This window comes from Cucumis melo, chromosome 2 (genome assembly GCF_025177605.1).
Source record: "Cucumis melo cultivar AY chromosome 2, USDA_Cmelo_AY_1.0, whole genome shotgun sequence".
NCBI lineage: Eukaryota > Viridiplantae > Streptophyta > Magnoliopsida > Cucurbitales > Cucurbitaceae > Cucumis > Cucumis melo.
In genome coordinates, this window is record NC_066858.1 from 9853975 (window position 1) to 9926063 (window position 72089).

General features: G+C 34.7%; 1 protein-coding gene and 2 long non-coding RNA genes across 3 annotated transcripts; 1 reads left to right on the forward strand and 2 right to left on the reverse strand.

Annotated features, from left to right (window-relative positions):
• Positions 1-9306: 9306 nt before the first annotated feature.
• On the reverse strand, positions 9307-53671 carry LOC103487207 (acetolactate synthase small subunit 1, chloroplastic-like). The gene is made up of 13 exons (XM_008445435.3): positions 53311-53671; positions 51471-51684; positions 49824-49907; positions 49566-49634; positions 45364-45447; positions 44600-44749; positions 29008-29094; positions 21286-21390; positions 21079-21201; positions 13768-13920; positions 12995-13060; positions 11151-11251; positions 9307-9714 (listed from the first exon to the last, which is right to left on the reverse strand). Exons 1-12 carry the CDS (start codon positions 53532-53534, stop codon positions 11168-11170), a joined length of 1443 nt encoding a protein of 480 aa, XP_008443657.1. The 5' UTR covers positions 53535-53671; the 3' UTR covers positions 9307-9714; positions 11151-11167.
• LOC127148251 (uncharacterized) lies at positions 29942-45346 on the forward strand. The gene is made up of 3 exons (XR_007819113.1): positions 29942-33083; positions 42834-42886; positions 45084-45346. It is a non-coding gene; the product is annotated as an uncharacterized LOC127148251 (long non-coding RNA).
• On the reverse strand, positions 50149-51464 carry LOC127148250 (uncharacterized). The gene is made up of 2 exons (XR_007819112.1): positions 51198-51464; positions 50149-51123 (listed from the first exon to the last, which is right to left on the reverse strand). It is a non-coding gene; the product is annotated as an uncharacterized LOC127148250 (long non-coding RNA).
• Positions 53672-72089: the final 18418 nt, after the last annotated feature.

A 72089-nucleotide genomic window follows, 5' to 3' on the forward strand; every position in this document is an offset into this window, starting at 1 on the left:
ACCGTTTCTTTCCACCTTCTTCTTTTAGTACAAATTTTCGTTTCCCTTAATTTCGGTTGATTGACTTCCGATGAATCTTCTATTTTTGTTTCCCTTAATTCCGATTGGTTGGCAAAATTAAAGATAGATCATATTTTATTTGGCATGATTTTAGGAAGGGTTGGGATTTGATTCTAAACTTAAGTATTTCCATTATATTTTCCATAAGTTTAGGGAATGGTTGGAATTTGAATTTAAATTTTACTTGAGATTTGAAATTTGAATCTTAAATGATTTTTCGTTACTTTTTTAATATTTTTGTTAATAGTTAATTATTGCATCATATTTATCATTATTATAAGAAGTATTCATTGCGTTAAAATTATAGGATCGTTGAAAGAATATAATAATTTTTTGATTTAGTTAATAATTATCATAAGTGGGTGTGTTCACAAATACACTGTAATCGAATATGTGATATTTTATTTGATTTTTCTATCTCCTTAAATATATTGTATTTGAATCTGGACAGTTCTCATCCGTTGAGTTTTATTTGATCATTGTCGGGGAATTTCGATATAAGTAACATAATCCAAGACACATCATTATCATCAACAATCCGAATGAGTTTCAAATTGTTGCAATCTTTCCAGTAAACGGTCAACCTAGAGACAGAAACTTCTGAATTTGGAAAAAGTCTACGTTGGATACAATTTGCAAATTCTTGAAACGAGGATGAAACTGGAACATATACATCAAGGAGGCAATAACCAATATACCGGCAGGACTCAATCCATCTACCATCGAATACGATCTTCACTCGTTGTAAAGCCATAGAAAAAGTTCAAAGGAAACACATTTATCGAATAAAGTATTCTCTACTAGATTGTATATAGGAGGGATGAATATTAAATTAAATTATTGTTTCATATATTATACGGGTACCTGTTTCATTTGTAGGGATCACGTTTTAATTTGATGTAATGGTCGGATATTACGAAAATATGGTAGACAAGGGCAAAGAAATAAAATGTATATAGCATAATCTTATGAATATAATGTTGGGAAGGCAATATTAGTTATTTTTCTAAAGTAGTTTAGAATACAAAAATGTTAAAATTTCAAAAATAATATGCTTTGCTCCGTTCTTCATTGAAATTTATGTTTTAATGGCCATGAACGTTCCCGGTGAAATTTTAAAAAGATTGTCTTTCGATGAATCTTGTGTTTTGGTTTTGATTAATTCCGGTTTGTTGGCAACATTAAAGATAGATCACAATTTTAGGGATATTCCCAATTTTAGGGATAATTCCGGTTTGTGTTTTGGCATGATTTTAGAGATAGTTGGGATTTGAATATAAACTTATGTATTCCCATTATATTTGCCATAATTTTAGGGAATGGTTGGAATTTAAATTTGAATTTTGAATGTTTTAAATGCTTTTCCGTTAGATTTTTAATGTTTTTGTATATGGTTAATTATTGCATCATGTTTATCATTATTTTAGGAAGGAAGAATTCATTGCATTAAAATTTTAGAACCTATTCATTGCATTAATAGCTATTGAAGGAAAAAATCGGTAGCTAAAGTTTGAATATATAATTATTGAAGGGAAAAATGTGAATAATTAGGGGATATTGAAATCAATTGAATATGGTTAGGGATCTTTGAAATAATATAATAATTATTTGATTTGGTTAACAATTATCATAAGTGGATGTGTTTATAGATATACTGTAATCGGTTATGTGATGTTTTGTTTGATTTCCTGGGTTCCTTAAATATACTGTATTTGATTATGGACATTTCTCATCCGTTGAGGGGCATTTTCGGTCGAAAAAAGTTGAAAATTATTCCAGACGGTTAGTTTTGTCATAAATAAAAAAAAAATAACAGTTTGCTATTTTGACAATTTCTATTCTTATGTTTGCCATTTCCACGGATTTCCCTATATATATAATACCATAAACGACCACAAAACCCAGCCCAATTACAATAATTATTACAAATAACTAGCTTAATTTAATTAGCTAAAATCATAATATATCTATTGTTGTAAACCAGAAGCCAATATTTTGACTTTTTACCATTTTATCATTTTTGAATAATTTCGACCTCTCGAGAATGAATCCACATACATTTTTTTAAAATTCAAATCACACTTGTATATAAAGTCGGTCAAAGTTCAATTTTTCAAAATAAAATGCCAACATTTTGACTTTTTACAACTTTGAACATTTCCATCAAGTCGGAGCTTTCGAATATGAATCAACATTCATATTCTTGATATTCAAATCACATTTAAACATAAAGCTTTATCTCTTAAATGATAACCGATAGTTATATCAAATATACTTGTTGGGTTTTTTCTCATTTTCAATTATTCGAGATTAACTTACTAAACTCTTTTAGACCGAACTAATCAACATTGGTTAACTAACCAGTCATTCCACTAAAATCCTATAGTTGCACTCCCCACACTATAGTATATTTTTGTCCATTTGATGTAATCATTATTAATTAGTAAGTTAATCATTCGCAGATTGTTCTTAATCTCGACTGGATATAAATATCGTTTTACCCCCGAGATTACATTTTGTTTCTTAAGTCCCATTGATCCTCTAATGAACAATTATTGGTTTAAGGTCCAACGAGAAGGTGGGACACCCTGTTCAAGACCTGAATTTAGTGCATATATAAAGGAACAACCTATCTATTGACTCTAAAACGATAACGAGTGAATCGTGTCTTATACCCTATATCTCCAACTATTCACTCGATCTTACCACAGAAATGAGATAGTTATTGGGCATACACTGAGGTATTGGCTTCACATATGCAAAACTAAAGATAATCTCGTGTAAACAGAAGTTTGTATTTAGCTCAAAATTAAGATTAAGTTATCTAGGTTATCAATAAACAAAATAGTTTGTTTTATACCATAAATGGTATTATAACGTAAAAGTAACTATTTTATGGTTCTAATCTTATGTAAACTCTTTACATAAGATGTCCCTCACTTTCACGTCTCTACGTGAACGATTCAAAATCGCATCGTTTATATTAACTTCAAAGTGGGTCGCATTCGTAGTATCCCAAATCAATAAGGTAAACAACTTTCCAATCTTATACATATACTAAACTTTGTAATTAAATTCATAAAATTTTCTGTTTAATTTTAAGACATTCGAGAAGTGTATTGAAACATCAAAATGGATAAGGTTCATTAAAAAATTAAGCATTAAAAAAAGTTAAATATATGTAGTTTCAAGATTGAATTTTGTGGAGTAACTATTTAATCGAGTTATATTCGATCTCTGCTTCTCCATGATAATGATACTACGGGTCCCACTTTTCGTGCTGCAACTTTGGCATTTTCTATTGCAATGAATCACATAAAAATTGAATTCATTTTAATCTTAAAATCGGTTAGCAACGTATTAAATTATTTCAGTCCAAACTTTATTGTTGTCACTTTTGTGACCACGATACTATGTTACTTTTCCACTCATATTTTGTGTCCTTTCTTATTCATTATCTATCCTATTTTTACGCGTGTTTTATCTTTTTACTTTAAAGCCAACTTTATTTTTTAGCATGTGATACAACCAAGTTTTAAAATATCGATGTCAATGAAAATATCAAGGTCTTGATTTAATGAAAATCTTGTTATCGATGAAAATTTTGAAAATTTTATGGATATGGATGAAAATGGATAAAATTGTTATAATTAGTTAATGAAATTAACTTTAATTATGGCTTACTTAAACTATAATCGAGTATCTTAAATCCTCATTTCTTTAAACTAAGACAATATTTAGATGTATATTATAAATATTTATGTAAATGTTTGATGCGAGAGCAAAAATATTAAAAGAAAAAAGAAATAATTATCGCTTGATATAAAAATTAGAAATATTTTGAGGTGAGATAATATGAAAATTACGAAAGTTTAAGATGGTAAGGTAAAATCAACTCATATCAATTTGATTTGTTTGGGGAAATGATGTGAAAATTTTGTGAAAAAAGTTTGAACGTGGTTTAAAGTAAATGTGGGTTTTTTTTTTTTTTTTTTTTGTTGGTTTTCTCCAATTTAAATTCTTTGCAAAAGAAACTTTTGAGTTAAAAATAATGTTGAAAACTGAGAAAAGTTCCACCCTTTTGTCAAAAATGTGCATATGAAATTATGAAATTGTGCCTAATAAAACCATAAAATTGAAAATCTTGAACTAACCTAACATAACTAATTATAAAAAGAATGAAAAAGAAAATTTTCTGAAAATTTCTTGAAATGCCGAAAAATTTCAAAAAAATTTCGAAATTTCAAAATTCCCTTTGTCAAGGCGTGAGAATAAAATAAATTCCATCGAAATTCGAAGAAAAATGAAATATTTTTTCATATCTTGCAATTTCAATAGAAATTTGGAGATCTGAATGAAAATATTTCTTTTTCCTATATTTGATTGTTTGTCTAGAACATTTCCAACAAACGTTTGAAAAAGGAAAATGAAAAAGTAGTTTATATGAAGAACAAAGGGTGGAAGTGCATGGGTCTACGTTATTTCCCTTTCAACTTTATAGTCATCCATTGCCACAAAGAAAATGAAGCCCAAAGCTTACTAAATTGAGTAAGTTCTTTGTGTGGCCTATGATTTTCGATTCTAGAAAAGAAGAGAGTTGACATTACAGAATTCCAAATATATTCTCTCACCCCATCTTTATTTTTAGCCTTTTTTATTCCCATCTCATCTCTCCTCCCACTTTTATCTCTCTCCAATTTACTTTCCATTCTAAATTATTACATACTATTAATAATATTTCTTTTTTAAATCGGTGGAGATATTAACATATACTTTCTAAAAGAAAACAGAACAAAAGTTTAACCCTTCGCTCTTTTCCCTATTACAAATGTAAGAATACGACTATAGATTAGTTATCCTTGAGTTATCTTTGTTATTACAAAGGTAAGAACTTATGTTTTCATTATCTTCACTTACCATTTCAAAGACTCTTCAAACAATCTAAATTCAAAATGAGGCTCTAAGTAGGCGAGTAAAGTTGGCGACAGATATAAATTAAACATGCACGACGGAAATCAGATCAAAATTCTACCCTAATTGTGCACTTAATGAACAAGAAACCCTAAACCATAAAATAATTTGAAATTATGGTTTTTTAGGATACTTACATTTGAAGCTCCAATTATTGTTCGAACTACTACTAAGATTGACATGTTATCCTCCAAACTCTGAATCGAGTTGTGGGACTTATTGGATGAAAGAATCCAAAAGAGAGAAAGAGATGGATATGGAATAATGGATGGGTTACTTTTTACAAAATTTACAAAAGGAAACCAGCTGCCCAACTTTCTTTTTCTAAAATCCAACCTATTAAAAAAAACCAAAAGCCCAAATTTATAATGAAATACATGCAAGCTCATGGGCCAATAATACATAACCTACTAACAATTAGCGGCACAACTCCTAGCCCACTATAGTTACTGGAAAAATCCAACATTGTTGGATTGAATGTTGGATTTTCCCACTTACTTTAGTTAAAGGGTAAAAATGTCATTTGGTCAAAGTCAAACCTTGACTTTTCAAACCAACCGTCAACATTTTAATTTTTTACAATTTTATCCATCTTAACTAGTTTTGAACCTATAGATGAAAATATTTGTCTAACACTAATCAAATGATTGCAACATACATTTGTGTAAAGGATTATGAACAAAAGAAAAATATGTGAGCAAAGGAAAAAAAATTAAAGCATAGTTATGACCAAACAATTGAAGCATACACAAAATTATGAGCAAAGGAAAAAAATTAACACAGGATTATGGCCAAAGGATTGAAGCATACAACAGAGAACAGAACAACAAAGATCACAAAGACCATATACAAATTTTACAACAACAACAAGCATTTTCCATAACAGAGATTAGAAAGATATGAAGAAACAAAAAGAAATTTGCAGCAACATATCCATAACAAAGAACATAACAATATGAAAAAGAACAAAAAAATTTCTTTAAAAATGTTTTCATAACAGATTACACAAGAAAATAGAAAACTAATTGATCCGCCAAGGATTAAAGAGAGGAATGAAGGATTACGGAAAACCTCCTGGCCCGAAACATAGAGTGGGCTAAAACATGTTGGAATTTGTGTCCTAAAACTCGTATTTTATTATTGATTTAATCAAGACTTTAACTTAATTGGTCAAATGACCAAAATGCCCCTTTGACTAATTACTTTATTAATTAACAGTTAATGGGAAATGTGACAGATTATTGTGAATTTGAAGCCACTAATTCCATTAAGAATTAATGGATTAATTAGGTGTTGAAAATGTATGAAATAATTTGCATGCAATTTGCATGTAAATTTCATATAAAACATTTCTCATTATAGAATGAAAAAGGATGATGTTTTTTTTAAAAAAACTACCTAAATGATACACTACCTCCTTCTTTCTCTTAAAGTTTTACTTCACAAACCGAGTCCCACAACTCCGTTCTTGGTCCTGAGCTTAGTAGGCCAACTTAGTGGTTGTCACTCGTGAATTCAGGCAAAGAAGAAGTTTTAAATCGAATAAGAAGTTTAGAACTATAAAAGGTAAGTTCATCGTTTACCCCTTATGCTTTTCGCTTAGGTCCATCGCATAGCATATGCATGTTAATTTCTAAATCGTTTAGATGCATATAAAGTAAAACATGATTCTAATTCTTCCGCTGCAGCATGTCTCTTATTGTTTTCCATCAAAACACACCCTCAGTTTAGATCCCAAACACATTCTTAAAGTGTTCTATAATACCCTTCCTTAGACATAATTAACTTCACATTACCATTTTTTCTGAAGTTCTACATCAAATATTTGGCAACATTTTCGTAAATGTAAGATGTACATGTCCTTAAAATCTTTATTTGGCATATAAAAAATTCAAGTCATTTCAAATCATTCATTGCATATTGGTTAGGTAATCAAATGTTTGTCATATAGAAATTTTACATCATTCACACTCAAGGAATATGTCGTTAATATAAACATTGAGAAATATCCGCTTGACAAATAATTATCTTCTATTCTATGTAAGATCATTAATATTTATTCAAAGTCATGGGTTATACTACTTTTATCATATTTTATATCAAAGATTCAAATTCATTTCTCAAATGAGAATATCCAAAATGGTAAACTTTTGCATTTGATTTTTAAAATTAAACTTCTCTCTTTGTTTCTATATAGGCATCCATTAAATTCTTTTCATAAAAGAATCTAAATGTTGATTTTAAATATATCAAATGCAACAATGAATCAAGTAAAGCTTAAAGACTCCATTATGGCAATAAGTGAGAAAATTAACTTATGGTCTAATTCCTCATAATATTTTACCCTTTGCCATGTGTTTTACATTGGAGATCTGTATCTTCTTTTCTTCATGCATATGCCTCTTTTGTAGATCTATTCATATCCTATAGGTTTTACGTGAAGAATAACTACAAATCCAAACTGATATGAAGCGCATGGACTTTATATCAAGAGTCATAACTTGGACCATCAATCCTTGTAAACTTCCCTCATTATGACTTTCAGAACAACAATTCTACAATTTCAATTTGTTATATGATATGACAACTTCGACTTAAAATAAATCTCTGTAAAGGTTGAGTTATCCCATAACTCTCCTACTATGATGAAGCCTTAACTAGATAAGGATCCATTTAACATTCAAAACCTTATTAAAGAGTTGTAGTCTTTCATGTGAAGTTCTTTATTCTTTGTCATACAAATACCTAAAATTTCCCTAGGATTTTACAAAAGGTATGTCTTTGGACAAATGTATTCTTTTTGGGTTTGATTCAACAAGTGGATCTTAACGTTTCAAATCTTAAAACGTTGTATACTAACTTTACTACACTTTCATAATCCAAAGTTGCCTATTTATAATCCAAATTTTGTCTCAACGGACAATTTTAGAGAGAATAAAGTTCACAATGCAATCTCCATTGCATGTCCTATCAAAAGTCTACTAATGGTATGTAACTTATTAATGATGTGACTATGTTCTAGCAAAGTACTCTATGTCGCAAAGTATGTTATCATTCTTCATTTGAAGAACAATTCCATCCAACTTGCATTTCATGTTTAAAGTTGGGATATAATCCTATTTTCTATCAATTAAATTTAGCATATGATTAATGTACTTTCCAGTGGGATCTGATCATGATGAATTGTTAGGTGCAAAAAACACCTCTGAAGATGGCATCTATCGATGCTTGTAACATAATTTAAGAATGATAAACACCAGTGAATTCTAGTCCAACATTCATTGATGGCTCAATTGTTTTGTGTCAAGGACACGTACTTGCTAACCGAATAACATGTACAGGCAAAATAAAGAGGGAGAGGACATTGATTGAGGAAGGAATGTAACCAAAGAGAGGGAGAAAATCAGGCACACAAGAGAGAAAACCCATTGTTTGTCGTCTCTCAGTGTTAGCGTCAGAAGTGAGTGCTTTTATTGTTGGTGTTCTTTTCAAACTCGATGCATTTCAGTGGGGGCTAAAACGTGAAGAAGAGGGGATATGAGAGAATTATACAATCAAGGTTGGGGGTTTCTTTTTTCTTACGCTTTAAATTCCTCTTATCCTATGTTCTTGTGACATCATAGAGGGGTTTGCTTTCTGAGTCTTCCTTTCCTAATTCCAAAACTCACCTGAAACACTTATCAAACTCAGAAATGATTGGTTTGAATTGTCCGAAGTTTAATTGAAAATAATCAAGATTACAACCCATTTAATAACCAGTTAACTTAATTCCAATAATAACTTTTTAACTTAAATTCGATTTGGTAACCCTTTACTTTTTTTACTTTTAGTTATTAAATTAAGTTCTCTTCATTTCTTACCACAAAGTTAATTTTTTTTACGTACAATAGTTGAAATTTTTACCAAATTCAAAATAAAAAAGATAATTACAATTCTTAGTTTTCAAAGTTTGATTTTGTATTTTAAAGCAAAGGTAAATTGTTGAAGGAAAGAAAGTAGGAGGCAAAAATGATGTCAAAACTTAATTTTCAATAACAAAAAACAGAAACCAAAATAGTTACTACACAGAGCGTCAGTTTTTATTTTTGAAGATTAAATCTCTAAATTTCTTACTTCTTTGTCTGAAACTAGGCTGTATATGAAAACCCAGAGTCCACAGTATCAAACTTACGAATGTGAGACTTAATTAAAAAAATCTCATAAAAAATTCAAAAAATCAATTATTATCACTTCTCACAGTTAAAATGCAATTTTATGGGTACTGAAGATAGATGGTTGAGATCTATGAGCAACATATTTTACCACTTAGAATATCATTACAGGAAAAAAAAAGTTCAACTACTTGACTACTAATTTAGAATCTCCCTTGAACTAGTACAAAACTGGCCAATATAATACCATTATTGGTACAACAAGAATGTACTTCCACTACTTGTCACTTGTTTTAACAAACTAATTAAGAAATGTTCTTAAGCCAACAGGGACTACAATACAATTAAAATGCCTTAAACTTATGGCTGTGGCCATTCACAATACTGCTACAGAGTAGAAACCATCATCTACGATGTTTGAAATCTGAGTTAGTGCATCCACCAGCTTCATTTACAATCCAACCTCAAATCAAGTCCATTAGGCGGGACCTAAACCTCCATCATTTTGCTTACCGTCCTCCCATTCTACTTCCTATTTTTGACCAAAGAGTGAAATATTGATAGCGGTAAAGATCTTGGTTTTATGGATATATTAACAGCTATTGATAAACATATAAATATTAACAGATAATTTCATATATGAAGAAATACATATGAAATGTATTTTACTTAATAAATATCTTCTTTTTCTTCCTTAATAAGTCATAATCCCATGCAACTAACTATTATTAATTTTCTTTTAGGAAAAACACATTTTTGACACCTAAGGTTTGATAAGTTGGACAATCGAATCTCTTAACATTAAGAAATACTATATTTTAGATTTAGGGTTTAGATTTCAAAATTGAATAATCAAGTCCCAACATTAAGAAAATGCTACATTTTAGTCCTTTACTAACAAAATTCATTAATATCAATGAAGATACTGAGTAGGCAATTTTTAAAATAATGTTTATAATAAAAGTAAAGTTAAATCATAAAAAATATCCTTGAACTTTATAGTTTATGTCAGTGTCTAAATTTTCAACAATTTCAAAAAAAAGAAGAGAGAGAGAGAATAAAAACTCAGCCACCCTCCTTTCTTTTTTCTCCCTTCATTTTCTCTCCGATGACATTCCTCACACTTCTCCAGCAACTACCATCAGCAGCACAAGTTGACTGAATGACAGACCCACAAGACTCAAAAGCACAGATTTGGAAAAAAACAAGAATTGGAAAAGGGCCAAATCTGAAAAGGGATGTGTGTGGTATTATTATTATTAGGTTCAAATATTATGTTAGTCTCCGTACTTCTTCTAAAAACATTCATTTCGATGCTTGTACTTTAAAAAAGTGAATAGTTTGGTCCTTCATTTTCATTTTACTACATTTTTAAATCACAAAAATGGTAACGTTTTTAAACTTCAAGAGCTAAAATGAACCAATGTTGAAAATATAGGAACCAAAATAAACATTTTTTAAAGTAAGGACCAAAATAAACCAAAATTGAAACATAGGACCAAAATAAACATCGGGAAAGTATAACAAATGAACCAAAGCAAAAAGGGACCAAAGTTTATTTAAAACCTTATAATTATTATTGACACATTAGCATGAGGATAACTGGACTTGAAGAAACTATTAATGGGGAAACTAAAATCGAGCATTTTTTTAAATACTAGGGACTTGATTATTTGATTTCGAAACCTAGGGACCAATTTGAGACAAAATTCAAACCTCAGATACAAAAATGTGACTTTCTTTTTTCAGTTAATATATTTCATGGATACTTATGCGATAGGTTGGAAATATAGATAGAGTATTAATATAAATGCCCTAAACTAATGCCCTAAACTAATGCATCAACTATCTTAATAATATTCATTAGTTCTAAGCTAAATATATTCTCTCACAATCAACAGATTAATATCGTTTTATCATTCATGATAGAAGACAGCCTAATACAAAGACTAAGACTGAGAAACTTACATCAATTTAACTGGGACTTAGATTGGAAGGGGATAGCCCCGAAGATATGCCGAGTCCACACCTGATTCTCTTTCCAATGCCACCCTTCCTGTCCTTGCCACCTGCGGATAAATAAAAGGAATTCAGCATTTAGAATTGTAGGTATTATTCCCCTATTCAAGCACTACAAAAAGTTGACAATGCATATAAAATGTTGAATGATACCATAATTCATAAGATTTTGCCTGATACCTTATCTGTCAAATTACATTTTGGTGTGTCAAACTAATATAATCAAGGCCGATAACCATTAAGACCTCGTTTGGCAACCCTTTCATTTTTTGTTTTTTATTTTTGAGAATTAAGTCTACTTCCTTTCATTTTCTTTCATCTTATTACCATAATTTGTATCAATCTTAAGTTGTAGGGTACATTCTAAGCAAAATTTGAAAAACAAAAACAAGTTAATAAAAACTACTTTTTTAGTTTTCAAATTTTTACTTGATGTTTAAAAGCATGGGTAAAAAGTGGAAAACCCAAAGCAAAAGATTTAGAGGTGGAAAAGTTATAAGCTTAATTTTCTAAAACACGACCAAAAACAAAAAATGAATTCCAATAAAACTTGTTTGGGGAATCGAATTTTTATGCTTTCTGACTTTATCTAAATCTTTCTGGGAGTTTTGAGGTTTGAACCCATGCTTCATGGAAGTTTTTTCCTTTTATCCTTCTCTCATAATCGTTCTAACTTTTCATCTATTTTCATGTGAGGGGTTGAAGCCGGTTTCAGGACTGTTTGGACAGTTGACTCCGTTTTCCTTTGCTTCTCTGTCTGTCAAGCAATGGCAAAGCATCAAGATGCACGGCACAAACCCTCAGAGGATTTCAATGTCACTAACATGCATATGGTAACGTCCCTAGGCAGTAACTCTAATATTCAGGTCATTAAACACTTTACACTAATAAGTTGCAACCTATTACAACAACCAAAAAAAAAAGAAAAAAGAAATTAAAAATCATAAACTGTAAGCTTACGCTTTTGAGTTTACCATTATTTACCTAATATATGTTATATTTTGAATATGGTAATAATGACAAATTGACAACGGCTCTAAGATTATATATATTCCATACAATTTAATAGAGAACTATTGCTGCATTAAATAAATAGTGCGCACCATTTTTTTAATCCGTGAGTATTTCAATCAACTTATGTGTACCTCAACTAATCTCATGAGACGACCCATCTGAATCTATAACATTTGTATGTTAAAGAAATTTCTAGGAAATTAATTCCTAGGTAGGTGGCCACCATGAATTGAACCCATAGCCTCTTAGTTATTGAAAATGCGTTTTCTTTTTAACCACTAGATCATCCTATGATAGTTAAATAGTGAGTGCAATTTAGTAACTACTTTTTCTAAACAAGAAAAATGCACTCCTAGAACACTAAATACGTAGTACCCGCAGCCTAATCAACCAACAGAAAGCTTAGCATCAACTAATTTAATTTTATAGCTATGAGTTCTCCAAGCCTTGAGGAGAATGGAATATTTTGCGGAGAACTATTTTTACGAGCCAGCTGTATTAATTTAATTAGGAACAGAATTCTCTTTCGTAGAATATTAAGTCGATGGTGACACATTTTGCAACAACGATAACTTGGTGTCCTAAAAAGCATTTATCATGATCTGGGACCCTTCAGGGGACCATCCACACAATTAATAGAAAATTGCAATGACGGACAAATTTCTAATGAACTCTTATACGAACAGTATCATCGTCAAATATCCAATTTTTATAAGATGTTTAACAGGAATTCTTTCGCCAACTGCTAGTTTACAAGAGACCAAATGAAGAATACAAACCTCACATATCCCGAATGGCTCCAGCAACCGCTGCAATGCAACCATCTTGTTTAAATCGCCAGTGAGCTGGAGGAAATACACAAGGTTGTAGCATAAAAATAGCCAGAAAAAAATAATTAAACAGAAAAAAAAGAATTATTTAAAACTATAAAAATACTGTATAATTCTTACTATTGGTACTACTTGTACTTAAGAGAAGTTTCACTTTGGCATATGATTAACATTTAACATCAACCGCACTAGTGCATATTCAGGGGAAAGAACACTCTAATGTTTCCCCTTTTAAAGACCTGAACTCTAGGGAGCAAGAATCCACTTTAATTGTCATTAATTTTGCCATTATATGCTTCGTTGTTTTGGAAGAATTTGTTGCAAATATTTGTACATGTAGCACAGAAATCATTACAGAGTACTCTTTCCTCCTCTATTTTTTTTCTAAAATAACCAACTTATAAGAAATGAATACAGGACAGAAATAAATAAATAAATAATTCAGCGCATCCTCAAAGACGTATTACATCAGTACTGGTGATTAAACTAAACTCTAACCCCAAATCGAGCTAGAAATTGTTGTATTTCCTGAACAGTGAATTAATTTATAGGAAAAGGCTCGCACTTGCTGCTGTGCTAGCATTAATAAATCTTAAATAACAGGTGCGTAACTGTTCAATAGATACACAAATACACACAATAGTTTTAAGTTTTTAGCCACAAAGATATCATATACATGCACTTGAGCAACATTCTCTAACTGATTGAGGAAGGAAGATAACCTGAAGAGTAATTGTATGACCAGATACATCAACAGCTTTTGCACGGAAGATGTCAGCAATATCAAGGACATCCCTTCGGGCAGCAGCATTTGCTGCAATTTTTATCAACATTAATTCTCTCTCAGCAAATGGCAAGTGAGTGAGATCCCTAACCTGAAGAAGGCATCCCCACCTATTTAATTGACCATGAACTTGTACAAGTTGCAAGTTCATAACTGTAAGCTATGCATTCTTAAGATTCACAAAATCATTCAGAAAATTATTTCAAAAAATATCCATCATTTCTTTTCTCAACATAAAAGCGATGAAAACTTGTCAAGTGGAGAGGTTATTCTATTTCAAAAGGAGGCAGATTGCCTTTGGTCAATTTGATTCTCACCAGTATTCCCTTATACTTCCTTTCCATTTCCAAAAGGAAGACAAACTTTTCATTGATATAATAAGAATAGGTTACTGTTCAAAATACAGAAACGGGTAATTCAAGAAAAGCTGAAGACAACGAATATGAGAAAAACTACATCCAAATAACAAGAATTAAGCGAAAAAGAAAAAACTCCACAAAACTACAACCTGCAAAGAGAAAATACAAAAATCGTAAATATAAAACATCAAGCTTCCCAGATGATTCCAGGTGTCAACAATTTAAAACAGGAAGAACCCTAGCTTAGAATTTGATTAAACGTGAATCAGAAGCTGAACATGCTCAACTTTGCATCTTTAAGGACTTGCTTAAAAGGAATATAAGCCCATTGACTCAGGAACTCCAAAAGAAATGCATCTGAAACAGATCAAAGAGTAACTCAAATAAAAATAATAAAAGAACGCCCACGACTCTGGATAAGGGTTGAAAAACGCAGCCAAATATCCTTCCAAACCGAGAATAAAATTCCTTCCAAAGTTAGCTCTTCCATTGAAAATTTTTCTTAAATCACCAATTGACCAAATGTTTAAGCTAATGGGTGAAGACAAAATTAATTTTACATCACTCTACATTCCCCCTGCCTATGGACTTGAAATATGAAGAATACTTACCAAGTGGAAATGAATATTAATTGTGGAGAGAACCACATTACAGGAGCTTGAACACAGGTCTTCTATGACCTTTTCTGATTCATTTCGGGTATATTCTTCAATTTAATTTTCCTTGTATTCCCAATGTATGTGGGATAGATTTTTCCCACCTGACCTTCCCTTAAATCCCTCTGGTTAGGTGTGCCAAATCTTCCCTTTCACCTCCTCTTTAAGGGCTTTTGTTCTACAGAAACAAGCAAGGAAAAATAAGATTGTTCTTCTTTTCTCTAATCTCGCTTCTCTGTTTTTCTTTGTTGTCTTTTACTATCCAATTTCGTCTTGGTATCAGAACGTCCATGGCTGATGCCACTAAAAAAGATCTACCTCCAGACACCATCACGCTCACACCCTCTTCCTCGGTCCATAATGAATCCAATTCCAAAATCAGCCAAGAGATCCAACTCGATCCAAATAGATATCAGGTGCGATCTGGCAATATGCTGGTTAGAACCCTTGCCTTCACAAATCTCCTAAATTATGTTACTAAACTTGACAAAGGAAACTTCCTTATCTGTCAGAACACTGATGCCTGTCGTAAGAAGATACAAGCTTAAGGGCATTTAACTGGAAAAACTCCCATCTCCTGATCAAACAATCATCATACCGCCGTATGAAGAACCTAAAGTCTCTTTCTCCCTAATCCTAAGTAGGACATATGGCTGGTTGCTGACCAACTCCTTGTGGGGCTGGTTATACAACTCCGTGATCCCTGCAATCGTGCACAAGAAAGGAGAAGAGTTTTGGGTATTTCTCTTTCAGTGGAAGTTCCATAATTTGTTTCTTGAAAAGAACGCAAGGCAGCAGCTTGGAGCTCTCTAAACAACCAGTTTGTGAATTACTCCACTCAAGCTCTTTGTCTCAACTGGACAGTCTATCTTTCAACAAGCCCCATAGGCCCTGTGTTTGGTGACTTTGTTTTGCATTTTGACAGCTTCGTTTTCCCCTCTCTGGCCGGCCTTCTTTGGAGCATAGCTTATATTTTCTTTTGGTCTAGTTTACACAGTAGCAGCTTTTGCTTTTGTCTATAGGCTAGCCTTTGTACTGCTGTGTCTGCCCCATTTCCCTTTCTTTATTTCTTTATTTCTGTCTCAGCTTTAATTGGGTTATGTTGTTTTGGCATATTTTATTACTAGCTTTAATTGGGTTATGTTGTTTTAGTGCTAAAGGGGTGTCAACCTAGTTGAGATGTCCAGGTACACCTTCTAATCCCCTCACTTATTGCTCTGTAGGCTTCTTTATTACGCTCATTGTATAACTCTCTTGTACTTTGAGTTGTTTTTATTAATAAAGTAGTTTGTTCCCGTTTCAAAAAATAAATCTCCTAAAGATAAACTCAGTCACAATTGAGTTTCTTGAGAATTTGTGTTTTGCGGAGGAAAAGAAGTCCATGGAGGTTTGCTTGGTAGGGAGCCTTGCAGATAGATTGTACAAGCTTCTCGATGCAAATGAAGTCTCAGTGACCAAGATACTAAATCAGCATACATGATAGTAACCAACTCCATGAAGTCTGAGAGCAGTAATGGTTCGCAAGATGTGATTAAATTAGCTAACTATGCTTTTTTGACTTGTACAGAGGATGTCTGGCACCATAGATTGGACCACCCATCCTTTAAACTTCCATTTAATTTATCTATTTTGCTTCGAAAACGATTGAACCCATTCTTACCGATCTATGGGAACCTTCTCCGGTTCAATCAACCGATGGTCATTAGTACATAGCTTTCTACTTTGACTCATTTTCTTCTTCACTTCTTTCTTTCTTTGATTTTACTTTAATTCTACCTTTTACAAACTTTAATACTTCCTTTTAGTCCTATTGGAGAAGTATTTTTCTTTAGAAAATAAGTAAACGAATTGAACCAAGCGAGCCGCTAGTCGCCTTGAGTGTGTTCAAGGCAACTATAAGATGCAAAAGGCAAGCACCTTAGCATTATTTTTTTTTTTGAAACGGAGACCGACCTCTTTATTAATAGTAATAAATGAGACTAATGCTCAAAGTACAAGAGTATTATACTAAGAGCAAAATAAGAAAAAGACAAAATCATCCAAACAGACTGCACAAAGATGAACTCGGGCAATACAAAAAGGAAAAACAACGAAAACAAACAATCACAAAGAACATGCTAATAAAGCAAAATCCAACAGAAAAATTGAAATTAAATAGAACCAAAATGAAGAGATCTGAATGCAAAGCATAACGAATCTCTCTCTCAAAAGGAAAACATTCGAATGTAGAGACTTATCAAGAAGATGCAACTGATAATCTCGAAGCTATCATGCCAAAGTAGTCCAAAACCCAAAAGAGGCTCGAAAAAATCTTTCAAAATATCAGCATCAGCAAAGTGGCTTTACTTGCCCCCCACATGAAGAGAAAAACCCGGAGAGACTAAAATGGACCAAAATCTGGAAGAAGACATTTAATCGGCTGAGACAAGTTTGGCTTTCTAAATGTTTGCCTTCCACTGCCCAACCAGTGGATCTACATGTCATACATTTGACTGACACATAGCCTTTTGGCCATACCAGATCTCCAAAAGCTAAAACCCCTAGCTTTTTGGGATACAAATAGGGCAGAAGAAGACTCAGACAATCATAACCAGCCACATTTCAACCCAAATTTCTCATAGCCTACCTCCTAGCTCTTCCTCAGACTCTAATATTCCACAAGGTATTTCAGAAAGCAACAAAAAGAAAGAAGCGCCCCAATCAACAAGTATCTCTTCCCACCTAACAAAAGGAACCCCAGCATTTTAAGAAAATCTACAGAAAAGGTTGTACTTCCTTTTGCAACACCTCTACACCCCACGGTGATTCTTCAAAGACAAGGTTCTTGGAGCATATTGGCAATTAAGCACGTACACCTGGTTTCAAAAAAGTCTAGGTAATTCTCTGCAACACTTAACATACAGTTGGATCTCCTTGTTCTTGAAAAATGCTTGGGATATGGCTTTAGAGTCTCGAAACTTGTGATGCTTGGGAAACGGATTTAGAAGACTAGAAAATTTGTTTTTCTTTGATTTTTTTGAATTACCAGCTTGACTTTTCACGTGGAGAGCATCCTTCGCATAGCGTCTGAGGTTTCACTGCTACTGCTGAATATGGGCAGTGATCCAAGGAAGAGGAGGGAGACGACTCGCCTGAGAAAATGGAACCAATGAGCTGCTGAAAACCTTCCACACCTGCATCTAGGAATTCCCCTGTTAAGTTGGCACCTGTTTGAGGAATCGAATTTTTCGAAGTTGAACCTGGCTTGGAAGAGGAACCGTCAATGTGAGATTTTTTTTCAAGTCCTTTGATGAAGGAAGCGTGGATTCCTCCAAAGTCTTCAATGGAGGAGGGTCTTCCATTGCAAGGCCAACAAATGGGTTCCTTGAAAACTCTGACACACTCTGATGTTAAATGAGGAAAGCCCATTCTAGCTTCAAAACGTTAATTTCAACTTCATCCTGCACAACCTAAGTTAGACGAACTAAGTCAATTGGATTGGTAAGATTCGTGACAAATAGGTTTCTATCGCTATGTTTTCCAACCCTCCAAAATGTGCTCCAATAGCTTCGAATGTACTTCTACTCCAATAGTCTAAAGGAAGGTTCTTTGTCGATCACCAGCCCCCAAGTCCTTTCATAACCGATGGTCTGCTATGTTTGCATTCCACCTTTCAAATAAAATATGAAACAGACAATAGACCTGCCACTTCCCGAGATTTTCAATCAAATCTTCTAGCTTACCTTGGTATAGTTTGATGAATGCCCTTTTGCAAACAGAGGATTAGTATTAACTCTTGATTGGAACAAATCTTCCAATGTTTTGGTTATCTCCTCGAAACCTCAAATGCAAACAGTCTCAGAATGATCCACAAATTACTGAAATCCTCTTTGAAATGTCAACAATCTTTTGTATGCAGAATGACATCTTGCTCTGTTTTTCTATTGCTTGAACAGGGGACCACAATTGAAAGGTATTCACCCTTTTTCCATTGCTCTGTTTCTTCTTGTCCAAAAAAGTGGTCGGAGAGTTGCAACTGCTCTATTTTAGACAGAAAGTCTCGAATCAAATCCCAAAAAACAAACCAACGTTTCTTTTCAGCCCCGACTGGGCCAAGTAGTCTCTTTCTACCACCCATAGGTGGTTCATACATCACATTCAAGATTCCAATTTCCATCCAAGGGGAAATTTAAATTTACCCAAATGGACGGTGCCAGAATCATCTCTGAATTTTCTCCAAAGAAATATGTGGGCTGGAAAATACAAGATTGCGGCTGAAGAGTTTTCAATCCAACTCAAATGAAAGAAAGTGAGAGGATAATCCATTTTGTTTTTCAAGTCTACAAACAACAAAACCCAATTCATCTTCAATGCAAGCCTTGAAGCAAATATTGCTTATACAGCAGCTCAAAGAATCCATGTGACAGTTGATCTGGGGAAGAGAAAGATCTAGGGTGAAGGTGAACAGGGAATGGCCGGAAAGGACGAGCAGCTAGGTGATAGTAGGAATGCTGGAAAGGGAGACAGAGGAGAACAAAGGGGAATGGCCCAACTCATCTTCTACCATCAACATTGTTGTCTTCCTCAATCATTATTTTTGTAGTCATCCATCAGCTCTATTGTCATCGTCTGGCCATCAACTGAAGATTCCTCAATTTTTTTCTTTCTCTCCATTTTTTCAATTTAATTTGTTTTTGCTTCTGTTATGGCTGAAATAGCTGATGTGTTGACAATAAGCATTTTAGCATTTTGTGGGAAGATGGGGTGTTCTTCATTCAAGATGTAAAAAGCTATCTGATTATTCCTCTCTGTATCAAATTTGCGTTGGTTGGAAGTCCACTAGAGGATCTCTTATGCATATGCCAGTAACTACGAACTTCTCAAGAAAACTAGAGACGATAGCAGTACAATTCATTGGTCAAAACGGATGTTCTATTCTAATTGGTTCATCAATTGCATTCTTTGGCCACCTGAAGGAAGAAAGCTAATTCAAGTCCCTGTGGGTTTCTTGATACAAGGTTGGCATATTTTCTGGGAAATGGTAAAAACCTCCTCTCAAGAGTTATTATAGCCGCTCTAGTTTTAAAGGATATAGCTAAATTGTCTCTGGAGAACTCTTCTTCTTTCAAATGTAATGTTGGGGATGTATCCACGAACTAGAAAACAAAGCTTTGGGTGCTGCAAACCATGAAGAATAGAACTGTTTATTTTTATAATGATCCCTTAAGAAACATGTCACTATTATTATTATTTTTTTAAACGGAAACAAGCCTTTTCCTTAGTATATTAATAAAAGAGACTAATGCTTAAAGTACAAGAGAATTATACTAAGAGCAATTACAAACAAAGGTACAGATGAATTGAACAACACAAACAGCACAAACGAATTGAACACAAACAGCACAAACGGAACCCCGAGCAAATCAGTAGAACACTAAGAATAAAGCAAACTTAAAAATCAAACAAGAAGCCCAAAAACAGCTGAATTTTGCAGACTAAAAACTTCAAAATGGATGAAACAGGTTACTATTTATACAAGGGAATGGAAGTAAATCTAACAATAAAACAAATAAGTTTCCTACTAAAAGAATAAAAACTGAAACTAAAGACTAAGCTGTAAAAATTACACTGAAAACAAGGCACGGTTAAAAAAAACACAACACAACATCAACTGTCCTGCCCCTAAAAAAGAAACTCAACCTCAGACTTCATAACTTCTTAATTTAATAAGCCTTTCAATGAACAGCCCACATGGACCTTAAGAATTGTCAAATGACTGCATGCAAAGTGCAAACTGCCACTACATGCCATCAAATCTGGTGGCTAGACGGCAGAATTGTTCATCCAATTTACTGTTTTGACTTTTAGGTTTTTCCTAAGAAAACAAAACTTTTGAACGAAATCAATTTTGATACTTAATTTTGCTGCTAAAGTTTACATATAAAACATTTGAAGTTAATTTTCGTTTAAAATATTCAATAGTTCGTTAATACATTTATCTTTCAAAATTCAGTTTTTTTAAATTTACAAAGGCTATTATTCTGTTTTATTGTGTGTGAGGCTTTTCTCTTGTGCAGGCTCTTCTTTTTTTTTTTCTTTTTTTTTTTTTTGCCTCTCACCTTAAGATGATTTGGAGACTTGTCACCTCATTGTGTCTTGCGAACAAAACACTGATTTCAAGCATTAGTTAAGGCAAGAAACTTGGTCATACTTGCATTTAAACTTCAACATGAAAAAAATTGCAAAACATGCTACCTCATGAAGATCTATTAATTTATGAAGCTGCTGAACCAACTTTCCAATTGATTCATCAGTTCCAGGAATGACAGTTGTAATACGAGATAACCCCTGCCTTTCTGCATGTCCTACAGCAAGACTCTGGTAATTTTCCAAATAGAAAATTATCATGAAGAAGCTAATGAAAATAAGAAAAAGTTATTAGAATAATAAAATTAGAACTACCTGAATATTATAACCTCTTCTAGAAATGATCCCAGTAACAACATTGAGAACACCAGGATAGTCGTTTACTAGCATGGACAATGTATGTGATTGATGACCACTTGACTGAAAGTACGTAGAACATATAAGAAGTCAAAAGATTAATTGCAGAACAGATAATAAGAAAAACTACATATCTAAGAGATTCCCTCAACTAGCTAGCGTAAAAAATCATATAAAAACAAGTGATATAATAATCTTGACAAAAGGAGACGTCATATATATGCACAAGAAATTGGTGTAGAAGTTGTTGGTCATTTGACCAAAAGTTTCGACCAAATAAAAAATATCCCATTCCTTATGCTGGAAGGAAACAAAATTACACTTCCCTTGAACAATGAAAGCGGAAAGAACTAGAAGTATAAGGAAATAAGACCCCCAAGATAATCTAGGTTTCATCATTCGTATTGTAAGACATCTTCATTTAGTACAACTACACGGGTGGGGAACGAACCCCCAACCTTAACGAAGGTAGGTCATGCCAACTACCATTGAGTTAAACTCACTTCTGCCATTCGTATGACATTGAAAAAACGTAGTTAAAAGAAATATTTTAAAACGGGTTCAAAGAAAGCTAAGGTCTTAGCCTCCAAAAACTTTCAAGTCTGAGAAGTCTCTTAAATCACCAATTAACCAAAAGCTCAAGCTAGTAGGAAAAGGCAAATTTAATTATATATTACTAACACTCCCCCTCACTTGTGAGCTTGAAATATGAGAAAGGCCCAACAAGTAGAAATCAATATTAATTAGAGAGGGAACAATATTGCAAGGGCTTGAACATCAGAACTCCCTGAACTACCTGCTCTAATAACATCTTAAATCACCAATTGACCCAAAAACTGAAGTTAGTGGGTAAAGACAAACTTAATTATATATCAATAACAATGTCCAATTTGTAGGTTTGGCATGGTTGATTCATTGAATTATTTGCAACAAAAACAGTTTGTTCTATGAATCTACATCATATTCTTTGGAGATGAGACTTTGCAAGAGCAACATGGAATTGTTTATTTCACATCTTGACTTCTGCATTGTCTGGGCTGAGGGCTGTAGAGAAACTTAGAATGTTAGGGCTCAGGGTTGTAGAGAAACTTAGAAAGGATCACAAAGTTTCGATTCCATCAACCCTTTAATGATAAGAGACTGTAAGGACTCTCTCCAGGGAGGGTCACAAACTTTACTAATAGATATCACGGAACACAGTCACCTCCTTTCGAGACGGAGGAACTAGCAGGTACAAACATTAACATAAGTCCCAAAATACAATACTAGCCTATACATATTATAATCCTTAAAGCTAACCACTAACTTAACCCAGGTTAGGTGAATTCTCTAAACTGCCCCTCCTAGCATACGTGTGAACTATTGGAGGCCTAACAATACCCCAAGGATAGCTTCCTAGTCCTCAAGGGAGAATGAGGGAAATTGCTCTCCGGTAAGATCCAAATTTTCTCAAGTAGATTCATGCTCTCGTAGGCCCTTCCCTTGGATCAGTAATTTCCATTCATGTGTTTGATCAACTTGGTTCAATAAGAGTCGGGCTACTTAGAGCTTGTTTAAGTTGTGAAACATGGAAAACAAGATGAATAAACGAGTCAGATGATAATGCGAGGCAGTATAAAGTTCGAAATATTTGGGCGAGTGTTTCTTGCTATAACACCAAGAGACGGTTTGTTGCCTGTAGGGTCATAATTTCATATAGACCTGAACGCCAACTTTGTACTCAGCCTCCGACGGTTACAATCGAAGTATTGCTTCATCCTTTCCTAAGCCTTCTCCAAGTGAAACTTAAGCTTGTGGATCACTTTATTTTGCACAGAGAGTTGTTCATTTAGAGTAGCATTGAAGGTCTTTTGGTTGCCATAGAATGTGAGAGAACCCGAGTGACATGTGATAAGACGTGTTGTGCCGGTGTTTGGCCCAATAAACCTAATCCATCCACTGTTTTAGTTTTTCGCTACAAAAACAATGTAGGTATGTTTCCACACTTTTATTCACAGTTTCCATCTGGCCATCTGTTTGAGGATAGTAAGTCATACTATGCCTCAACGGAGTTCCCTACAAATGAAAAAGCTCACTCCAGAATTTGCAAATGAAGACTTTGTCACAATCAGACACAATTGATTTCAAAAATCCGAATTCGTGCACAACCTCCTCGATGAACACTCGAGCAACGACCTTGGCTGTATACGGATGGCTCAAAGGTAAGAACCTCGCAAACTTGACCAACTGGTCTACAACCACTAACATGGTATCATGTCCATGTGATCATGGTCGTTGTTCGATAAAATCCATGGAAAACCTGTCCAATATACACTCGAGAATCAGTAGAGGTTGTAGAAGTCTGGTAGGCGCAAGGGTGCTACATTTGCTGCACTAGCAAGTATCACATTCCGACACATACCGTTTAATCAAATTCTTCATACCTCGTCAATACAATTCATTAAAAATCTTCTTATATGTTCTCGGCTATCCAGAGTGTCCACCTAAAACAGAATCATGATAGGTCTGCAGAATGGTTGGAATAAGGGTAGATTGTACCGAAATGACTAATCTATCTTGATATAATAGATTTCCTTGAATAACTGAAAAATGTGGGTGGCTATTAGGATCGAGTTCAATATCTTCATGAATTTTCCAGAGGTATTCACCATAAACAACTTCACCTCGGATTGCATCCACATTTAGAATTGTCATGGCCATTCAGTGTGCCAAAACTTCAACACCCCTAGTCAAAACTTGATGGGTCCCACAACCAAGTCTAGAGATTAGTAGAGGATCTTAGTGGTTGTCCTTGAAGAATTCGTGATTAATATCAACATCAATCGAAGGTGGCTACATAGGGTATGTGTTTCAAATCCTGTTTTTAAGGTTGAGTTATAGCATGTTCGATCTACTCAAGTTGATGTAGTTGGGATGATATTTGATCCAATTCTTCCGCTACATGATCATACTCTCTTTCATAAAGTTCCTTGGTTCGTCTTGCTTAGCTCAGTAACAAATAGGCATTTGAAGGGAACGTCGTTTCGCACAGGGGAATATGTGTTTGGTAGGGTAATCGAGCAAACTGGCACCACCTCAATCGCCTTGATAAGAGTGGCATTTAGGGCTTCTTGGGTCACATTAATGGATTGGAAGGGTTGCTACGGTTTAATAGCCTTGGTATGGTTCAACTGGCTTTTAGTTACATTTCTTTGTATTCACTAGTTGGGTCGCCCGCATGATTTGCCTTAGACCAACCAGTTCATAACCAATAACCTTAGCCCTAATCTTGAGGCTAACCCATTAAGAAAAGTACTCTCGAGCACCTTCAAACAAATGGGGCAAAGGCTCTGGCAGAGCGTTAGAACGCTCACGAAATTCAACGACGGATGACTCTTGCTTTATGACCAAGAAACGAGCACACAATCTTCCCTCTTGCATTGGATGACACCATCTCTTCTTGAGCATTGCTCAAGGTTTGATCAATTTCTTGCAAACGCTCAATCGACTTCTGTTGCAGAATCTTCCCAGACTTACCTAAGAAAACAACTTATTCTAAAAATCTACATCATGTTCTTTGGAGATGAGACTTTGCAAGAGCAATATGGAACTATTTATTTTGACTTAATGCATTGTCTTTTTTTTTCCTTTTTGAAACGGAGACAAAAACTTCTTTGTTAATAAGAACTCAAAGTACAAGAGATTTATACAACGAGAGCAATAAAGAAGTAGTAATCAAGGGAGTCCTATAGGGATCAGGAGTGCACCCAAACATCTCAACTAGGTTGACACCCCCTTAGCGCCAAGCATCATATCCCGAGTACAAACATAAACAAACCAACAAAGAAACAGTAATAAAAGCATCCAACTTGTTACAAAGGTCCAGAAAACAATATGAGACCAGAAAAAACAGCAAGAAACAAATGGAGAGGCCCAAAAAAGCAATCTCAAAATTAAAGACTAAAACAGGGGCAATCCTTCAAGGCTTCAAAAAGCAATAGAGAGAGCTTCAGGCTGTGTAATCTGCAAACATTGAATCTGATTCAGCAACAATTAGGCAGGTTCAGAAAACAAAGCAGCCCAATTAAGGTAAATGTCTTGGATAGAATAATTAACGAACTCCTTTTTAAGGGAACACCAAGCTGCAACATTAAGGTCTGCTACCCGCATAATTTCTGCCCTTGGTCTTGCTTTATCATGAAAGATACGTTGATTTCGTTCAAACCATAATTCTGAAAGTAAGGCTTTTAACAAATTTTCCCATATGATACTTGATTTTTTAGACAAACACGGACCCAACAAAAGTTTAGCCACACTAGCACTTAGTCAATGGTCAAATACCCAAGCAAAATTGAACAAGGAGAACATCTTTACCTAGGAGAATGAGGAGACAGGACAGTTCAAGAAAATATGAGAAAGATTCTCACTAGCCTTCAAACATAGAGGACAAATCGAGGGGGAGAGGCTTTTATTAGGGGCTTTCTTTTGCAATATTTCTGAGCTATTGAGGGACCCGAAGACCGTAATCCAAATCAAAATGTTAATTCTCCATGGGCTGCCTGTTTTCGAAATTGCTGAAAGAAGACGTTTATCCACTGGGGAGGCAGATTTCAAGTGAGCCGAAAGAGACTTAGTGGAAAACCGGCCTTGAGGATCAATGGACCATGATCTATAATCATCAGAGTTACCCACTTTTTCAAAAGAGAGGAGAGAAAGTAGTGATTGAAAATCTACAATTTCATCATCCTTCAAACTTCTTCTAAAGGCCAATGACCAAGAAGAAGTATCATTGTCCCAATGTGCTGCAATTGAACTAGTGGGCAATAAAGCAATTCTAAAGAGCCTAGAATATTGCAACTTGATGGGGGAATTACCAATCCAAGGATCTGACCAAGAGCCAATTCTACAGCTGTTACCAAGATTAAAGGAAGCTAATGAGTCAAACGACCTCCACACTCTAGCAATGCTAACCCAAGGGCTCCTTAGGCTATTATCGGACTTCCCTTTAGTGAACCAATCAAACAGCTCCTTACTATGGATGCTTCTAATTATTTGCCTCCAAAGAGCTGACTCTTCTTTTGAGAATCTCCAACCCCATTTAGCGAGCAAAGCAATGTTATGAATTTTAATTCCTCCTAGGCCAAGACCCCCATTTTTTAGAGGAGTTGAAACCTTGTTGCATTTAACAAGGTGGCTGATTTAGCTACCGCGATGACCTTCCCAAAAGAAGTTTCGCATGATTCTCTCCAAAGAGGCAACCACACTTTCAGGTATTGAAAATAAAGATAAGTAATATGTGGGAAGACTAACCAGTACTGAGTTGCATAAGGTATGTCTTCCGTTTCTAGAGATGTTATATCTTTTCCACCTATCTAGTTTCTTGTGAATTTGATCAATGATTAGTTGCCAAAACATCTTTTGCCGAGGGTAACCTCCCAAAGGGGGAACAAAATAAATAATCGAAAGCTCTTCTGCCTTGCACCCTAGCAAGTTTGCTGTTAATCATCCTCTCCCATATTAACACCGGTAAGGGCTGATTTCTCCCGGTTTACTTTCTACCCTGAGCACCATTCAAATAACCTAATGGCATCCTTAAGCTTAAGAAGCATCTTCACATCATATATATAACAAAGAAGAGTGTCATCAGCAAATTGAAGCAAAGGGCAACAAGGAAACCTTCAAACTGCCCGTTACTATGAAGCTTGTTTATGATTTCTCCTAGAACCTCACTTACTAGGAGAAATAAAAAGGGGGAAGGGGGTCCCCCTGGCGGATACCTCGAGATGCTGTTATTTGGCCTCTTGGCTTACCATTAATGAAGACTGAAAATTTTGGATTTTTTAGGCAACCCATTATCCATGAAATCCACTTGGGACTAAACTTTTTTAGAGATAAGGTATTTTATAAAAAGTTCCAATCCACCTTATCAAACGCTTTTTCTAGATCAAGTTTTAAAATCCAGCCCTTTTTCCGTTTTGCCCTATAATCTTCCACTGCCTTGTTAGCAATTAATATTAGGTCAAGAATCTGCCTACCTTCAATAAAAGAGCTTTGGGTAGGACTTATAATTGCATACATAACTTGTTTTAGACATTCAAATAGAACCTTTGCAACTGCCTTGTATGTTAAGATAGTGAGGCTGATTGGTCGGAAATCCTTGACTAGAGTTGCATTCTCTTTTTTCTGCACTAACAAATGAAGTTTTCTTGAATGCAAGCATTTAATCTTCCATTTATGTGGAAATCAGCCATTAAGGATTTGAAGATATCCTTGAAATTAGACCAGTGTTTGACTAGGAACTCCGTTGTGAATCCATCCGGGCTCAGGGCTTTGTTGCTGCCAAGTGCCTTCAAAGCTTTAAAAATTTCCTCCAATGAAAACTGGGTAACAAGAACCACATTTTGAACTGAGAAAACACAAGACCAATCACTATTAATAGATATAAATCTATCCCTCGGAATTCTTGTATAAAGAGCCTCAAAAAATTGTAGCACAAGCCTTTCAATGTCACGGAATGAGCGACCCCATTATCATCTTTCAATTCTGCTATGAGGTTCCTTCTTTTCTTTGCATTTAAAAGCCGATGGAAGAAACCCGTATTCTCATCACAAGAAAGCCAATTGAGCTTACTTTTCTGAATATAATTATGCTCTTCATTTTGGTAAATGCTAAGTAATTCAGCTTGCAATGCGGTTCTAGAACCCATCTCTTCTTCATTTAACCCAATCAACTCAGCCACAGAATCATATTTTTCTAATTCTAACAGCAAGATTTTCTCTCTTTCTTTTACCTTGGCTTGTGGTGCAAAATTCCAAGCTTTTACTGCCATTTAACTTCTGCATTGTCAGGGCTGAGGACAATAGAGAAATAAGAATGTCAGGGCCCGATGTTGTGGATAAACTTAGAAAGGATCACAAAGTTTCTTTTCCTTCTATCCTTTAATGAGAAAGAGACTGTAAGAACTCTCTTCAGGGAGAGTCAAACTTTACTAATAGTAATCACAAAATACAGTCACCTCCTGACTGTTGGAGGCCTAACAGACTCTTTATAGCACATAAGAGATACTTCTTTTTAGAAAAAAAAAGTAACGAAACTTTTCATCAATATAGTGAAAAGAGGTTAGTGCTCAAAATAAAAGGAGACATAAAGATCATAGATAACATACAGAATGTACCATCGATGGGTGCATTTAGCTATCTCAACTAGGTTGATACAACCTTAGTACTCTCATCATATCCCAATAACAAAATGCAATACATCATAAAATCCAATTTCAATACATAATACAGACTTAACTATAGAATTAAACTGAAGAAATGAAAACATTCCAACACCCACTCTCGTAGGCTTAAAATACGAAGAAGACCTAATAAGTAGAAATCAATATTTATTCGGAAGGAAATAACAATGCAGGGGTTAGATCACAAGATCTCATAGACCACCTACTCACATACCATCTTAAATCACTGATTGACCCATCTACTTTGAGTATTACTCTTTTTTCATTATATCAATGAAAGGTTTTGTTTCATTCTAAAAAAGGCATCACCAAAACAAGAAAAACATACCCTCTTTTCTTAATCTTGATTTCTATTGAAGATTGAAGAAAACTAGACAAATTCTACTGAAGGATATAAAAGATTCACACAAAATTTCTTAATAACAATAATGGAAATATTTGAGAATAATATACGTACGTACATCCTCATCATAGAGAACACCCCAGTGAGCATCAAGAACTTGACCTGAATGAAAACTTTCATATGGCTCCACAGGATATACATCACCCTGCAATATTCACATAATCGTGTTTAGTGACAAGTATGATCAATTCCCAACCAACGAATAAGAAATCACCCAAAAGGGGAACCAAACACCCTAAACAAATTGTGGAACAAATCTCATAAACAAAAGAAAGCAGTTATTTCTTTTCAAAGATAGAATCAATTTATTGAAGATAATGAAATTAGAAAAGGGTTATTAATGGCCTTTTCTTCTTCGGAGAAAAGAAAATGCATGTTAGGTAGTCAATCTGAAAACATAATTTTGAAAACAAGGGATTTAAAGGAAAACCAGCAACTTTTCAAATGTATGTTCAGCAGTGGTTCCAAAAATTAAATTTGAATCTAAACAATTTTTCAAAATGTGTTTGAAAATACATTCATAAACTATGAAACAAATTATAGTTACCCACTCAAGACTAGGTTGTATATAAACTATAGCTAATTATTTATCAACTTGTTTTATGTTCAAATTATCGTATAATTATTATATCGTAGAATCAAATAATATATATAAGGCTATTTTCAAATATAGAAAAATGAGTCAAAATATTAACAAAATATTGCAAAATATTACAGTCTATCATAGATAGATTATCGAAATTTTGCTATATTTGTAAATATTTCCAGGTATGTTATTTAAAATAATTTCCCTATATTATATATTACATATATTAGTTTAACAAAATAATTGAGTTTATAACATGAAATACTATGTTTGTTGTTGATTTTGTCCTTTTTAATATAATTCTGCATTTTAAAACTTTAAATTCAAATTTGGATACTTTGATAAACATAAAAAAGTTGTTTGCAAAAATTTCCTAATTTTGATCGAGGAATCTAGAAACAGTTTTCGAAATCATAATCCAAACTCCCAACCAAACAAAAATTCATTTAACTTGAAGAATCTAAAAACATAAAACAGAATCTAAGTTGTCTACCAAACAAGCCCAAAACTTTTCATTTGATGAAATATAAAAGAGACCAAAGTTCAAGGATAAGAACCCCACATGGAAACAAAGAAATCAACAAAAGAAAAAAAAATTTTAAAAACGCGACAGATCTCAAATTTTATCCATAAAACGAGACTAATGCTCAAAGTAGATGAGAGTTACACAAAGAGCACCCAAATGGAGAGATCGATGATCAACAACTACACCCGACTATCTCAACAAGGTTGACATCATATCCACCAAAAAAACTAACAGCAAAAGATCAATTATAGAAAAGGCTAAATTCACCCCTCCCCCAAATCTTGAGGGAACAATGATAACCCATACAAGAAACGGAGAGGAAGAAAAGAAATACAAAGATACAACCAACGTACAAACTATAGGAAAAATCTAACGATTGGGAGAAATAAAGAACCCCAATTTAAGTTAATCTCCAACATGCTATAAGCTTCAAAATTTTTATTTAGGGAACACCAAAGTGAAGCATTATGTGCATCTTTTTCTTTATACACTCGTGTCTCCAACTCCCACCCACGATCTATCTCCTTCCTTGTCTGTCCTTAATCGTCCACCAATAATTAAAGTCTACTTTCGTCGGCGACAACTTCCAAGTGAATGTTATGTCCCAAAAAACTCTTTGTTATCAAATCCAGAACCAAGTGATGAGCTGCTCATTGCCCTTCGTAAAGGTAAACATTGTTGCACTTATCCTATTGATTCTTGTGTATCTCATGACTAATTATCATCTCCTTCATGTTAGTTTGTTAGATCTCTCGACTCCGTCTTGATACCAAGGACCATTCATGAAGCTTTGTCTCATTCTCAGTGGCGCAAAGCAATGATTGAAGAGGTGAATGCCCTAGATAATAATGGTACTTGGGATTTAGAATCTATTTCGGTAGGAAAGAAGATTGTAGGATGTAAATGGGTGTTCGTAATTAAGGTTAATCCCGATAGATCAATAGCTCGTTTAAAAGCACACCTAGTAGCTAAAGGTTATGCTCAGACGTAGGGAGTTGATTACTTTGACACATTCTCGATTGTTGCTAAACTCTCTTCAGTTAGGTTATTCATTTCTATCTCGGCATCCCAAGATTGGCCCTTAAATTAACTTAAAATAAAAAATGATTTTCTCCATGGTGATCTTCAAAAGGAAGTCTATATGGAGCAACCAGCTGGGTTTGTTGCTTAGGAGAAAGTCATAAACTCTATCACCTTCACAAATCCTTGTATGGGTTGAAACAGAGTTCACGTGCATGGTTTCGGAAATTTAGTCAAGCACTTGAGAAGTTTGAAATAAAGAAAAACCAATCGGATCACTTAGTTTTCTACGGTAGATATATGAGTGGAATTATTATAATTATTGTATATGTTGATGATATTGTTATAACCGAGAGTGATACATCATGCATATTGTCTCTCAAATCTTTCATACTAAAGATTTAGGAATGCTAAAGTATTTTTTGGACATTGAAGCAATGAGAAGCAAGAAAGGTATTTTTATGTCATAGAGAAAATGTGTGCTTGATTTGTTATCTGAGACGGGATAATTGGAAGCCAAGCCATGCAGCACTCCAGTGATGCCTGGACTACAACTCTTAAAAGAAGGATAACCATTTAAAGATCCTTAGAGATATAGAAGACTGGTTGAGAAGTTGAATTACATTACAGTAACACGTCCAGACATAGCTTATTCGGCATTGTGAGTCCGTTTGTCTTCACTCACAGTGAAACATTGGGATGCAATACAACAGATTCTATGTTTTTTCAAAAAGGAGACAAACTTCTTTATTAATGATAAAATTTCAAAGTACAAGAGGTACATACATTAAGAATAATAAAGAAGCATAAAGCAAAAAACCTAGGGGATTAGAAAGTGCACCCAAACATCTCAACTAGAATGACACCCCCTTAGCACCAAAACATCATATCCCATATTTAAGCATGAACAAAGCAAAGAAAATAAAAAATAGATAGTACAAACTATGAAAGTCCAGCAAAATAACATAGGCCGAGACTAGGAAAGAAGTCTAAAAAGATTATGTAAAGACAGAAACAGAAACTACAGCCGTTGAATAATGCAAAAATGAGGTTGGGTCCAATACTGGATGAAAATTAAGAGACTGGTTGGGAGAGGAAAGCTGTCCAGTTGAGATAAATATTTTAAATAGAGTAAGCCCCGAACTCCTTGTTTAAAGAAGCCCAAGCTGCTGCACTTCTTTCTGTAGAGAGGACTTCTAAACACAACTTTTCTTTGTCATGGAATATCTTCTGATTTCTTTCAAACTACAGTTTGAAGAGGATAGCTTTTAGCAAATTTGACTTTTATTCTAGGAGAGCATAGACAAATTCTATGTTACCTTAAGGTTACACCTGGATTTGAAATCTTATATAAAAATCATGGTCATATGAACATCGAACGTTTTTCAAATGCTGATTGGGCGGATCAAAAGAAGACAGAAGATTGGCTTCTAGGTGTCGTGTTTTTGTGGGAGGAAATTTGGTTTCGTTGGATAGTAAGAAGCAAAACGTAGTTTCACAATGTGGCTACATCAACTATTGAGTGAATTCGGTTTTAATACTACAATTCCATCTAACCTAGTATTTCATAAGCGTACTACACACATTGAAGTTGATTGTCATTTGTTCGCGAAAAAATACAAGATTTAGTGTCAACCGGATATGTGAAGACTGGAAAAGAAGTAGGAGATATCTTTGTAAAAGCTTTGAAAGGAGTTCGAATAGTATATATATAATTATGTAACAAGTTGCGCATGTATATATACGCTCCAGCTTAAAGGGGAGTGTTATAGTATATATGTAATTATAGGAGCTTATCAATCTTTTGTCCTTTATTGTAATTTGCTAGTCTTTATCTAGGGTTTCCATGTATGCCTATATATATTGAACTCTATTATATAGAATGCAACAGGGAGTTATTTCATATTTGTTGATATTTCATATTTGTTGACTATGTCTTGTCCCTTGGTTTGTAATCTCATATATGACGAGAAGAAACTGCCAACGTCATTGAGATGTCCAGGTACCTCTCCTGATCCTTTAGCCTCTTTATTTTGCTCTTTGTATAATTCTCTTGTATTCTGGGCTTTAATATTTTATTAATAAAGAGGATGGTTTCCTTTTCAAAAAATTCTTTGTTGGGTTTTTTATAAAGATTTTAAGAACAACGTGCTGAAACTTCTTATTGGTCCGACCTTTAAAATCTAGTGTAGGTAGATAAGGAATAAATATTGTTCCTACTTCAATTTTCTCTTTAATAAAATGCTTATCAACCTCGATATGTTTTGTTCTATCATGTAAAACTGGATTATGGACAATAGAAATGGCCGCTTTGTTGTCTTTTTTTTTTTTTGAAACAGAAACGACTCTTTATTAATGGATAAAAAAGAGACAATAGCTCTAAGTACAAGAGGGTTATACAAGAGCAAACGAGAAAAAGAATCCATAGACGCACACGAACATCTCAACTAGGTTGACACCCTCTTAGCGACCTCAACATATCCAAAAAAAAAAAAAACAAAAAGGAGCAAATAAACTCACTACTAAGCCATGTAATGAATCAGAAAAGGTAACAATAGAACAAAAGCAACAAAATTAAGGCGGTAAGATCCAAGCTCTCCAATTTAAGTCGAGATTTTGGATTGTGTAGCTTAGAAGTTTTGAGAGAGTGCACCAAGAAAAGGGCATTTTTGTGTGCTATAACAAACAAAATCGGCCAATGATTTACAAGAAAGTCTCTTTGATTCCTTTTGAACCAAATTTCTACCAAGATAGTCTTCACAGCATTTTCCCAAAAGTAGGGTAGCTTCTTTATGCAAGTTGGAACCTCTTAATAAAGTCTTCACATTGTCTCTAAAATTGTAAACTTCCCGCTGCCATTTAAAGATCAAAACCAACTCTCTCGATACGCAGAACTTTTATCTGCAATATTTGGCCGCTTTGTTGTCACAAGAAATCCGTATAGGCATAGTTAAGGAAATCTTCAACTCTTCAAGTTTCTTTTTTATCCATATGCCCTCACAAATTCCTAGAGCCAAGGCTCTAAATTCTACTTCAGCACTGCTTCTAGTCACCACATTCTGTCTTTTACTTCTCTAAGTAACCAAATATCCTTCAATAAAGGAACAATAACCAGACGTAGATCTTCTATTCGGATCGAGAGGTGTCTCGGAAGTCAGAATATAGAGGACTAATAAGGGTCTCAGAATTGAGCACTTCTTGCCCGATCTACATCATGAGACTTCTATTTGGAAGTGATTATTCCAATATAGAATGCCTTTCCTAGAAGACCCTTTCAAATGCCTCAACATTTTATAACAACTTCAAAATGAGTTGGTCTAGAAGCGTGCATAAACTAACCATGCTTACAGCATACGCAATATCAAGGAGTTTATGAGACCGATAGATTAATCTACCAATAAGTCTCTGGTATCGTTCCTTGTCCTTTATTTCTTCAGCTTGTGCTGCTAATAGCTTCAGTTAGGTTCAATAGGAGTTTCTACAACCCTACAACCAAGAAGGCATGTTTCTTCAAGTAAGTGAATGACGTACTTTCTTTGATTAACAAAAATCCCCTTGTTTGATCTTACAAATTCCATTCTCAAGAAGTATTTCAACATTAGCAAATCCTTAATTTGAAACTCATGAGCTATTTTTCTTGAGATAAGCTAAACTTGCTTCATCATCATCTGTGAGAAAAATATCATCAACATAAACAATTAAAATTGAGATTATATTATTCATAGGTTGTTTATAAAATAAACTATGATCTGCTTGACTTTGAAGAAATCCATAACTAGACACAACTTTTCCAAAACATTCAAACCAAGCTCTTAAGGATTGCTCAAGGTCATAAAGAGATTTCTTCCATTTGCAAATTTTACTACACCTGATCTCCTTTTAGAAACCTGGTGGCAAGCTTATAAAGATCTCTTCCTCAAGAGTCAAGGTCACCATTCAAAAAGGCATTTTTCAAGTTAAGTTGGTAAAGTGACTAATCTAAATTAACTACAAGAGACAAAAGAACTCTAATAGAGTTAATTTTTGCAACATGAGCAACTGTTTCTTAATAAGCAATTCCATACATCTAAGTGAATCCTTTAGCTACTAGTCTAGCCTTAAATCTCTCAACACTAACATCAGCATTCCATTTTACGGTAAATACCCAGTTACAACCCACAGGTTTCTTATTTCTAGGCAACTCTCTTATTTCCCAAGTTCCATTTTGTTTTAGAGTATTCATCTATTCCATGATCGCTAATTTCCAATTTGGATCATCTAAAGCCTCATGTATATTCTTTGTAACAAACAAGTCACCTATCCCGGATGTCAAAGCTGCTATTTCACAATTTTTTATGACATGAAGTTTGCAATAGGGTATTTGGAACAACTTCGAACACCTTTTCTAAAGGCAATGGGAACATCGAGGTCAGACACAACAGGCAAAGTACTTTGAATAGTTGAAGGAGTAGGAATGGAAGAAGGATTATCAGCTTCATTTATCGATGTCTTAGATTGGCTATGTGAAGGATCAACTATCCTATCTTGGCTCCTTTCATTGAATTTTCTTCTAGTATAGAACTTAAACTCACAAACTTGATCAATATGATCCTTTTGTAGTATTTCTCCCCCTTATTGAGAAGTTTCTCTGTTTGGCATCATAGAACTAGTAACATTTGGGCTGGAAAGAGGAATACAAATATCCCAAAAAGTTTCTTCCAAATTTGGTTTCTCCTCCTGAAGAGAATTATGAAGAAAATAGGGTTCCTTTTCTAGAGAAGACACCTCCATACTCACAAATAATCGAGGATCAAAACATTTATATCCTTTTTTACTTGAAGAGCAACCCAGGAAAATTTATTTAACAACCCTATGGCCAAAGTTTGGACCAAAAATGACTAGGGATATGAACATAAGTAGTGCACCTAAAAATTTTGAGAGGTAATTTACAAGATATGCGAGATACTGAAAAGTAAAAATAACTTAGAGGCAGTCGATGGGAGTTTTAGTAAAGAAAACTAAATATATATCATGCATATAAGCATATTGTGAAATATTCCAATTAAAAACATTAAAATAACAAGTTTAGAGCTATAAGACATATATAAATTTAAAACAAAAACAGAGAAATAACCAAATAAGATTGAATAAGATTATACGATAATCGATTTCATATCTATCATGCTATCCATTGTCCGACCACAAAGCATGAAAAATAGAAGAAAAGAAGAGAGACAAAAATAAACTGGCAACAAGATGGCATCCAAACTTTGGGAAAACTGGACAGAAACCAATAATGACTAATGAGTGGGATAGGCGGCGACCGACGAGCAGGTTAAGGCATAGAGGTTTAGCGGCGAGAATTTGAAGAAATTGATAGAAGGTGGAGAGATATGTGAAAAAAGATTTGAAACGATAATTTTTTAAAAAAAAAACTAATAACGGTGGGCCGGGCAAATGGGCTTTTCTAATGTTTTCTTTGTTTTTTCTTCCGACCGTGTTCGTAATTAAAAATAATAATAAAATAATCGACAAGTTGGGATGTGTCGATGTCAGAAATGTATCTGACACTGACACTTGGCCATCTTAGGAATGTCGGTGCTTCTTAGATTATAGCACGTGCCACTTCAAGTAAATGCCTATTTTTTCTTTCAGCAATCTCATTTTGTTGAGGAGTATCCTGATATATAGACTGATGCATGTCAAAGAATATAACACGACAATTAGAGTCTCTATGGAGTTTAGAAATAGATAAAAGATTACACGCTAATTTTGGAACATGAAGAACAGTCTGTAGATATTGTCAGTCGATTTGTTCATTTTCCTACAATAGAAGAAAAGCTTCCATCTAAACTTGTGATTTTTCTCATTGGAATATAATGGAGAATATGAATCAAAGAAAGAAGAACGGGTCATATGATATGCTCAAGAATCAATAATCCACGAACAAGAATTACCACGAGAAGGTTTCTAGATAATTACCTATGTCAGTCAAAGAAACACAAGAATTATTAGATGACAAATTGGTGGGTAGAATTTAAGAATTTGACGAAATTTTTCTTGTGACAAAACGAGCTGAAGATTAACCAAACCAGACCAAAAGTAGTCAAATTAAACCAGATAAGTGGACCAAACCAAGTTGGATTAACCTAACAGCGTCGAACTAGGAGAGCGGTTGATGGCTTTGATTCATTGCCCTGTTCTTCGGTTTGTAATATGATAGAACACCAAATAGTGTGTAACAGCCAAACTTATACAAAAAAACACTACAAACACAGTCTTGAAAACACAGAACAACACAAGAACTAATACAGAAATTAACCAAGTTCACGATAAAACATCAAACAGAAAAGTACTTCACGATAATGGAAATAGCTTGCTACAGACTTCAGTAACCGAACACTTTCTGCATTCCCTGCTCTCCAGGAAACTACAGCCCTCCACTTTCAGAAACTGATTAACCATCCCTATCTTCCCTTCCTTTTTTCCCTTTTAACTCCCTCCCACGTAACTAACCATGGTCCCGACCAAGGTGGTTTCCACTTCCTCCTCCATTTCCCTTCTCTTTTGCACGTGTAACTTCTCCCTTTTTCCTCCTACTATATTGTAAAATAATTGGTGGTTTATCACAACTCCCCCTCTCCAAAGACACCTTGTCCTCAAGGTGGAGATGAGGAAATTGTTGGGCGAAATCAGCACAATTCTCCCATGTAGCTTTATGAGGTGGAAGTCCTTGCCGACTAATAAGCACCTCCCATTCCGACTAATAAGCACCTCCCATTCCTTTGTAGAAGGATGTTTCCAATAACCAAAAATACCTGCAGGAACGGCTACCTATTCCACATTTTCTATCAAGAAAGGAACTAGTGGATGCACATCCGTATGATTGCCGACCACCTTCTTGAGTTGGAAGACATGAAATACTGGATCAATGGCAGTTATAGGACGTAAATTGAGTTTATAGGCAACTGGTCCTATGCGTGCAATCACCTTGAGTGGCCTAAAAAATTTAGGAGACAACTTTTCATTTCGCTTCTTCCTCACGAAAACCTGTCTATGTGGCCGAAGTTTAAGAAACACCTTATCACCTTCTTCAAACTCAACGTGCCATCGCTTCTGATCAGCATACTTCTTCATTCTATCTTGTGCAACCCAAAGATGCTCCTTCAATACTCCCAAAATAACATCTCTATCTTGCAATTGTTGATCCAACGTAGAATTAGGGGTCTCCATATCTCCATAATAGATTAGCGGTGGAGGAAGCCGACCATACACTACTTGAAAAGGTGTGATACCAATTGACCGTTGGTACATAGTATTATACCAATACTCTGCCCAATGCAACCAACGCAACCATTCCTTCAATCTCTCTCCACAAAAACATCGCAAATAAGCTTCAACTCCTCTATTAACCATCTCTGTCTATCCAGCAGATTGGAGATAACCTATACTTCTGATCAGTTTTGTACCTAACAGCCGAAACATCTCTTGCCAAAAATGACTCAAAAAGACTTTGTCACGATCAAAAACTATAGATTTAGGGTAGTGATGTAACTTAACTACCTCTTTAACAAAAGCATCAGCCACGGTCTTTGCAGTGTAAGGATGTTTCAAAGCAATAAAGTGACTATACTTACTCAACCTATCAACAACAACTATTATTACCTCATGTCCCTCAGATTTCGGTAGAACATCAAAAAGATCAATAGATATCTCACTCCAAATTGTATCTGGAATTTCCAATGGCATGAGTAAACCCACAGGAGATAAGGCTAGTGTTTTGTTGCATTGACATGTCATACACTCGTTACAATACTTTTGCGCATCAGCCTTCATTCCCTCCCAATACAACTCACCTATCGATCTTCTATAAGTTCGCAAGTATCCCGAATGCCCACCAAACACTGAATCATGATAAGTATGGAGAATTGTAGGCAATAAGACTGAATTTTTGGAAATTACCAGTCGCCCCTTATTCTTCAACACACCATGCTGCATAGTGAAACCAACATCGTCTTCTCCTTTCTCAAGCTTAGTCACAATTTCCCAACTTCTCATCCCCATCTATCTCTGATTTAAGGATTGATACATCCAACAATGATGGAGCAGTAAGATGATTAAGATGTGTAGTAGAAGGAACACGTGACAAGGCATCAGCTGCTTTGTTCTCAAGACTCAGTTTATACACTACATCAAAGTTGTAGCCAAGGGGCTTAGCAATCCTCCCCTAATGTTGAGGTTGGATAACCCTTTGTTCCAACAAAAACTTCAACGATCGTTGGTCAGTTTTCACCTGCCCAAAAGATAAGGCCTCCAACGTTGCACAGCCAACACTACAGCCATTAACTCCCATTCATAAATGGGTTCAGCACGATCCCTCATAGCTAATGTCTGACTAAAATAAGCAATTGGCTGATTATTTTGAATTAGGACAACACCTACCCCACACCCTGAACCATCAGTCTCTATTTTAAATGGCAAAGAAAAACCTGGCAATGCTAAGATTGGAAGAGTCATCATAGCCATCTTTAACTTCTCATGAAGCAGTCACTCATAAGCTCCTTTCTTCAACAGTTAAGTCGAAGGAGCAGCCACACTTCCATAATTCCTTACAAATCTTCGGTAATATCCTATCAATCCAAGAAATCCACAAACCTCACGGACATTAGTAGGCACGGGCCATTATTTGATAAGTCTAATCTTCTCGGGATCAACATCTACTCCCTTGCCCGAAATTATATGGCCAAGATACTTTACTTTCGTTTTTGCAAACCCACACTTTTTCATATTAGCATATAATTCATTCTCTTGCAGCACCTCTAACACCAATTCTAAGTGTTGAAGATGTCCTCCAAACTAAAATTGTAAATTAAAATATCATTAAAAAAGACTAAGCCAACCTGTGTAGGTAAGGCTTAAAAATACTATTCATCAAAGATTGAAATGTTGATGCATTAGTGAGCCCAGAAGGCATGACAAGGAACTCATAATGCCCCTCATGAGTCCGAAAATTTGTTTTCTCCACCTCCTCTTTACACATTCTAATTTAATGATATCTCGCCTTGAGATCAATCTTCGAAAACATACTAGCCCTATTAAGTTCATCAAACAATTTCTGTATAATTGGAATAGGAAACTTGTCAGGAATTGTCACACTATTTAATGCACAGTAATCTACACAAAATCGCCAACTACCATCTTTTTTCTTCACCAACAATACCGGACTCGAATATGGACTAGTACTTGGCTTAATTATGCCAGATACCATCATTTCATCAACCAATCTTTCCATCTCCTCCTTTTGCTGGTATGCATATCTATAAGGTCGAACATTAACTGGATTAGTCCCCTTCTTAAGGTGTATATGATGTTCAATGGCTCGGTGTGGCGGCAACTCTCCAGGCCAATCAAAAACATTTTCATATTTAGCTTAACATGGCTGGTATAAATTCATGAATGGTAGGTGCTTCATCAACCCCATACAATTATGCAAATGTCATTTCACCTTCCAAAGCTCTACACTCAATCAGAAATCCCTGATCAAATTCTGTCCATGCCTTCATCATGTGCTTCAAACTCACCCTAACCTTCGTAAGACTCAGATCTCCCCTTAACATAACCTTATTCCCATTTTGTATGAACATAAAAGTAAGTTTTCGCCAATCTACCTCTGTGACTCCCAACGTATGTAGCCTTTACATACCGGATTACATCCACTTGCAAAAAATTATCCACAATCTTCCAGTCACCAACAGCAGTTCCACTTGGTTACAGATTCCCTTGCCTTTTACAGCAGATCCGGAAACCAAAATAACCCCATAATGAGAAGTTTCTTCCAACTACAACAGCAATTGAGTTACTAACTTACCAGAGATAAAATTATGTTTTGCGCTGCAGTCTATCAGCACTACTACGGCCCTTTCTCAAATCATACATTTAATTTTCATAGTTCCAGGGTTTGTTAATCCCACCACCAAAATTAGTGATAATTTGATCACTGGTTCATCCTGCTTCCAAACTTCAATTTCTTGTATCTCAATTTCCATTGTTAAATCCTTTTCTTCCACTACTTCCAGTTCCTCCCCATTTGCTTGAACAACTAAACTCTAAGTTCCTTTTGATCTTTCACTTTACACTTGTGGCCGCAAAAAATCTTTCCTCACACGAAATCAGACTTTTCTCACTCTGGCCTAAAATTCAGCATCAGAAAGTCGTTTTAATGGTCTTTCCCATTGATTAGGTTCCCCAGCCACTTCTTGAAGTGTAATTGTCCGCATTGGAACAATCTCTCCTGACTTATTGTCATTAGAAATCATAGGAATTTTGAGGTTTTAAAGAGGTAGAAACCTAGACTTTCCGTCCCCTGCACGTTTAAAGCTTGATTCTCCCCTTATCACTTCTTAGTTCTCAATCTTTTGGGCCAACTTCATCATTTGAGCAAGCCCAACAGGTTCCCAACATTCCATATATGCCTTAATCCATGGTTTCAAACCATTCATAAATGTTTCTTCTATGACAGCTTTCTACAGAAAAGGCAATGGTGCCACTAATTTATCAAATAAATTTTGGTATTCTTCCACTGTAGTTTCTTGCTTCATCGCTCAAAACCTTCCTAGAATTGATCCCTTACGGCCTGATCGAAATTGAACAATCGGTCTCCTCTTTAAATCTTCCCAGTTAACAAACGGTTCACGATTTTCATGAGATCTATACCAATCTAAGGCTACTCCATCAAAACTAATGATGTACACCGTCATCTTCTCTGACTCAGTAAGCTTGTGTATCTGAAAGTATTTCTCAGCCCTAAATAACCATGATTTAGGATCATTTCCCAAAAACTTAGCATTTCAATTTTCTTAAATCTGCTTTGATCCCTCACAGAATCCTCTCCCTCCAACTTGGTGCGTTTTTTCCTCAGATCTTCCTTCCATCATCATCAATTCATTGACATCAACCATGCTTAGAATTTTACTTGATCCTTCTAGTACTTCTTCCATCGTTGTCTTCCCTTTGATCATTGCCTCAATACATTCATGAAAGTTTGTTGTTGTTGTTCAGCCTGCACACCTAGCCTTTCAATGCTCTTTGCCAACGATGAAATATCTTCCTTAATAGATGGTAACCCATGTAAGTCTGCCCAAAAGCCTGATTTCTCTTGATCAACCATTTCCAACTTTTCCTCAATTCGCTTTTGTGCCATGGCGAAAAGGTTGCATAGATTCGAATGTCTCTGATACCAAAATGATAGAACACCAAGTAGTTTGTTCTATTATTTCATTAAACAGCCAAAATTTTCTAGAAAAACACTACTAACACAGTCTTGAAAACACAGAACAACACAAGAACTAATACAGGAATTAACCAAGTTCACAATAAAACATCAAAACAGAAAAGTACTTCACAATAATGGAAATAACTTGCTATAGACTACAATAACCGAACACTTCCTGCATTCCCTGCTCTCCAGGAAACTACAGCCCTCCACTTCCAAAAACTGATTAACCACCCCATCTTCCTTTCCTTCTTTCCCTTTTAACTCCCTCCCATGTAACTAACACAAGTCCCCACCAAGGTGGTTGGTTTCCACTTCCTCCTTCATTTCCCTTCTCTTTTACACGTGTAACTTCTCCCTTTTTCCTCCTACTATATTGTAAAATAATTGGTGGTCTATCATAATGATTTTGACATTTTGGTGTTTTTGGTGTATTTCATTGGATTACCTATCCTTATATGGCCTTGTATTTTTTCTAGTTATTTCTTTCTTGTTTTTTAGGATGTGACAAGGGTGCTCTGCGGTGTCAATCTAGTTGAGAGGCTCAGATGCACGTATTAATCCTCACATATACTTTTTACTTTTCCTTTATGCTTTGTACTCTATACATTGAGACTTTGTCTCCTAAGACTTTGTCTCTTCCCATTACATCAATGAAAATAGAGTTTCCTTTGCAAAAAAAATAAAAATAAAAATAAAAACAAAACAAAAGGTTTAGAACACCATGAATCAAACTTCAACAAGGAAAACAACCATTACTTTCAAAGGACCCAAAACCACGAACCAAAATAAAACTTTACACTAAACATGTTATGCACTCCTTTAGAAGGAAACAATCACAGTATACCAAAGGTAGGAACCGTAAGGCTCAAGGAAGAATCTTCACGACTCGATAAACGAAAGATGGAAAGTTGTAACCACATTAAACCCCTAATTTTGTGCCTCTAATTTTGGTCGTTTATTGCTTTTTCTTTTTTCATTCATTTTTTCTTGAAAAAGAAATGTCTCTTTATTGATAAATTGAGTGAGACTAATGCTCAAAGTACAAGAGAATTATATAAAAAGCAATATTAAAGACATAAAGATCAGTGGGCACACCCAAACATCTCAACTAGGTTGACACCCCCCTTAGCATCCTCATCATATCCTAAAATCAAACTTCAAAAAGTATACAAACGAGGCAAATGAGACAGCCTTTACAAGGAAGACTAAAAGAAACTAACCTTGCACCCATACAAGGTTACAACATAATACATAAAGAAGCAAAAAGACTAAGGAGAAAAAAAAAGATAAAACAAGCTCATATCAAGAACAATTAAGCTGGAGAGATAAAAACGTTCCAATTTAAGTAAATCTCTTGGATGTTGTAACTTTCAATAGTCCTAGAAAAGGAGCACCACAAGAAGGCGTTTTTGCGGGCGACTTCAAAACAATGCAACCTTTCAAGGGATTTATCATGAAACATCCTTCGGTTCCTTTCAAACCATATATTTGCCAATGACTTTGTCGCATTTAAGAGCTTCTGATCAAGGTTAGTCTACCAGCTTTAGAGAGAAACCTTTTCTTCCACATAGTCGATTTTTTCTGAATATTCTCATAAATAGGATCCCAAAATGTCGTAGCTCTTGGGTTTCCTCCAAGGGGAAGACCAAGGTAAGAAGAAGGAAAAGAACCAACCTCTCAACCAAACACCTCCACCCATCTCCTAATAAATCTTAATCACTCTCAATTCCCAAAATTTATTATTTATTCCTTTAATTTTAAGACCTGACATGGCTTCAAAGAATCCCACAATATGGTTAAGGATCAAGGACGGCTCTTTACCCATACAAAATAACATTGTATCCACAAACTAAAGATGCGATAAGGCCACCTCATTCAAACCAACCCTAAAGGACTATTATGTTCCATCCACCCCGCTTAATATGAGTCAACTTAAGACATCCACGACAAGTAAAAACAACAAGGGGACAAAGGGTCCCGTTGTCTTAGCCCTCAAGAAGCATAAATCGACCCCTTTTGGGTTCCATTGATGAGAATAGAGTATTTCACATTCCTAACACAACCCCACATCCACATCCTCCACTTATATCCAAAAAAAATCCAAATCAACGCGATCATAAGCCTTTAAAATCAAGATTCAGATATTTAATTATAAATTGCATTTGAAATACATACTTCAATTAAATATATACTTCAGTGCTTCAGAAGTCTTGAAAAGCAAAAGTTTCATCAAAGCGCTCATGTTAAAGAACAAAAGTACATACGGTTGATGTAGGGACTTTGCCATTGAATGATTGAATTGCATCCCCAACAAATGAGTCAACTGGCCTAGAATCTTCAAGATCAGGATAAGAGGCTGCTGAGAACCTCCAAAAGGGAGCTGTCTCTCCCATTTTCTCCCTTCTCAAAGCTATCTATACACGGTCAAACAAATTTTATGTACATTAAATATGAATACTTTACAATCAATACACCAAACAGCATTCACATAATAAACTTAACCAATGATATTCATGTGAATAAATATAATATGTACATGATAAACTTATGCAATGACATCTAAAGCTATAATCAACATAACATAGATAGAATTTATGTTTAAGATATTTAAATACGCATAGATAGGTCTGTGTAATGCATGGAAACATATATTCATCACCATATTAGATGATCTCTTACTTAAATTATGTGCCACATAGAAATATTCAAAATACTTACACTTCGTTCATTCTTATTTTGTGGGTTCAGATACGGAAGTCGAAAGAAGCTTTTTATTCTTTTCTTTGAAAAGGAAACCAGACTCTTACATTAAAAGTCGAAAGAAGCTTACTAAAAATCAGCTGGAGAAATGGTCAATCATTGTTGCATTGTCCCTAATGAGCTAACTTTATTGGATTTTACTTCGGCATATGTAAAAGATGTTAGAGACAAAAGAATGATCAGACGACATTGCAGGTGCAAATCCCCACCCCCACAAATAGTTGAGCTAAAATGGGAAAAAAATATCACCACAAAGGTATCATTTTACCTTTCCAGTTCTAGCAAGTTCTCTAATTCCAAATTTGCTGAAATTTCTTTCGACAGCAACCAGCTTACCAGGATCTCCGGTCACCTTAGGACATTAAGAAGGAACAAATAGTCTTTAATATGCCATTAATAAATAGAACACAGGTAACGCAAACGAATATCTTGAATTTATACACAATGACTTCAATTATATAATGTTGAGTGTCTATACTTGAATCATTTTATGGATTATTTGGTAGAAATTGTGAATGAAATATTTAGTAAACCATGAATTTATGACATTTGTATCATGCATAAATACTCAGTCATTTTAATAAACAATTAAAAAAATATTGTCAAACTTCGTTAACATTTTGTTTATAAATAGCCTGCATAAAAGCACCTTTATTCTTTGAAGTTTTATAAGAAGTTTTATAAGTGTCTTTCATTATTTCAATGCAAATTTTGTTCCTTGTTAAAAAAAAAAGTTACTAACATTTCATAAAATAAATTTTGAAATATATATAGCACACTTTTTTTTCCTTTTTAAGGGGATATAAAACTTTTCATTAAGGAAATGGTAAGAGACTAACGATCAATGATAGAAACTCAAAAAGGAAAAAGAGAAAACAAAACCAGCAAAGAAGAAAGCTAAAATGGCAAAGAAGGATAAGGCCACCAAGAAAAGGTAAGTTCTCTCTCTCCCTGTTTTCTCTCTTCTCCCCCCTTCCATTTGGTATGTTCCCTTCAACCATCTTCCCCGACAAATTAACTGTCGACCCTTTGCTCCACTTCGTCCATTTCTAACACGACTCAGCTTCTTGACTGTTAGATACAATGGAACTGGTAAGCTGCACCGTTCTTCATTCATACTATTGTGTTTGGATGGAGAACAAACAAGTCCATTTTGAAGACATTTAAGCTCAAATCATCTAGGTTATTTCAAAGAGTCAACTGAAATGGTATTCCGATGCCTTAGCAGGGCTTGTAAGAGGTCTAGAGGATTGCTTCTTTCAGAGATACGCAGAGTTAGACCGTGGGAGATTGAAGCTATCCAAATTCGGGGCAGCCACTGATTGGATTCTTTGCTGTGATCTCTGATCGGCTTTAAGAGGACGATCAACCATTAGGGTATCCTCAGGGGAAGCCAAAAAGGGGTGGTGGGTGGTGGTCGTCATTCCTTCAGATGCTGGAAAGTTATTAGAGGGCCTTTCTTCCTCCAATTCGAAAACTGGAACAAATTCAAGCATGGTAGACCGAAATTTATTAGAGGTTTTGGTGGGTCGATCTCCATCAAAATCTCCCGCTTGATTAATGAACAAGGGATATCTTCACTACAATTAGAAACTATTGTGAAAGCCTTGAAAATATTTCTTTAGACACAATGAATATGACCAATGTGTTGGAAGCTAAAATAAAAGTAAGAGAGAATCTCAGTGACTTGTTGTCGGCAACTATTGAACTGAAGGATGAAGTCCATGGCAATATTTTTCTTAATTTTGATGATATCAAGGTTATCAAAGAGCCTGCAGCCATTCAGAACACTCTTTTTATCAGGGATTTTACTAATCCAGTTGATTTAGTACGAATAGATCAAGCCTTAAAAGATGAAGGAATAGATTCGCAAGTTCTGAAACCGGAATGGGCATTTCTCAATTCGACCCATTCAAAACCAGCTTTTGCAAGGAATCCTTTCAACCACGGTCAGTGCCTACAGACAGCACAAGCTTGCCCGTCTGGTGAACCATCCTCATCCCGCTGGAACTCTTCTCCTGCCGCATTAAAGTTGAAAAAGAAATTCAAATTAGGAGGGAATAATCTTGCAGAAGTCAAAGAGGCACTGATAAGGAGGAGAGACTTTTTCGGCTAGGTCATCCAACATGTCCAATGCAAAATCAGGACACCAACACTTTTGAAAAGAAATAAATGTGGGGGTTACTCAACCGAAAGAAGGCCAAATGGCACTCAGTCACTCCCCAGACGTTCCGTTTTCTCCAAAGAAACGGTCGTTGCCCACTGCCCAAGTAGAACAGATAATTTCTTCCTCAACTGCTGCTCCAATGCCCATCAGAACTCCTAGTAAAATCCTATCGACCTCTTTATCTTCAACCTCTCTCTCCTCTACATCTTTCTCTTTCTCAGCAAAATCAAAGTCTAAATCTGAAAACAAAAGCAAGTCAAAATCAAAAAGATCTCATCCTTTTAAACCATTCCCGAAACATTTTGGTAGAAGAAAGAGATCAAAGGAGATCACAAGATTAAGATCTTTAAAAGCTAAGTTAATGTCAGAACAAAATCCTGATTTCTCAGAGGAAAAATGTGCTTATTCCCATTCTATATCTCTCTCTAACAGATCAGAGAGTAATCCACAGATGTAAGATTCTCTGCATAACTACACAATCCAAATTCCCTTAAAGCATAATCCATAGAGTAATATTCACTCTTCGTGGCTATTTGATTTCCAAAGACAATTTTCCAGCACCTTTTCAAGTGATGTGGCTGAAGAAAGCACCCAGACCAGATGGTTTCACAGCTAAATTCCTCATTGAATATTGGAATTTAGTTAAACCAAGCTTAACCTCTATTTTTGAAGATTTTCATAAAATGGTAGATTAAACGCTTGTGTGCAGGAGAGCTTCATTTGTTTAATCCAAAAAAAAAAAGTAAAATGTGGTGGCCATAAAAGATTTCAGACCAATTAGCCTCGTAACCTTGAATTACAAGGTTATTGCCAAGGTGCTGGCCGAAAGACTCAAAATGGTAGTGCCTTGCATCATTTCTCTGCAAAGCGCATATATAGAAGATAGGAAAAATTTTAGATCCCATCCTTGTTGCTAATGAAGCTGTTGAGGATTATACAAGAGCTAACAAGAAATATGGATCAATAGTCGCACCCAAACATCCAACTAGGTTGACACTTTCTTAGCAACCTCATCATATCCAAAAGAACAAAAGCAAAAAGGAGAAAATAAACTCAATACTAAGCCACGATAATGAATCTTTACTAGATCATGGCTAGTAAGGAATTCAGTACAAAGAGAAGTAGTCATAATAAAGAAAAGAAAAGGTAACAACAAGATAAAATAAAAGCAACAAAATTAAGGTGGAAAGATGAAAGCTCTCCAATTTAAGTTGAGATCTTGGATTGTGTAGCTTCCGAAAAGTTTTGAGAGGGTGCACTAGAGGAGGCATTTCTGTGTGCTATCTCAAAGCGATCAAAACAACCCATTCATTTATAAGAAAGACTCTTTGGTTTCTTTCAAACCAAATTTCTGCCAAGATAGCTTTCAGCACATTTTCTCAAAGTAGTGTAGCTTCTTTATGCACATTGGAACCTCTAAATAAAGTTTCACATTTTCTCTAAAATCTGCTCCAAAAACCCAATATAGATGAAACTCTTTAAACAGGTTTTCCCAACACATAACCGACTATTTACAGAAAATGAATAAGTTCAGTGGGCCTTCTTTATTCTGTAGACACAACAGACAAAAGGAGGGGGATAGCCAGTTGTTAGGCAGTTTATGTTGCATAACTGAGGATACATTCAAATTTCTCACCATCGTAATCCAAAAGAATATTCACCCTTCTTGGACTGTCAGACCTTCAAATGGCTTTATAAAGTGGTTTGTCCAAAGGGGAGGAAGAGGATAAGTGATGTGTAAGGGACTTGACCATAAACTTCCCGCTGTTATTTAAAGACCAAACCTGACTGCCTTGATTTTCGTAAGGAATTTTATCTGCAATTTTACCGAGAAGTGATTGGAATTCTATGATTTCCTCATCTTCTAGCAAACAATGGAAAATAATTGACCATGATGCCAAAGGGTTGAAGATGAGAGGATTGAGAATCATACAATACAACTCATGTCTCGTTCGATTTTAACAACATTGCTATATACCTCGACCAATCAAATAAAGAATAATGATGGTTCACAAATGGAAAATGAGAAATAACCTTAAATGCCATTCTCAACTTTTTTTTTTCTACTAACTGAAAATCTCACATCTCCCAGACTTCCAAATATAAATTTTCTTAATAAACAAATAACAATTTGACATTAAAAAAGATAGTGGAATTGATTATCGATTAAATTAATAAAAGAAAAAATATACATTTGAGATATTGACATGTGTTTTCTATGATAAGATGCTAATATTCAAATAGAAGACTGGTCGTCCACCATGCAATAAATGTATGTTTTGAAAGAACCTGAAAGTAGTTACCTCAATAGTCACTGAATGTTCTGAAATATCCACAATTTTTCCTCTGAAGATGTCTACTAACCACATTATCTGAATATTAAGAAAAGATAGGTATAAGACCAAAGTTGAAGATGATGATGGAGTGATAAAAATTGAAGCTTTAATAATTCTCGACAAAGGATATTAGGTTTTCTTTAATGAGAAACTGTGCCGACTATTAGAAAAGAAGAATCAGAGGTCCTATCAAAATACAATTAAAAACTTAGTGCAAGTCATCACCTCAGCACGAGTACTTGAATCTGCATTGAGTTTCATAAGCACCAACTCACGCTCCACTTGGGGCTGTCTTGAGATATCTTCTACCTGATTAATTGAAATATCTAAAGAGTTTAAAGGTAAATAAATGGCATAGTGACTGCTTCTTCACTTCTCACTAACATTCGTTAATTCAAGATAATCAGTTTCAATATTAGATCACAATAATGTCAAGTCTTCCATGAATGTCCCTAATCATTTCCCCTAAGAAACAACTTGCTCACTAACTCTGAAAAAGGAAATTGTGGGATTTTTAAGATCTCTTTATTTGATAATTCCAGAGAATAAATTTCTTTTTTTCTTTTTTTGATAGGAAACAGATGTATATATTTCAAGCAAGACAAAAGAGAGAACAACCTAATGGCAAGCGGTTGCAAATTCCCCCCACCTACTCACCCACCCAAAAAGACAACTGAATAAGTGCTTCCGGTTGTTAAAAAACATGGAAAGACCATAAATACAAAAGAATTTGGTGTAATTTGTACACCATCAAGAGACCATGCGTTGCACAACCATCCAAAAAGAATTAAAAGAGGCAAAACTTGCAAGGAGTTTAATATCGGAGACAGAGACCATCCACCTTCATAGGAAGTCAGTAAGCCCGCCCAAACTCTTTTTGTACATAAGCCCAACTGTTTCTCTCAAACCAAATATTTCACAAAATGGCCAAATAGATGGTCTACCACAAAACTTTTCCATATCTATATATGGAGAGTGGAGCACAACCCCTACACCATTAATCAATAGGATCTTTTGTGTACCAAAGAAACACCGAAGAACTCCATAAACACATCACAAGCAAGGATGCAAAGCTATAACTCCATGACAAGTGATTCAAACTCTTTGAGGAACCTTTACGTAAAACACACCACTCCAATCCCGAAAATATAGAGGAAGCCTTCTGCATTGAATCAATAATGTCAATCTTCCCATGCATGACTTCCTAGGTAAACAATCTCACCTTCCAAAGCAAATAAAATAAGAAAAATCTAGGAAAAGGAGAACCACATAAGAGGAAAAAGAACAGCCGGAGAAAAAGCTGTTAGAAGGATTATGCTCCACAAACGAACATCCCTAGAAATTAGAATCTGGACAAAATGTAAACACCATTAACAAAGAAATCAAAGAGGAAACATAATGAGCTCCCTCATGATATAACTAGCGTGTAAAATCAAAGCAAAACAACAACGAACCATGACCTGACAAGATTTTTTCGTCCACCATTGATCAAATATGTTCATTGGATGTCTCCAACTAAAGCCTTCTGAAAAATAAATGTGATTATCTTGTCACGAGTATGAACTTCTACAGTCCTCTGTTATCTTCAAGAATACTAACCTCTTGATCAGATTTCATATCATAAATGAAGGATCTTTTTCTCTTGGTAGCAAGCATCCCTACATGAATTTCTTCTATAAATGCTCTTTAGCCTACTTGAATTTCTTCTATAAATGCTCTTCCAAGACCAAATACTACCCCAACTATCACCCACAAATTCCCTTTGTCAACAGCAACCCCAAAAAGACAAGGAAACTGTAAGCAAAAAAGATTTCTCTACCACCCATACATCTTCCCAAAACAAAGAAAGATAGCATGAAGGATCAACCAAACCTTAATAACATTGACAAGTTTGTTTAGCTGCTCCACAACTTGTCTCAAGACATTCTCCGTTCCAGTAACAACAATGGTAAAGAGAGCCTTATCCTTGTTCAATCCAACAGCAAGGGACTCGATGTTGTAACCTCTTCTAGCAAAGACACCGGCGATTCGGTTTATGATTCCACTTTCATCACCAACAAAGACAGATATAGTATGTCGCATCACCCTAAAAGCAAACAAGAATACAATGTTACCTTGATTTATAATATCCACACTAAGAAATCTTAAAAAACATAGTATAATTGAGATAAAGTCCCGCTTTACTCCTACAGCAAACATAATAGCTCAGATAGTAAAAATAATGAGTTAGATGCTTTGACAAAGAAAATAAAAGGAATGTTGAATTACAAATTTAACCACTGAACTTTAATATAGTCCATCAACTTTAAAGCTTCCAACTATGATCTAAAACTTCAGATTTTGATTGTGGTAAGTCATTGCACCGTTACTTAAGACATTGGTGTGGAGCGTAGATAGGATAAACTAGCAACAACTTGACATGATGTGTCACAAATGAATAAGGGTGGATGGAGAAAACGGCAGATGTGACAATCAGTTAACATTTCTGAAACAGAATTTTTGGCCTAATTTATCTCGCTAGACTACTCATATGCATGCCAACATTAATGCACCCTTCCTAATAGCAAGAATATATTAGTACTAAAATTGAAAAAATAAGGATGTGGCTAAAACTTTTTTAAATTTAAGGACAAAAACTGTGTTTTTTTTTTTTTTTTTTTTTTTGGAAAAGGAAACAGGTCTCCTTATTCATATAGATGTAAAATGAGAGAGAATAATGCTCTAGGTATATGAGGATTATACAAAGAGCTGAAAGCATAAAGCATAAATTATAGCATAATAAAGGGACGATGAAAATAATTAATCCAAACCCAATGAATTCACATTTTTTTTCCTTAAGGCAAGGTTGTACCCTTTCCTCAATGTTATTGAAGGTGTCATGAACAATTATTGTCTTCCAAAATAGGACTGGTTACTAACATGTGAATGCATCATTTCAACCAAGAGACTCAATGAACACTACAATATGCATGTAACAATCCTCCCTATTTTGTGTGTCTAGAACTAGGAAGAAAACCACATATTTATGAACTCTTTTTGCTCACTCAAATAGTCACATCTCTTGGTTTACTGTTGTGTCTTTTGAGGAAAGACATATCCCTTTACCAAAAAACACACTCTCTAAACGAAGATTGTGATGTACAAAACTTAAAAAAAAAAAAAAAAACAAAACAAAACAAAACAAAAACAAAAAACAGAAAGAAAAAAAAAAAGAATCAATTTATTCATGCTTTCCAACAAATAGACACGACAATCAAAGTTTGGATATCAAATCTATAAAATAGCCTAAAATAAGAGCTAGATGAAAATGATTTCCAAGAAACTGATAACAAAAATCTATGTGATTGATGAAATTCGTTTCTCTTCCTTAAAAAAAAGACGCAAACAGTAATGCAATTACTTTTTTCGGCTAATGCAAAAAGAATCTGTAAACCCATTAGCCCTCATGTAGGTAAATTCCCCGTATCAACAAAATAGTTGTTACTTGGATGGAAAAATTAAAGAAACTTGAAACTAAAGAACATTGATCATCACAAAATTAAATAATATCTTTTAAAAACGTAAAAATAAAAAGGAACAGTGAATCAGCCAAACAGAAAATGCTTGTTTTAAATCAAAATAAACAATGGAATAAGAAAGTGCTGAAAAAGCAAAAACAAGAAGTAAGAAAACGGAAGGATAAAGAACCGGGTTTTTTGCAAAAGAAACTTACGTAGAACGAATGGAGGGCCGAGAAGAGTCGGTTACAGTCACTGCATTATCATTAACAGCAGCAGAAGAGACCTGCAGCCTCTGGAACTCGAAACGGTTCCATTTCTGCACTTTCTGGTACTTGACGATTAAACTTGTAGAGAAGAAATGTCTAGAGGCAAGTGCAGAATAGGGAGGTTTGTGAGCTTTTACAGGAGCTGGGCAAAGCGCTACGGCGGCCGCCATGGATGATTGGATTGAATAGTGGTTTCGGAAGGAAAGTGAGGAGTGGGAGAGTTAAAACTAAAAGCAAACCACACAGTTACATGACTCGCACCGCATGCGGACGCTAAATGACATTTGGCATTCCTCGCGTTTTCTTTTTCCTTTTTTTCTTTTATTTTTCCCATTTGTCTTTGGGGTAGGTAGAAACTAGAAAGAATAGAATACGGAGATATTAAATTGTCAAGAATAGTTCTGTGAGTGTGAGGTTGTAAGCGAGGTCTAAGGTCAAAAGTTTATATGTGTGGGGTTGGGGAATTTGGATTTGGGATGCAAGGTAACCAAGCTGGAGGTATTTAGTTAATATTCTTTGATACTTCCGTTTTTGAAATCTAAAGAAGTATGGTTTTTGGGTCATTATTTCTATTAATTTAACTTTTTGTTTAAGTCTTTAATTCCATGTATATTTCCTAAACGTTTTATATTTACGTGACGCACCTTAAAACCTTCACATATATTTTCGTATTAGTGGAATATATGAGTAGAATATGCACACAAAAAAATAGGTCATCTAAGAGTTTAAGACATTATGGCATCTTATGTCAAATTGTATGTTAGTGCTATAAATGCAATCAAAGTCCCATATTAGTTAAATAAGAGGCTGATTATGGATATGTAAAAAAGAACAACTATCTTCAATAATAGTGGACTTTTTGAAAGAAAACCAAAACTAAAATCATTAGGATTTATGCTTCAAGTAGGCTATATCATACTACCATAAAAATATATAAGCTTTTCAAACACACAATAAAATACATTTTCTTAAAATGTTTTGTACAAAAATTTGTTTGATTTGACTATATGATTAAAGTGTTTCTATTAATGTTAAAATTATTAAATATGACAATTATTAAATACCATAAACTAATCATTTTAATTTTGTATTTGAAAACACTTTTACTAGCCAAAATTTTCTGTTTTAGTATACAATAATTGAGTTGGTTGTTGGAGGTGATTAGATGGAGTTGGTCATCCGAGATAATGATTGGAATTGGTAGTGAATAAGTGGTTGTTAAAGATGATTGTTGAAGGTGCTCTTCATTGGATTTTAGTCCTTGGAGCTGGTGATTGTCAAAGCTTTGGTGCCAAAAGTGTGAATGGATCAAGTCCCTAATAGAAGCAGTAGAAGAGACAACATTCATAACAAACAAAATACGTTAAACATGCTTTTAGAATTAAATTACAGAGATGAAGAAGACTTTTGCAACTTTGGTTTTATGAGCTTAGGTAGCTAAACCTATTTAGTACTAGAATTGCTGTTCAATTGGCAGATAGGAGTCTTACAAAGTCATTAATGTGTTTAGAGATGTGTCGATGAATGTAGATGCCTTAGTCTTTCCAACTGATTTTAATGTATTAAATTGCAAAAAAAAATCTTCTCAATCGAATGATCGAGCAACTTACCTAAAAATTTGTACTTCCCAGAGACACCCGAACTTTAAATTTATCACTTTCCTTTATTTCACAATTTTAGTGTAGCTTCTTGTTTTTATTTATTATTATTATTTTTTTTTTTTGCTTATTGGAATGTGCAATTGTCTCTTATTTAGAGCCATATTTCAGTGGATTTAATATGTTTGTTAGTATTTTTGAGTGAACTATCAAGAAAACGAGCATTGGAAGTCAAAAGAACCAAATCAAACCAAACCTAGACAAATATGTCAAAAAAAAAAGAAGGAAAATTTCACACCCTCTCCCTAGCATCCTCTTTACAAGAAGAGGTGTGTAGCCAGCATATGCCGACTCTCTAACAAAATATACCGACCTTCTATACTTAACACGTAGGAAAATACGCTCAAACAATTTTATAGTAAAACTTTTTAGAAATAGCACAATGGAAAAACTTATCACACATATTGTAATAAACTCTGATTTGAACAACTAACTGTATCAAACTCTTATGCAACCCTACCTACTCTAGGTAGACACATAAAACATAAATCAACCGAGGACAATAAAAAATCTAAGCCTGCTAGACAAACTAGATGACTGGCGGTGGTAAACTCAACTCTGGTATCAAGATTATTACTTGGGAAATGAAAGCATTTGAAAGAGTGAGTTGGAAAGCTTAGTGAGTGACTAGCTTTTGATAAACAAGAATAAACTTATCTTTAACTTTATTTCCTAGTTTTGTAAAACATTTATCGAGAAATTAAGCTCTTAAAAACATTATCTCATAATTTAGAAATCATGCTTTATAAATAGCTTTTAAAACAAAGTGTCACTCACAAGTTATTGCTTGTGTAGCTTGAAGTCATGCTTTATAAATAGCTTTTAAAACAAGGTATCACTCATAAACTTGAGATTCCACCCTTGGCTTGAAAATCCCTCCAAACTCTTATTGTCCTGATAATTCCATATTTAAGCATAAATTACCCTCTTGACCCTTGAAAATATCAAAACTTTACTCAAAGTAGGCAAAAATATCACAAACAACTCCAAATTGCCCATTTAGGCATGCATACGCACAGAGCATAGGTGACAGGGGAATGGCATGCACACAAGGCCTAGGGAAGCCTTGTTGCCTGCTAACCACACATCTAACATGTTGCACGCGTCATGGTCGAACTCCCCATGGTTGAGTTGTTAGAATTTATATCCTAAAACTCGTAGTTTGTAGTTTAAAATATATTATATTAAATAAAGTGGTTATTGAGGACTTATTGATGAAAATTGAACCTTATAATCTTGAATCCAATAAAATAAAGTTTCGATGTTATCTTGTGTAGACTTGAACTTTATGTAGAGACATAAATGTGGATCAAGTTCAAGTACATAGCCCAAACGGTGTATAGTGTATGAATAAGGTTGGGCACCTTGATATGGGGACATTGTGAATGCAGCCTGCTTTATAATTAGTATAAACAATGTGATCCTGAATCGTTCTTGTAGAGAAATGAAAATGAGAGCATCCTATGTAAAGAGTTTACATAAAAATCGAAACAATAAAATAAACACTTTTAAGTTATAACACCGTTAACTATATAAAACTGACTATTTTGATTATTGATGACTTAAGTAACTTAATCTTAATCCTGAGCTATCTATGAACTTCTATTCAAACAAAATTAGCTTTAGATCTACATAGGTGAGGTCAGCTCAACAGTGCTGGCCCAATAAGTCACCCATTTTAGGAGTAAGATCAGGTGGATGATTGGGATATAGGGTGCAAGACAGAATTCATTCCTACCCACTCTAGGGTTAATAGATAGGTTTTTCTTTTAAGGACTGAATCTAAGTCTTGAACAAGGGGCCCTACCATCTCATTGACCCGAGAGGGATTCGGTTTATGGGTTAGACCTTAAATCAATTGTATAATTGTGAATTAGTGGGACTTATGGAGCAAGATGTAGTCTCAAGGACAGAACGATATTTTGACTCAAGCAAGATTACGAACAACCTGTGAAGGATTAACTTACTAATCATGGTTATATCAGATACATACAAATATATCTATAGTGAGAGGAGTACAACTACGGGACTTTAGTATAATGACCCGTTAGTTAACGAATGTTGATTAGCTCAATCTAAAAGAGCTTACCCAGTTAATCTCGATCTAAAATCGTTTAGCTAGTTAGTCTTGAATTGTTGGAGCCCATGATCTTTAGGTGCATTAGGTTCCGTTGCTAACTCATATGGAATTAACTTAGAACAATATGTTGGAATAATTCAAATTATTCGAACAATATGTGATATAGCCATTGATTTTTAGTTTGAGTTAGGGTTTAATATTTAAATATGATTTAAATATTAAAAATATGAATATATATTCATATTTGGAAGCTCGAAATTAATAAAAATGGTCAAAATTGTAAAAAGTTAAAATGTTGACGTTTGACTTTGAAAAGTCAAACTTTGACCAAATTTATATTCAAACATGATTTGAATTTTGAAAAAATGAATGCAGATTCATGCTTAGGAGGTCGAAATTAGTCAAAGTGGACAAAATGGTGAAAAGTCAAAAGTTGGCTTTTTATGTGAAAAAGTCAAAGTTTAATTTTGACTTGAATGAAACTTTGGCTTGAATGGTCAAATGACCATATTGTCCCTAGACTAAAGTTGGTGGAAAAATCCAACATTTTGTTGGATAATTCCACTAACACTTAGTGGGATAACTGGCTACATGAGATGTAGACACCTAACCCACTAAGTTCCGCTAATGGTTAACAGAATGTTAGGTGTTGAGATCTGGCCAACTAATTATATGCAATTTTGCATGTAATTAGGTTATAAATAGACTCATTTTCTTTTAATAATAGACTTTTGGAAAATTTTGTATTTTTTGACTTACAAAATTATATCAAATTTAATTTTCTCTCCCAAATCTCAAACCTAAGTTCTTCCTCCAATTTCCATTATTCTCACCCATTTTCCTCCACTTGACGAGTCCCATAACTCAGTTTTAAGTTCGAAGAATAATGGATAAACTCTAGTAGTGGTCCCAGGTTCGTGTTTGTGAGGAAATATCGAGGAATCAGAAAGTTAGAAAGGTAAGTTTTTCTATAAACCCCCAATTTCGTTTAGTTAGGGTACTATGTTAACCTCTAAAATTATTTAGATGCATCTAGAGTAGAATTGATCCTTTATTTCGATATGCATGTCTCATTTTTTTCACGTGTGCCTTGAGCACTATGTGCGTCCTTGCGTGCAGGACATGCAGGAGGGCCTAGGCACGTGCTTCATGTCGCTTGACCGTGCGTTGTCCTGTGCCTTGTGTGCTCTAGAAATCAAACTAACCTCTTTTCATCTAAAATGTTTGCCCAGCTCACCACGCCTATCTTGACCCTCAGTCAAGCTTCAACTTTGCCCAAAATTTCCTTTCTCATTCTGTAAAACCCTCAGTTAGGACAAAAGGTTAGTCTCGAGCTTGTGACAAATCAAGATGAATTACAAAAGAGTTTTAGAGCTGAATCTCGAATAGTCTAGTGGAATCTCGAGTAAGATTTAAATTAGAAGGGTAATTTTGGGGCAACCTCGATGCTTGATGGATTGAGATTTAAAGAAAAGAGAGAATTATAAAGATTTCTCGACTAATCTCGAGGCCAAGTTCAGTCGAGATTGAACGTAGAAAAGTAAGTCTAAAGAAATCTTAGGCTATCTCGGTGTTAGTTCAACCAATATTGGAAGAAGATAAAGGAAATTAAAAGAATCTCAATCAATGTATTCAGTTAATGTATTCAGCTACTGAAGGAAGGAAGAGTTTACGCTAGGATTGGGAAATTCAAGGACCGTGGGTGATTATTCAAAGTTAAAAGAAAAGTTTTCCAAAGTTCTTTCTTTAGAATTGAATCAAGTTAATTTATGCATTGTAGAAAGCATGTTGTCATTTTATACATGTTATGTTGAGTATTGATTTTTGTAAAGCATGTTTTATGAAAGAAGATTTAATGTTATGTTTTAAGAAAAGTTCATATTTTATGTGATTGTATTGTATGTTATGAAAAAGAATATTTATGGCTACGTGATTTGAAAGAAATGATATGTTTAAGTCAAGTTTTAAGAAATGATATGTTTTACATGAGTTTATGCCCTATGTTCCATGCTACCCTCTTCAGCCAATTATATGCACTGAAGGGATGAAAACTCTTTCCAGCGGAAGAATTACAGAGACCCAATTTTAATTGGAACCTTAAAAAATACCAATATATTGAAAAAAATTACAAAACTGATTTTTATGGTTAAACATGCTGTGAAGAAAATACAAAGAAGAAGAACTTACTCTCTTTGACGGCTCTGAATCTACTAAACACCAACTTGGGGCACCACCACTTGGAAACTTTCCTATTCTCTAATTGAGATGGTTTGTGGGAACCAAAATTGGATTGAGGGAATTTTTTTTAGAGAGAAAACGTTTTCTAGAGAGAATGCAATGATTTTTTTTCTTAAAAAAATCACAGAACACCTTCTGTGTTTTTGTTATGCAAAGAATTCCCTCTTCTTTGTTGGAAGAAGAGAGAAGTTAGAGAGAATAAATGGAAACGTGGAAAAACCACCCATGTTCCTTATTAATTTAATAAATAAATATTAAATTTTATATATTAAAATAATTGATTAATTATATTAAATAAATAAATAAATCATATTTAATTAATATTTCATTTAAATCATATTTAAATGAATATCTCTCGCATAACCTATAGTTTTAATTTGATTAATTTAATTAAATCAAATTTAATTAAACCAATTTAAACTAAACTATTAATTAATTCTCCAATTAATTAACTTCTAAATTAAATATCTTATATTTAATTTAATCCAAAATTTGAATCATATTCAAATATAAATTTCTCTTATAACCTATAGTTTTAATATGTATCACATACACATTAAATTTTAACCTATAGTTTTAATAAGAATCTAATTCACATTAAACTAATATTTGAATTTATTCAAATATTTTATTCTCTCGTAATTTAATTTTAATCATATCCAAAATTAAATTTATATAATAAAGTCTAATTAAAATATAAACTTTATATTATAATGTATCAATATACATTATATTAATTCCCAAAGTAAATTTGAACATTTCAAATTACAACCAATATAAATAAATCTCATTACTCTTTATGAGCTAGGAAGGGGACCTAATGGATCTACAGATTAGAAGCTACAACGATATGAGATTAATTAGCTAAACCCATTAACCACATTAATCAATATTCGTTAACTGTGTGTACACTCCATTAAAGACTCACAACTGAACTCTTCTCACTGTAGATATATTTCTGTGTCCACGGATATAGACCAATACCAGTAAGTTAGTCCTTCACAAGAGTTCGTAACACCAGCTAGGTCAAATTACCGTTTTACCCCTAGGTTACTTCTAGTCCTTAAATACCAGTGCTCCTCTAATGAACAACCTGTTTATGGTCCAACCACTAAACAGAAAACCTCTATCGTGCCATAGAGAGGGTAGGACCTTTTGTTCAAGTCTCGGAGACATTATTAAGGGAACACTTATCTACTTACCCTAAAGGTGGGAAGGAGTGAATTCCATCTTGTGTGATTATGTTCCCAGCTCCCCACTCGGTCTTGTCCCCAAAATGACAAGCATATTGAGTCGGCAATCTGGCCACTCTCACCCCTACAAATCAAAGGACAATCCCTCGCAAACAGGAATTCATAATACACTCGGGATTAAGACTAAGTCACCTAGGTCATTCTAATGAAATAGAAATCCAACTAGTTAACAGAATTACATCTAGTGATTACTATTTCGTGGTCCAGTCTTATGCAAACTCATTGCATAGGATACCCTCACTTGCATGTTGCATACATGAACGCATTGGATCAATGTGTTTGTATCAAATACAAAGTGAGTCGTATCCATAATTTTAACAGGATAAGGTACCCAACCTTAACACTATAATATAGACCCTTTAAGCTGATCTTGAACATTGATCCCTATATGTCTCTACATACTGTTCAAGACTCATAAAACAACTTAGGATGTTAGTTTATTGGTTTTAGGTTATTAAGACAAAACTAATAATATAATCAATAACACTTATTGAAATTATAATAATAAAACAATTTATTAATAACGGTCAATTGATTATATTTACTATCTACGAGTTTTAGGACATAAAACCCAACATGCACATGGTGGTACTCTAATCTTGATGTAGTGGCTGACAAGCCTATGTTCTTTGTACATCATGGAAGGTGCAATTCTTTGTGCCCATGAAGAGAAGGATACAGTTAGGATTGTATCGATGTAAGATGAGAACGTCTTTTAACGTGTGGTGTATCTACACCTATGTTTTATGCTAAGAATGGGTTATAGATGAATGTTAAAATTAAGTTTATGCTATGACTTTCCTATGCTTGAAAGTAACAAGTTTTTGGTGTAAGAAATGTTTTGCAATGGTTTATGTTTTTATGAAGTGAGGTGGTGAGCCTGTGTTTATAAAAAGAAAATGATTTCATATGTGATTGTATTCCCCAAAATGGTTTTCAAAACTATCACTCACCATTGACCTACAGTTTAAGTTTCCCCTCCCTCAAGTTGTAAGGCATTGAGGTCGAGGTTTGGATCAAAGGGGTAAGCAAGTTTGGCTGTTGAAGGTTAAAGGCATTTAAAATTTCTCGTCATAGTTCTTGTGATTCTTCTGTTTCTGTTAAGTTTTGACCCACGTTTGTTAAGGTTTAAAGTTTTTATGTCTTGTTATGTTCCATACGTTAAGTAAGCACATGTGCATGGCGGTGCATGACACGTCCAAAACCTCAAATTTTCAACTTAAAACTCCAAGAGATGTGTCATGTAGCTGCTTGAAATATTCTATATGTATAAGTTTCTATCGTGGATTTATCATGTTGAGCTCTAAGTGAGCGACTATTAGGTGACTAAATAGGGTCATGTGTTAAAAGGTGCATTCCTATTCATGTGTTGCTAACTTTCTAAATATATACGGGTTTTGCAAGTTTTCCTCTCTATTGCCCAAGTGTAAGCGAAGAGAGGTTTTTTAATAAGTCTAAGATCAAACACAGGAAATTTATGCTCCTAATTCTCTTATCGCACAACTAAATCATTCGGTATAAACTATACAGTAAAGTTACGCACAGTATTATTATATCCTAAGTATTTACACTAAGGTGTTTGGGGGTACAAGGTGAGCATGACGAGATGATGGAAATGGAATTTAATCCCATGTATAGGCATGGTGAGGAAGGAATAGTTTAATTATCAAATCACAAGGAATTATGCTTTAATAATTCAAGGCGGTATAAAGCATATGTTAACTTCGAATTAGGGCAAGCAGCCTCTCAGTGCCATTGTCATACTTGCTCGCCTTTTGCGATTCAAATACACAAAGTTACGTCATGATTTATATCTAATCATCTTGCATACATTATTAGTAATTTCTCCTTGATTAAGGTGGGCAACCTCTCGGTGCTTTCGCCACACATATTGGCATCTCTACAATGTATGTGAAGGATAAACTTGGTGATAAGATGGTATTGCTTCAATTTTCTTAGCTAAATGCATGTTCTCATTTGTCAAGTGATTATAATCAACATCAATGTTGTTCTTTCGAATAAGCAATATTTTGACCTCCGCATTTAACTCAGCAAAACTCATAGCATAGACCCTATGATTCTCTAGGTATTAAAAACATGTTTCATTGCTAACAAGTTAACCAAACAGATTGAACATGAAAAGTAATAAAAAAATGGGAGAATGGAAGAAGAAATGCATTCCTTTGAATAAAATAACTTTAGGCCTCTTGATCATGAGGTACATCTTACAAATCAATACAATAGAAATACAAAATGAAATACAGAAGAAGGTGTTACTCCTTAGAGTATGATTTCTCATACTCTTTGGCTCTGATTTTTACCTATTCGGTAAAAGGAGAAGATGGAAGAGATGAACTTGATAGAAAACGAGACAAGCATAGCGAAAAATGATTGAAATTCACTTTAGATTGCATCTAACTAATTAGAAGATTAACATGAAAAAAAAGTACTCTAATTACATGAAATTAGGGTTAATGAAAAACATACCTTTGAAGACTTCCCGTTCCATAAATTTTCATCACGAACTCGAACCGGAGACCACTACTAGTGTTGACCCACTATTCTTCAGACTTAGAATTGGGTCGTGGGACCCGTTCAATGAAGCAAATATAGAGAGATGGAATTTAGGGTGAAAATTTTGGTTGAGATTTTTGAAGAGGGATTTCTTTTAAGAATAATTTTGTAAAACAAAATTATACAAAAATGACAAAAGTTCTCAAAATCTTGAGAAATCCCTTTAAATAGACTAATTACATGCAAAATTGCATGTAATTTGGTTATTAAATCTCAACACCTAATGATCCATTAACCATTAGTGGAACTTCGTGGCTAGGTGTCAAAATCTCATGTAGCTACTTATTGCACTAAGTGTTAGTGAGGTTATCCTACAAAACGTTGAATTTTCCCACTAACTTAGTCGAAGGACATTTTGGTCATTGGACCACTAAAGTCAAACTTGGACTTTTTAAGTCAAAAGTTAACATTTTGACTTTTTATCATTTTGTCCGTCTTGACTAATTTGGACCTTTCGAGTATGAATCCGCATTCCTTTTTCTGAAATTTATATTACATTTGAATGTAAAGCTGGTCAAAGTTTGATTTTTAAAGTCAACAGTCAACATTTTGACTTTTTACAACTTTGACCACTTCTATCAATTATGAGCTTTCAAATATGAATATGTATTCATCTTTTTTGTATTTAAATCATATTTAAACATAAAACTCTATCTTAAAGCTATAACTGATGACTATATCATATATACTTGTCGATTTCTCTCTCTTTACCTAATTCGAACAATTCGAATTATTCCAAAAATTGTTCTAAGTTAGTTCCAAATGAGCTAGCAGGGGAACTTAATGGACCTATAGATCTTAGACTCCAACGATTTGAGATTAACTGGCTAAACTCTTTTAGGTCGAGCTAATAACATTTGTTAACTAACGGGTCATCCCACTAAACTCCCGTAGTTGCACTCCCCTCACTATAGATATATTTCTATTCATCTGATATAACCATGATCACTAAGTTAATCCTTCACTGGCTGTTTGGAACCTCAACTAGGTTAGAATACCGTTTTATTCCTGAGATTACATCTTCTTTTTTAAGTCCCACTGATCCACTATTGAACAATTGGTTTAAGGTCCAACCTATAAACTCAATCCCTCTTGGGCCAAAGAGAGGGTGGGGTCTCTTGTTCAAAACTTGGATTCAGTCCTTAAGGGAACAACCTATCTACTAACCCTATAGTGGGTAGGAGTGAATTCCGTCTTACACCCTATGTCCCTAGCTATCCACCCGATCTTACCTCTGAAATGGGAGGCTTGTTGGGCCAACGTTGTTGAGCTGCCCTCACCTATGAAGATCTAAGGATAATACAGTTGGAACAGAAGTTCATAGTTAACTCAGGATTAAGATTAAGTTACCTTGGTTATCATAACTAAAATAATTAGTTTTATATAGTCAACGGTGTTATAACTTAAAAGTGACTATTTCATGGTTCCAGTCTTATGTAAACTCTTTACATAGGATGTCTCCACTCCCATGTCTCTACATGAATGATTTATGATCACATCGTTTGCACTAATTACAAAGTGGATCGTATCCATTGTGTCCTCAGAATAAGGCGCCCAATCTTATTCATAATCTATAAACCGTTTGGGCTATATACTCGAATTTGATCAATATTTTATCTCTCTACATAAAGTTTAAGTCTACACTAGATAGCCTCGGGACCTTAGTTTATTGGATTCAAGATTATAGTATCTATTTCCACTAATAAGTCCTCAATAACCACTTTATTGAATAAAATGTAATTTAAACTACAAACTACGAGTTTTAGGACATAAATTCAAACAAAACTCTCTCTCTCTTTTGTTCTAAGCTCTCTTCTAGAACTCAATGGAAGGGAGAAGACGTATGGACGACGTAGGAACTTGCTCTCTTGCCAAATTGTGTACACCTTGTTATGAAGTGAGAGGCTTTAGTTGTAAGCACTCATTCCATTCTCCTTTTATATTAATATTTCCTAAATTGTGAAAAATAAGTTTAAATCCAATTTTAAATCCTCAAAAGATTAGGTCATTGCATTGATGAAATTGTTTTAGAATCAATTTTGTTTGGGTGAATTTTTATGCAAATGGTAAATTGAGTTTTTGTTTTAAGTGAGGGACATTGTGGTCATTTTTATATGATTACTTTTAAAAAAAAGAGATAAAAATGTGGGTTCTTCTCATTCTTTGTAAAAAAAAAAACATAATCGCGCCCCCTGAAAATTTCTCACGCCCGAACTCTCTCCCCTCTCCTTCTCAAATTTTCTCTTCACTCATCCTCCTTTTGTCTCTTTCACGCCGAAGACGCATAAGGGCCAAAGTGCCATGTCAACCACCTCATGTCGTTCGTTTTGTCGTCGGTCATTGAACTACCATCATTCATCTCTTATCGGCCATTAAATTACCATTATCAGTTGTTCGTCGCGCGTCAATCTTGTTCACAGTTGTTGAGCTCCAGCCACCGGATCCGTTGATTCATGCACTAACCAATCGAACCCAATTGTTAGGCACCACATTGGTTTTTGATCTCTGTCGTGCTATTGCACCCTTTGCTACCGTTAACCTCACCGAATTTGGAGGTTGAGGTTAGTTTTCGATTATTATGTGAGTTTTGTGGTTTTTTTATTGAAGATCTTGACTTTAAATGACTAGTTTCTATCACGCTTTGGTGTTAGATTGAAGAGTAGTGGCGTTATTTAGTTGTTGTCCAGCGGGTTTAAAAAGGTTTTTGCTTATGTTAATTGTAAGTTTTAAAGAGTTTCTACTACCCATTAAGGTTTGACTTGATTTTTACAATACCCATAGAGTTCTTGAAAGGACTTAGCTACCATGTAGCCAAGAATGAGTAAATTTTTTGGAAGTTCGACACAAATTTGGGTAAGATTTCAAGCTTTATGGTTTGGGTCTTGAATGCCCATTTAATTCTAGTACTAATATTGAATAGCCATTGATGTTGAAAGTTAGATTTTGAAGTTAGAGGTTGTTAGGGTTTTGTCCATTAGAATTAAGGCTACTTCGATAAGTGCTTGGTAAGCTTTTGGGTAATTTAAGTAAGTTTCGTAAATACCCATTTAGTTTCGACAAGGTATCAATAAGGTTTTAGATAATTTTAAGCGGGTTCTCTCATAGTTCTTAAATACCCACTTAGTTTTTGCACGGACTTGATTTTTACCCATATTATGTTGTATGAGAGATTGAAGATTTGGATAACTTGGAAGCATGGATCAACACGTTTAAGGTCGTTTTGAACAAGTTTGGATAAGTTCCTAAGTATTTGACTCGTTAAATTGGTATTGAGATTGTTAATGGATCTAAACCTTTAAGGTATGAATATTGAATATAAGAGTATGAAGTTAAAAGATGACTTCAGTTTAGGTGCTTGTGGCATTAAGAGTTTAATTTGAAGTTTAAGGGTCCAAAAGTGAAATTTTAGCCTAAATTGATGCACTTGGAAAATAGTTCAATTTAAATCTTAGGAAGTGCTTGAGGTTGTTCGTCTCTTATTGATATATTGGATATAAATTCCAAAACGTCATCAATAATGGAGATAGAAGTGTATTCACATAAACTACCCATTGAGCTTGATGTATCTACATAAAAGACCCATTGGGCTTGAACTAAGTTGGATGCTCATGGGGTTACGTATCTAAATTTCAAGTCTAAGGGTTTGTAGGTGAAATGCTTAATCTAATCCTAAGCGCTTAGAAAATTCGAAGCCTTAGAAACATAAAAAGGGATTTATGTGACGTCATGAAGTGTTTTTAGAGATTATATTGCACCGCCTTGCTAAGTGAAGATAATGATGTGACCTTGATCATTGTTTCAGGCCAAATTAAAGTGAAAAGCGTATAATCTCGGGGGATCAAGTTATTGACTGTGAGTGGTTCATTTTCAAACTTTCTTTGTACGTATACATGTTATTTTATGATATCGTTTGGAAATTATCATGATTTAAACTTGTTATGACTACACTTTCTTTTATATTTAAACAATTTGCTTATGTATCATAACTTTGAGAATGTTTATGACTTGGATTTGATAAAAGTGGGTTTCAAGTTCTTGTTTCCGTTTATACTTAAATAATGCGTTTATTCATCGCGATTTTAAGAATGCGTATGGCTTGAACATTATAAAATCGTATTTCAAGTTTTTTTATTACACTTGGTTTTGAAATATGTTTAACCGATGTTCATGGTAAACAAGAAGGTGATTTTTCTAAGGTTACGTGAATGTGTTTTTGTAGCGCCACTTATGATTGTCTTGAGGTTCTAGGGCTAAAAGAGGCCGTGACTAGAGACCCAAGAACCAAAACCTAGGTGAGGATGTGGATGGAGGATTGTTATATGGGTTCGGGCCTAGCTTAACTCCTGGTGGGTGGCTCTATGTGCACATATGAGCGAATATGGATGTTGTTACTATCATAGGTGCTAAGTATGTGTGAGCTCTATTTAATCGCGTGTTTCCTTGTGGATATGGATCACGTGTGAACCACTTCAAGCTGTGTATTTAATATGCGTGAACTAGTTTTGGCCGCATGATTCCTTGGTCATGTGCGAGCTATCTTTGGCTGTATATTTAGACGCCTTGCTGTGGTTGGTTTGGGTACAGGTTGTTGGCCTTACTTGGTTTGTGGTGATATATGATTTTAACGTTTTAATCATTATTTCGTTATTGATGTCATTTTCAAACAGTTTAAAGATATGTTTTATGAGCATTTACTTAAAACTTGTCATTCATTGAGTTTTAGCTCACGTTTTTAATGTTTTCTCCCCCTAGGTAGCGGTCGAAGACCAAGCATTGGTTGAGCTTCCCCGTCATTGATTATAGATTTTCATTCTTTTTGTATGTTTTTACTTCGACCTTATATTATATAATGGGGTGGTTAGAAGTAACGAGGTTCATGCCAAAGTCACACGTTTTGAGACCCTTTTGGATTGTAATTATTTCGTAACTATTATCTAGTTTGAATCTTAACCCTGCTTGAATTTCTAAAATTATCTGTTTGAGTGTGCGGTGAGACACACTTGTTGTCATGTGGATTCTGAAGTTTGCATATATAGTTATAGAAGTGAAAATCTCTCATTTTTTAGGTTTTGGCTAACCTATATTTTTAGAGGAGATGCTGCCGAAATTTTTATAAAATTTCTTAAAAAGTTTTTACTAATCTTACTTTGGAAAAAGAATATTTTTTAAAGAGTAGAATCATGCCACGTTCTAGGTTAGAGAGGAAAAATGTAGAACGAGGTGTGACACTATTTATAGGCGAGTGGTGAAATTGACAGGACATCCCACGTGCCATTAATGCTTTGAAAAGCTATACCAGTGTTGCACAAATGCCCTTTTTGTCCTTTTTCTGATTTTTGCGCCAACCAATTTTATCTGCTAGTGCTTCATATCGCCTAGCTTGCTTGCTTGTCGCCACGTTGGCTGGACGCATCTTCTCGTGTGAAAATCATATTGCTGAGGTTCACTTCTTTTGCCTTATCCTACAACAAGGTCACTAAAACGCAGTAAAACAAGGATAAGGTTCTTTTGTACACTACTATTCACAGATTAATCAAATCGCCTCTTTTTTCCCTTGTTTGCTTCTATTCTCATGTGATTAGACTTCATTATTTTATATAACTTGTATTTCTACAAGTTATCAACAGCCTTCTGAAACTAAAGATTGCTTAAAATCTACTCCCCTCCCTTAGTTTTCATCCAATAGCCTCACTCTAAAAAATAGACTCATTTTGGAAGCGTTTGCAAGTGGTTTGAGGGAAAATGCACGAGTAGTTTAAACATACTTATTGTCTGAAGTTACCTTTACATTACAAGAAAATGGAGCATTCCCGACACCGAAAAGGAAGTCGGCATAAAGAACGTCGGGAATAAAAGCTTTCTCGACACCGTCAACAACGCGTCGGGAGATGCGTCGGGAAAACAATCTTTCCCGACACACCACGAAGGCGTCGACAAGAATACGTCGGGAAAAGGGTAAATTAATTTTAAAAAACAAACTATTCCCAACGCCGTGAACACTACGTTGTGAGCGGCGTCGGGAATAGGAGTTTTTCCCGACGCCGTATGAAACGTCGAGAAAAATGTTTAATGAGCGTCAGAAATTCTCCTTTTCCCGACGAATTTTGAGGGATTTCCCGACGCCACGTCACTGCGTCGGAAAATCCCCTTTAAAATCATTTCAGTTCTGTATTTTACAGAACCGAAACCGAGAGGGGAAAAGAAAGGAGAAGCCGAGATCGTCGTCATGATTTCCGTCGCCCTTCTGCCGTTGTTCCGCCGCCGTCCGTCGCCGCCCTCCCTCGTCGTTGTCCCTCGCCGCCGTCTGCCACTTTAGGTAAGTGGAAAATGAAAATTTATTTAGTTTAAGTTTATGTTTTAGGGTTTTTTTTTTATGAAAATTAGTTTAGGATTTTCTTTTGGAATAGATTTTTGTTTGTTAAATGTATTTTTGTATAGAGTGTGTGTAATTTGTGGTTGAATTGAAATTGAAATTTGAAATTTGAATGGTTTAGGATTTTTGTTTTAGAAAATAGAATTGAGGGGGGATTTTATAGTTAAATGAAAATTGAATGGGGGTTGAATTGGGGGAGGCGGTTTATTGTTAAATTGAAAAGTGAATTGGGAGGGGGGTTTATATTTGAATTGAAAATTGAATTTGGAGGGGAGGGGGGGGTTAATAGTTAAATTGAATTGGGGGGGGATGTATAGTTAAATTTAAAATTGAATTGGAGGGAGGGGGTTTAAGTTAAATTGAAAATTGAAATGAGGGGGGGGGGGGATTTATAGTTGAATTGAAAATTGAAATTGGAGGGGGGGGGGGGGGGGGAAGTTAATAGTTAAATTGAATTGGGAATGTAATATGTGTGTTAAGATTTGTTTTGGCTATCCTGCAGTTATGGTAGCCTGTTTGTGTTGAATATTTTTATTGTTGATTTGAGATGGCTATCCTGCAGTTATGGTAGCTTTTTTGTTTTGAATTTGTTTATGGTTAGGATGGCTATCCTGCAGTTATGGTAGCCTTTTTTGTTTTGAATTTGCTGGTTTCAAGGGGTGGTAGTAGGATAGCTTGAAGTATTTTGTTGTTAATAATTAGGTTGTGTTGGCTATCCTGCAGTTATGGTAGCCTCTGTAGTTTGGAGGGGTTTGTAGGATGTGAAGATATTTTCAAGTATTTTGTTGTTAATAATTAGGTTGTGTTGGCTATCCTGCAGGTATGGTAACATCTATAGTTTGAACTTAGTTATTGAAAAATAGTGAAAATTCAGGGGAGTAAGTAATGGATGTGAGAGAGTGAGAGACATATGTTTCTAATCAAACCTATTTATGTTTTAGGGACTTAAACGATGGATAAGGGTTGGATGAAACTTAGAAATAAGTTATCCCTTGAGTATAGACATGAAGTGACCCAATTTTTAGAATTTGCCAAATTTCACGTTGATGCCTACGGACGATTGACGTGTCCATGCAAGAGATGTTTGAATTTAAATTGGAGCTCATTAGAGGGTGTGGAACGACATCTGCTGACTATTGGAATATCCTCCTACTACACAGAATGGGAGTATCATGGAGAGTCATTAAGCTATAAAGGTATAGAAAACTTTGGGTGTATCATGGAGAACGACATGATCTCGCGACACATTTCTCGATGTACTTTGCATTTTCGCCGACGTATTTGTGCATCGGGAGTACCCCCGTCTCTTGTAGTGTTATGTAGAACACTTTGTATGCCAACTTATTGTCATTACTTACTTGCCACAATTTATACCTTTGTATGCTGTGGGCACTTGGATTCCATTCCACTAACCTGACTTGGACACCTAAAAACCTGGGCATCTCGCCTGACCTTAAGTTTAAAGCCCAAGTCTTCAACCAACTCGCCAAAATAACCTCATTCATTTGGCTGCAAGGCCTATCCTTGTGCACATCGCTGCCTAACTTAAGTCATCTCAACTAGCAAAGCCCTCTCACCTAAAGTGTGTCCTTGGCTGTCCAATTTCTTGTCATTAGAGATTTTCCTCAACATCTTGGCCGCTCATGAAAACTCCTTATAGGTTCTCTTGCTTGCAATTATACTTCTTCATGCTTGGCGCTTAAACATGTCCTTAGAGGTTCTCAACTAACTACTTGGCCGAATATATAGTTACTTCCTTAAAAGTTCTTTAGCCCTTCCTTTGGCCACCTACCATGTTCTTTGCTTAACTTCATACCTAGCCATATTTTGTACTTTGTTTATCCACCTTGGCTAATGATACACAAACCTTGTCACTTAGCCAACACCCAACTTTCCTAAGAATTTTTTTTCCTTTTTCCTATTAAATCATATTCTCCTTTCTTTACCAAGTCCTTGCAAGTATTAAGGGTCCTTAAACCTAGGATTTACAATAATATTAGAAGGGAAACACATTGACTTCAACGCGAGGGAAATTAATGGGTTTATGACTTGCAATTCAATGCAGAAGCTGAAGGAAATAGAATCGTTGTAGAGGCTCCAGACTTGAAATAAATGATGCATTTACAGTAGTAGCTGAGACATGTGTAGAATGGAATATAACGCCCTAGGGGTGCAAACGCCTCGCAGCCAAGTGTTTAACTCATGAAGCCAATGTGTGGCTGTATTTTGTTAAAAAAAAATGTTCCTATAACACATGACAAATCGATATCTTTGGATAGAGTAATGACTATATATTACATATGTTGGAATTTATATCCTAAAACTCATAGTTTGTAGCTTAAATTGCTTTTTATTCAATAAAATGGTTATTAAGGGCTTATTAGTGAAAATAGAATACTAGAATCTTGAATCCAATAAACTAAGGTCTCAAGGCTATCTAGTGTAGACTTGAACTTTATGTAGAGACATAAATGTGGATCAAGTTCGAGTTTATGGCCCAAATGGTCTATAGTGTACGAATAAAGTTTGGCGTCTTATTCTGGGAACAC

Bases quoted from the DNA above. Each gene is read 5' to 3' on its own strand.
- LOC103487207 (XM_008445435.3), bottom strand. From the start codon at position 53,534: ATGGCGGCCGCCGTAGCGCTTTGCCCAGCTCCTGTAAAAGCTCACAAA. The intron at 51,685-53,310 runs GTAAGTTTCTTT...GTTTGCTTTTAG, and splicing joins CGGCCCTCCATTCGTTCTAC to GGTGATGCGACATACTATAT. The intron at 44,750-45,363 runs GTAAAATGATAC...GACCGTGTATAG, and splicing joins AACTTGCTAGAACTGGAAAG to ATAGCTTTGAGAAGGGAGAA.